General features: G+C 41.4%; 1 long non-coding RNA gene across 1 annotated transcript; it reads left to right on the top strand.

Annotated features, from left to right (window-relative positions):
* The first annotated feature begins 29,617 nt into the window (after nucleotides 1-29,617).
* LOC114806298 lies at nucleotides 29,618-46,773 on the top strand. The gene is made up of 2 exons (XR_003754328.2): nucleotides 29,618-29,745; nucleotides 46,011-46,773. It is a non-coding gene; the product is annotated as an uncharacterized LOC114806298 (long non-coding RNA).
* The last annotated feature ends 25,316 nt before the right edge of the window (nucleotides 46,774-72,089 follow it).

Here is a 72,089-nt window from a genome sequence, read left to right as displayed (position 1 = left end):
CTTAACAAGTACCACAAAACAAACAAACAATAGTATTTCTTGAGCATCTACTGTACAGCATACTTTGCCCGATGCTTGGGAAGTACCGAATAAAGAAATGACATGTTTTTGGCCACAGTGAGCTTTCAGTCTAATGGGTCAAACAGGTGTAAATGTATTTACAACTTGAGTGTTCAAAATGAATAATTTCACATAATTTTATATATAGAAACACACACATGAGATGGCTTGTGCCTTTTCTCCTTCTGCTCCAATTATTTCAGCCTGTTAAATTATTTCCTAGTTAGTGGAGGAATTTTGGGATTCATCAAATTTTCTTTTCATTGAAGTTTAGACAATGTTTTCTTGACATTTTTTAATGAAGAGTAAGAGCATCGTAATGTGTATTTAAATTTATTCTTCTTTTCATTTAACTGAATCACCTCCATTTTTTTCAGCATCTATGTTAATGTCTCACCATTCTTCGTTGAATGGGTGGACATGAAATTTGAAGTGAGTTGACTAAAACTAATCACTTGGATAGTTTCTACGTGAAAGTTGACTTTAGGCTGGTCATCAGCCTCAGAACTCTGACTCTGAAGTCCTTTAACAGGACAATGTATCATGGGTGAAGGTCATGGGTGTTCTGAAGATGAATGGATGTATTATTTAGTCAAGTCTGTGAGCAGAGCGAACAGTCTGTGGAACGGAATAGGAATTAATCAAAGGCTCTGGGCTTCTTTCCAATCCTACACTGGCAGAGATGGTCACCCTCAACGAATAGTCACTCAACCCCTTTCATGGAGTTCCTGTGAAATTCACTTCTGCAAAAGCTTGCTGGTATGAATCTTTATTTCCGTCGTTGTTTTCTGGCAGGAGGCTCAGATGATGTAGCAGATGCATGGAAATTGCTTCATCTGTGGAAGGGAAGCTGCTCTATATTTCTCCTGACACAATAGAGGGACTTTATTCCAGGGGACCAGACAAGCATTTGTAGAATCGACTTTGGGCTGCCTCTGAGTAGATTAGGGAAATAGTTTCAGCTTTGGCATCGGGGACACCAGACAGCCAGGCTACAGACTGGACTGTGGCTCTCCAGTGGAATTTGTCAGGAAAATTTAGGCCGGGCCGGGGAATGTCTGTCATGGAAAGTATAGTCCAAAACCTGTTGACAGAAAATGAGAGGCAACTTCTTCCTACAAAGCTGTAGATATCATTCAGCCGGTGGAAGTTTTACAGGGAACACAGCAGATGGCAAAATGGCAGCAGCAGCCAATAGCTCAGCTCAACTGGACCATACTAGATTGTCCAGATTTAATCTCTAGAAATATATTGCTGCAATGGCCACTTGCTTCCTACTCGTACAACCTATTTAGCTAGCAACAATTCAGCTTATTCTCAATATAGAAGCAGCATCATCCCAGCGTTTAGTTCAGTGTCTGGCACATAGTATGTACTTAAATACCATTTTAAAAAATAGTAGGACTAAACAAACCAAAAAAGTTAGTAAAGTTGTCTCCAGTCATATCTGCAAGCCAAATTCAGAGCTAAAACACAGGAAGAAGCAGCCCTTCAGTGAACTTTCAACCTGCTCATGTGGATTTCTCAAGCACTGACCATTTAGAAACTAGAAGTTGGTAGAAAAGGAAGGATTTTTACCCATCTCTATTGGTAGAGTTTGTGATAAAATGACGCTCATCAAAGTATTATTAAAAACATAAGTATAAAAAGATAGAGACCTTCCCTATCATCTTGATTCTGAACAGGTTCAGTCTACTGTCTTTTAGAAAATTTGTTTAATTTTTTTTGTTTTTGGTACACTACTGAAAACCTAATTTAAAATCGTGCCTTGCATTCTGTGGCTTAGGTTACCAAAAATAAAAAAAAGTCCTTTTTGGGGATAATCATAAGAAGCAATACACTTAAATTGCACTGATAGAAAGTTAAGCAAAAAAGAAATGTGTACTTGAATTTTTAAAGAGCTGCAGATGAAAAAACAGCAACGGTTTCAAGACTGATTGTGGACAGTTCTTGGGAAACCCATTTCTGATGGGAGGGAGCCTGTCAGACTTCCACAACCCAGCATTTTCAGGGATTCATCTTAGATTTTTGAAGATGACACTCATACTCATGAGATATGATAGAAATCTGCGGTTTAGCCTGGTTTTGGGAAAGTTTGGCAAAAGAATCACTGTGCTCATGCCAAGGAATGTGGAGAATCTCATCACGGCTATTAGTAAGGATGATTTCCATTTGCAGATGCAAGAAAGTTGCTTCCTTTGGAAGATGGCCAACATTAAATACAAGGACCTCATAACAGGAGAAATTACAGGAAATCGCTCTTAATGTGTTCCTTGTGCATTAATAGAAATGGTCATACTTTGGAAATAAGGGTGAAAAGAGCCTTTTTGAATTGAGGTTTGAGAACTGGCTGGTTAGTATGTTATTTTAAACCTTACCTATTTCTTTTCCTTGTTGAATATTCCCCATGTCCTTAACCTCAAGTAAACATTTGTGCACCCCCTTGCTGATGTAAGCAAGCTTCTTTTTCTTCTCATATAATCTGAAGTTAGTTTCCGTATTTATTTAAGGGAGACAGGAAAATCCTAGGAGGTTAGGCGAATTTTCGATATACAATGATGAATCTTCTTCTGTCGATCTTCGTAGTACCCTAAATAAATGGAAGAGCACCAAAAGGGTGGTTTAGAAACAGTGATAGCATTAAAGGAAGCACACATCAGCATCACAAGGACAATTTTTGTATGTAGACAGAGTGGAATTAATTTTGGACTGTGTATGGACCTTTCTCTTCACATTCAAAGGCAATAATAGGACCTGACCATTAATCCAGTAATCTTCAAATTCCAAGTACTCACCGACGTATGATCACTCTCCCTCTTTGTCTGCAGTTCTTCTTTCCTCTATTTGTCTTCCCTTCACTCCACTGCCTTCTTCCTCTTTCTCTCCACCTTTCTTCCTCCTTCTCTTCCCCATTCTTGGAGGCTCAAGGCAGGATGGGGACAGCACCAAAAAGAGAGGAGAGTGGTCTTAGAATTGTAACTGCAAAAGAGAAAATAGGGAGAGATGACTGTAAGCTCATCCATTAGACTGTAAGCTCACTGCTGGCTGGGATCATGTCTGTCAGCTATTCTATTGTGGTCTGCCACATGTTCAGTCACAGTGCTCTTCACACAGTTCCTGTTCAACAGGAAGAGATGAATAACACAAAGAGAGAAGGAAACAGAGAGGAAGAAAGTAGAAGAGAGGAGAAGAGAGGAAGAGAGTAGATCAGGGGAGAAAACAGGAGTGGATACTGACTCCATCTCTCCCCGCTTCAGTCTGTACTTCACACTGCTGCCTGGATTATCTTTCTACAGAAACGCTCTGGGCATGTCACCCCCCTTCTCATAAATCTCCGGTAGTTGCCTATCAACCAGAAATTCATCAGGTCCAGCAAAAACTCCTCACTTCAAATCTCTCCATCCCCTGGCCCCCAATACCTCACCTCCCTTCTCTCCTCCTACAGCCCAGCCCTCACACTCCTCTCCTCTGATGCCGCTAACCTCATCACTGTGCCTCGTTCTCGACTGTTCCTCCGTCGACCCTTGACCCACATCTTGCCTCTGGCCTGGAATGCCCTCCCTCCTCGCATCCACCAACCTAGCTCTCTCCCCTCCTTCAAAACCCTACTGAAAGCTCACCTCCTCCAAAAGACCTTCCCAGACTGAGCCCCCCTTTTCCCTCTTTTCCTCCTTCCCTTCCCATCGCCCTGACTCCCTCCCTCAGCTCTACCCCCTCTCCACCCCACAGCACTTGTGTATACTTGTACATACTCATTATTTTATTTATTATATCAATGATGTGTATATATCTATATTCCATTTATCGATTTTGATGCTATTGATGCCTGCGTACTTGTTTTGTTTTATTGTCTGTCTCCCCTTTCTAGACCATGAGCCCACTGTTGGGTAGGGATTGTCTCTGTTGCCGAATTGTACTTTCTGAGCATTTACTACAGTGCTCTGCACACAGTAAGCTCTCAATAAATGATTGAATGAATAAATGAATGACATTGCCTCTGCTACACCATCCTAATGTCAGGGGAAGTGTGAATTGTCACAGAGAAGCAGCAAAGTCTAGCAGATAAAGCACAGGTCTGGGGTGACCCAGAAGGACCTGGGTTTTAATCCCAGTTCAACCACTTGTCTGCAGTGTGAGTTTGGGCAAGTCATTTCACTTCTGTTTCTCAGTTACCTCATCTGTAAAATGGGGTTTAAGACTGTGAGCCCCACGTGGGTCGGGGAATGTGTCCAACCCAATTTGCTTGCATCCATTCCCGTGTTTAGTACGGTGCCTCGGCAAGTAGTAAGTGTTTAACAAAATACCACAATTATTATTGCTATCGTTACATCTGATGGGGGTCCATCAACACCTACCTTCAATGGCGGCTTGCCCAATCTTGGAGCTGGATATCTGGTGGCTTCTGACTTGGCCTGACACACATCTGACCAGTCAAAAGCCTCCAGGAATTAGTTGGGACAAGGATAATTCAGCCATGGCAGCAGCACCATGGCTGAAGTAACTGTCACAAAGACCCAAGAGGAGGAAGAGAAAGTGGAGAAGAAGGGAGAGGTTTGGCAAAATTTTCTTCACATCTCCACCTCCCTGCTGTCACAATGCCACCATCGCCACCCAGCAGTTGGGTTCATTTCTGATTATGAGACTAAAAACAGGATTCTAATATTTATATGTGTATGTGTGTGTTCTCGTGTTAAGCGAAGCAGAATGGCCTGGTAGACAAAGCACGGGCCTGGGTTTCAGAAAGACCTGGGTCCTAATCCAGGCTCTGCCATGTGTCTGCAGTGTGGCCTTGATCTAGTCACTTAACTTCCCTGTGCCTCAGCTACCTCGTCTTTAAAATGGGGATTAAGGCTATGAGCCCTGTGTGGGACATGGCTCGTGTCCAACCCAAGCACCTCATATCTACCCCAGCACTTAAATCAGTGCCTGGCACATAGTAAGCACTTAACAAATACCACAGTTATTATTATGATGATTATTATTATCATTCAGACATGTCTAAAGATGCCTGCCCTTAATAGGATATTTTTTACAGTCGATAACCGCAGTTTGGCATGGAAAGATAGTAATGAAGAAAGAAGAGAGACCAACTTTTGAAAGCTGCTGAGTTAGATTTGGAGAGGGTCAGGGGCACATCTAACAGAAGTAACCTTTTGAAGTCCCTCTTGCTCTTGATCTGACCCCTCAATCTGTAAGGTCAGCCCGGTCCAGGACAATGCTTTGGGAGTTACATGAGTAAAATATAATCAAGGATCTCGCTAGGCGATACAGAGTATCTGTGTGGCCCGTTGTCTTTGACCTATTCGGTAATGAGATGGAGGTTATATCGGCAATGAAATCATTTCCCATGGTTGGTCACCAAACCTTAGCTTATTTTCCTTACTCATAATGAATTTGGAGAACCTTTGCCCATCAGCTATCTCTTAAGCTGTGAGCCCCATGTAAGTCAGTCATTTGTATTTATTGAGAGCTTACTAAGTGCAGAGCATCATACTAAGCAATTGGGAGAGAACAGTATAAAAATAGAACAGACACATTCCCTCCCCACAGTGAGGGACAAGGAATGTGTCCTGTATCTACTACAAAGCATGGCAGTGTTGTAAGTGCTTAGCTAATACCAAAATTACTGTTATTATTATTTTTAGTTTTAGCAACTTTGCTTTTTGAAAGACAATTGGCAGCAATTCTCACAAGATGAAGAAGTACAGTATTCTAACTTACATTTATAGAGACAGTTGTTATGGAAGCACACATACCAAACTAATGCATGTTGAATCTTCTTTTCAGTTTCAAGAGAATTTCACAGAAAAATTTGTTTCCAATGGTTTTTTATTAAAAATCCCAGTGAGGATCAGAAAATGGCAAAAGGTCTTGTTTTCCTGGCTACCAATACCATACTAGGTCATCAAAGAAAACTGTTTATGGATCCAGAGGTCAACAGATCACCATTTAATGAGTTTCTTTTTAATTTTAAAAGTTCCCAGTCTCTATGATGAAATTCCACTGTTAAAATTAGCCATTCATTCTGCCCAGCCAGTAAATTCTCCATTTCCAGCCGAGAGCTTTTTATGGGCCAAAAGTAATGTTTCATATTTATAAAGCTTATTATCCAAGATGAAAAAACAAACAAAAATATGGTAACTGAAGTCATGTCAATTTTAATGAAAAGTCAAAATATACCTGTTAGAAGGAACACCAAAACTCTCAGAAGTGATCTTTGAATAGGAAAGTCAGAAAAACAAGAAGTTATAGTGATTCCCTTTGCATAAGACTTGGAATTTTCTTCTAAAATATATACAACATGTTATCTATAATTTAGCACAGGCAAAACATTGGCGTGGCTCAGTGGAAAGAGCCCGGGCTTGGGAGTTAGAGGTCATGGGTTCGAATCCTGGCTCTGCCACTTGTCGGCTGTGTGACCTTGGGCAAGTCACTTCACTTCTCTGGGCCTCAGTTCCCTCATCTGGAAAATGGGGATTAACTGTGAGCCTCACGTGGGACAACCTGATGACCCTGTATCTCCCCCAGCACTTAGAAAAGTGCTCTGCACAGAGTAAGCGCTTAACAAATACCAACATTATTAAAACATTGATGACAATTTGTATGAAGGACCCTTATGCTGTGATATTTACATAAAAAGGATATTTCAACACTATTATGTTACACAAAATTAAATTATAGAACATTTGCCCTTCCCCTCTCTTTTGAAAATATATATTTATTTTCATTTTTTTTTCTGCTCACTACTCTGTAATAAATTTTGTGGTTGAATAGAAAATATATTGAATCCAAATTCATTTAGTTTAAAGGGATGCTGGTCAGGTGTTCTATAGATGAAAATCCAGTATATTAGCTTGTCTATTCACTGAAGAACTATTCTTACTGTCATTACTGCCAAGAAAAAAAAGAAATCACATAAGATGAGTAAAATGGAAATCATGGTGGATATCGTTGCTTAATGACATCCTATCCCAAATGACAAACTTCATAGTTGCCAGGGAATCCAGTTTGATGAACAAAATATTGATATAGTGATAATGCTCCATTATAGTAGTTAATAACATTTGGATGATTTTTCTAATCATTTTGAGTTGGTATCCGAGAATGTCAAGTTCTACTTCCATTTCAAAACGTGGGTTTGTTTAGTGTCAGCAAGTTTCTATTCATCACCCAGGGTTACTGAAACATCCCACTGTTTCTTGTTCCTGCACCTAAAGGCTCAGTGATGAATGCATTTTAAAAATCAATAGCTATAACTAACAAATAGCAGCGAGCCACTTACTTCCGCCATCTTCGCATTAGAAAGCTTTTACCCTGCAATGCCCATCAATAATATTCTTCAACATATCTGTTTAGCATCGAAGGAACTTTTTACAGCTGTTTTTCCTACTACTACCGGTTCAACTCTCACTCACTCACGGGACGGAGTCGATGCCATCGAGGGGAAAAATCCATCTGGCTGATTTCTCACACTAATTCCACTCAGCATGACTGGTCAGATAGGTGGGCATGTTCCCGCAAATGGGATTTTAGGAAGGATCCATAAGAGTACTCATGCATTCATTCATTCAATCACATTTATTGAGTGCTGACTGTGTGCACTGTACTAAGCGTTTGGAATGTACAATTTGGCAACAGATGGAGACAATCCCTGCCCAACAATGGCCTCACAGTCTTAAAAGAGGGAAGACAGACAACAAAACAACTGTGGGATTGTCTATGTTCAAACTCCACAGCTTGTGGAAAAATCTACTGAGAGCTGACCCTTCCAATGCTCAGAGAAAAGTATGCAGCAGAGACCATTCAGTTTTTTTTCCTCACAACCCTGTCCAAGATGGAGAAACATAGTTTTCCAAGGGAAAACTGAATGCCTCCAGAGGCTGGCAAAGAAATTCCAAGCAAAAGCCTCCTTGGTCTCCTTCCTTCCTGACTGGAACTCTTCCTTTTTTCAGCTAGGTGACAATAGCTTTCCCCAGCTTCAAAGCCCTTTCAAAATCACATCCGTTTCAGGAGGCTTTATGCTGGTATTTATTAGTAACATACTATGTGCCAAACACTCTTTTAACTTTTCCATGCACTGGTTTCCTCATTGTAAAATGGGGTTTAAATACCTGTCCTCCTTCCTCCTTCCTCCTTAGACCATAGTCTTAGACCATATGAGCTCTGTGGGGTGAGGGATGTGTCCAACCTGATTATCTTGTATCTACTCCAGCACTTCAAAGAATGTTTGGCACATAGTAAGTGCTTAAAAAATACCTTAATTGTTCTCTCATTCTCTTTCATGGTTTGCAGTACTGTAGTACTTTGTGTATGTTCTGCAGGCTGTGTATCTTGTACTGGGTAAACATTCAGATTTAGTTAGCTTTCCCATTGTGGAGTTCATGTGCATTAAATTCAACTTCCTTTTCTGAGTTCTGGGAGCTTGAAGAGTCTCTGGAGCTACAGTGAATTTTTCCCCGGTTCCTCCACCTCTAACTCTGGTGGAATAGCCTTCACTGAATGCCACATGGAGGGAAATTTTAATTCTGTGTCTTGGAAACTGAATTTGAGTATCATAACAAACTGAGATTCTAAAGGTGTGCAGCTGCTCCTTGTAGCAACTGTGAATTGGACAAACTCACAGACCATTTTAGAGTGTTCCTACGAGGATAAATCTAAGAAAACAAAATCACCCTGTCAATGGAACATCATATTCTCGCTTTTCAACCCTCCATGCTAAATTGCTACAAAAAAATATGAGCACACTTGTCCTTTTCTTTGCCATGGTCCTTTCCAAAGATACATTGAGTCATTAAGATGAGGTCTGATTCTTCAAAAGTCTTTCATCCTGAAGGAATTTGGCCCTTGCAGACTCAGGTAGTAACAATTAAAATACAAGTGTCTAAAGTGTTTAAAGCTAATCTAAGATTAACTAATCATAGTGATTTAAACAATGCCTCTTAAATTTTGCAAATCAGTTGATTACTGGATTAAAATATAAACTTTGGAAGATACAGGAATGTTTAGAGCTGTTACTGGGTCCTAACCCTTTCAGGTTGGGTTAGTTTAGATGAATCAGGGAGGCTTAGAATGAAGTTTGAGAGTGGATGATAACAGATAGTCAATGGCAAAATGAACTGACAGGAAAACACTACTAAGACAAAAATGTTTGGACCAATATTAGCCTTAGACAGATGAATGCATTGAGCCTGAGCAATAAAAATTATAATCTGTGTCTATACTACTAATTACACAGGGATAAAATATTTTGGACTTTGAGATAGGGCTTAGACGTGACCAACAATTCTAAACCAAATCATCCTTTTAAGTAAAACTTTTTTTGTTGTTTGTTTGTTTTTACTTCCTTAGTTGTTTGTCTACATAGAGCTAGAACAGGTGTTAAATACAAGGCTGAGTGCAAATCTAATTGATTTGAAAATCAAAAGAGGGAATTTGGGACTAGAAAACTTTACGCACTAGAATTTTGTGAAAAAAAAATCATTTAGAAACAAAAAAACAACTAAAAAGTGGAAGTCTACATGAAGACTACTTCCCTCAAGAGAATGCCGGAATGAATTCCCTGATGGAGAAATTGATCTGTATGTCATTGTGACATATGAGCAATGAGGGACTGACATTACCGTTGACACTGTAATATAACTATCCACCTTGCTCCTCTCCCACTACAACCCAATCTACACACTTTGATCTTCTATAAACAACCTACTTACTGTGCCTCTATATCGTCTTTCATGCCACTGACTCCTGGTTCACTGCCTGTCTGCCTGCAACTCCTTCCCTCATCATATCTGACAGATCACCATTCTCCCTGTCTTCCAAATCCTACTGAAATCTCATCTCCTCCAGGTAGCCTTCCCTGAGTACCTTCTCATCTCCCCACCCTATTCTCCATCCCTTCTGTATCACGTATGGACTTACTTCTGAATCTCCTAAACATTTTATTAATCACTCCAGCTCCAGTTCACATCAACTTGCGTGTATATCTTTAAATTCTGCTGATCCTCTATATGCAATTTATTTTAATGCCTGTGTCCTCTTTTGGACTCTAGGCTCTTTCTGGGCAGGGATCATCTCTACCAATTATATTGTAGGATCCCAAGCACTTAGTACTCTGTGCGCAGTAAGGGTTCGGGACATATCAATGATTGATTGAAGGATTGACATGTAAAGATCACTTTTCATTATGCTTTAGTCCAAGTCCCTGTTTTGGTTTTACCTTCTTCTCTTGGTACCAAATTTTTCTCGAGGTTTCTGCTCCAGGAGCATTTCAAACTGCATCCAATGAGAGTTTCCTCTCTTGGGTCACCATAAAGCGGTTGTTTGGATGTCTGGCTGTAATTCAATTGTTTAATTTTCTCACACGACCATACTGTATAAGTGGAATGTGACAATTACAGCTTTGCTATAGTGGTCGAGCAGCATTTCAGACCATTTTGTCATTTGATATTATATAGTGTATGGAGGTAGGTTGTGTGTGTGGAAAGAGCTTATTGAATGTGGCTTCTCTTGTAATCAATTAATCAATCAGTCATATTTATTGAGTGGTCTGGGCAGAGCACTGTATTCATTCATTCATTCATTCAATAGTATTTATTGAGCGCTTACTATGTGCAGAGCACTGTACTAAACACTTGGAATGTACAATTCGGCAACAGATAGAGACAATCCCTGCCCACTGACGGGCTTACAGTCTAATCAGGGGAAGCGATTTCGAGAGTACTATATAACTGAAACATTCCCTGCCCACAATGAGCCTGCGGTCTAGAGGGAGAGATAGAAATTAATAGAAATAAGAAAATAATGGTTATGTGCATAAGTGTTGTAACATTGGAAGGGGGTGAATAAAGGGAGAAAGTCAGGGGGACCCATAAAGGAGTGGTAGTTTGAGGTCTCACAGCCAAAAAGGATACTGCATACTACAGCTTCCCTGTTTGCCTTCAGCTTAATCTAAGGAAGCAGACTTGCTTTTTTTTTTGTCCCTAACTCCTTAACTATCCTTGTAGGTAATTGGATTCAGTGACTGAGTTCTTCCCTCTCCTGTATCCGGAAAAAATATTTCTCCATGCTTATTGACACCCATGTCCCTTGTCCTGGCCAGGTGTTCCAGATATTTAATCCCCTCCTCAAACCTTCTGTCCCCCTGGTTCTTCCATCTCTTACCCCTACCAACCTGGCCAATACTTTATTGAGAAATTTAAACCATTGATATGCTCTCCCTAAAATCTCCCCAGCTCCTCTCCAGTCCCTCCATCCTCCTGCTCCTTCTTCAAACTCTCCCATCTTTCCTAGCAGTATCTCAAAAGTAGATCTGCTGCCTTCTCTTCAAATCCACCCCCTCCATCTGTGCATCTGTTCTCATCCCTTTCCACCTTATTATAACAATTTTCCGCTCCCTTCTTCCCTCCCCTACCACTGTCTTCAACTGTTCACTCTCCATTAGTTTTTACTCCATTGTTTTCAAACACACTCTTACCTTCCGTATCATAAAAAACCCTCCCTTGACCCCATGGCTACCTGCAGTTATAATAATAAAGTTGGTATTTGTTAATCGCTTACTATGTGCAGAGCACTGTTCTAAACAGTGGGGTAGATGCAGGGTAATCAGGTTGTCCCACATGAGGCTCACAGTTAATGCCCATTTGAAAGATGAGGTAACTGAGGCACAGAGAAGTTGTGACTTAATAATAATAATGTTGGTATTTGTTAAGCACCTACTATGTGCCGAGCACTGTTCTAAGCACTGGGGTAGACATAGGGGAATCAGGTTGTCCCACGTGGGGCTCACAGTCTTAATCCCCATTTTACAGATGAGGGAACTGAGGCACAGAGAAGTTAAGTGACTCGCCCACAGTCACACAGCCGACAAGTGGCAGAGCTGGGATTCGAACTCATGAGCCCTGACTCCAAAGCCCGTGCTCTTTCCACTGAGCCACGCTGCTTGCTCACAAGTGGCAGATATCTCCCCAGCTCCCTCCTACCACTCCTCTTCAAACTCCTCGAGGAAGTTGTCTACACCTGCTCTCTTAAGTTCTCTACTCCCATTGTCTCCTCGATTCCCTTCAATCTGGCTTCCATCCCCGTCACCCCGAAGAAACCACTCTCTCAAATCTTACAAATCCAAATCCAATGATCTTTATTCCATCCTAATCCTCCTTGACCTCTCCGCTGCCTTAGCCACTGTCAACCAACCCATTTCTCTTTGAAACATTACCCAACCTTGGCTTCACAGACATCGTTCTGTCCTGATTCCTCTCCTATCTCTCTGGCCACTCATTCTCTTTCCCTTTCATGGGCTCCTCCTCTGCCTCTCTCCCCCTAACTTTGGGAATCCCTCAAGGTTCAGTTAGGGATCCCCTTCTATTCTCCATCTACACACACTCCCGTGGAGAAGTCATTTGCACCCGTGCCTTCAACTACTACCTCTATATGTATGGTTCCCAAATCCACATCTCCAACCCAGATCTCTCTCCGTCTCTTCAGTCTCTCATTTCCTCTTGCCTTCAAGGCATCTCTACTTAGATGTGTCCCTCATACCTCAAACTTAACATGTCCAAAATAGAACTCTTTATCTTCCCATTCAAATCCTGTCCTCCCTGTGATTTTCCCATCTCTGTAAGCAGCACCACTATCCTTCTTGATTCAGAAGTCCGTAACCTTTGCATTATCTTTGATTCATCTCTCTCATTCAACCACATAATCAATCTGTCACTAAATCCTGTTGGTTCAACCTTTACAACACAGCCAAAATCCACCCTTTTCTCTCCATCCAAACTGCTGCCATCGACTTTAAAGCACTCAATCACCTTGCTCCCTGCTATCTTACTTGCTGCTCTCCTACTTGTTCTCAGATGGCACAGTCTGCTCTTTAATGCCAACCTGCTCACTGTATTTCAACCTCTTCTATCCCACTTCTGATCTCTTGTCCATATCCTGCCTCTGGCCTGCAATGCCCTCCCTCTTTGTAACTGATAGTCAAATACTCTCTCCTGCTTTAAAGCCTTACTGAAGGCACATCTCCTCCACGAGGCCTTCCCTGACTAAGCCTTCATTTCCACCTCTCCACTCCCTTCTGCATTATCCTGGCACTTGGATGAGGTTCCCTTTTTTCACCCTCCCTCAACCCATAGAACTTATGTACAATCAGTAATTTATTTATAGTAACGTAAGCTCACTAGAGAAGCGGTTTGGCCTAGAAGAAAGAGCAAGGGCTTGGGAGTCAGAGGTCACGGGTTCTAATCCCCGCTCCGCCACTTGACAGCTGTGTGACTTTAGGCAAGTCAATTCACTTTTCGGGGCCTCTGTTACCTCATCTGTAAAATGGGGATTAAGATTGTGAGTCCCACATGGGACAACCTGATTACCTTGTACCTACCCCAGTGCTTAGAACAATACTTGACACATAATAAGCACTTAACAAATACTATCATTATTTGTCATTATTATTATTATTATTATAGGCAGTGAATGTGTCGTCCAATTCTGTTATATTGGACTCTCCCAGTCGCTTAGTACAATGCTCTGCACAGTGAGTGCTTAATGAATTTGATTGATTGAGTTCACCTTTATATGTGTCTTTGGATTTGTGTGTGGAGGGGGGGCGGTTTGCCAGGTTTGGCCTATTAAATAACTTCAATCTATGTGAAACATATAGATTTTCTTGTCCTGAAAAGGGATTCTTAATCACACCCAAGTTTCCTTGTTATATGTGATTCCAAAGCAATCAGTCTTTGGAAGAAAGAGTTCCTGATTTGGCAATGGTCTGCATAGCCTTATAGTGTCATGACCTTTGCATTGTTACTCAAATTCTTAACTTTTTTTGTGTACTAAGGTATGAGTTCAAGACACCTCCACTTTATACATATGAACAGATCATAAAGAAGTGTTTATATTTCTGTTTACCTGTTTCATTCATTTTCAACATCATGCATCTCAAAAAATGAAAAACCAGTTAGAGGTAAGCATTGTTTAAATTTAAAGAATGATCCCGCTGGATTTTTAGAAATGTCATTACATCAGAAGTAATCAAGTATGAACTATTTGTTTCTCAGAGTTGATATTTGTCAATTAATTATTTCAAAAAAATTCATTTGAAGAACTGAGATCCTTTTATGTTCCATTTCTAGGTATGAGATAATCAAGTCATTTTTAGAGGGGAGGGAGAGTCTAAAATTTGTGGAATATTTCAATGAAAAAACACATTTTGGCTTCAAATATGAAATGCAAATTTTATAGGCAACCACTGTGACTTGCATTTCTGCCTCTGTTAAGCTTCAGTGCTCTATTTCTCCAAAATAGGAGTTTCCACATTTTCTACAAGTTCGGGACTATTTTTATGGTATTTTTAAGCAATTAATATGCACCAGGCACTGTACTAAGCACTGAAGCTGATACAAGTTAATCAGGTTGGACAGAGTCCATGTTCTATATGGGGGCTCACAGTCTTAATCCCCATTTTACAGGTGAGGTAACTTAGGCCCATAGAAGTTAAGTGACTAGACTTCTGGTTAGAGCATGGGTCTAGGATGCAGAAAGAGCTGGGTTTAATTCCGACTCTGATGCTTGTCTGCTGTGTGACCTTGGGTAAGTCACCTAACTTTTCTGTGCCCAGTTCCCTCATCTGTAAAATGCAGATTAAGACTATGAGACCCACATGGAACATGAACTCTGTCCAACATGATTAGTTTGAATGTCCCCTAGTGCTTAGTACGGTGTCGAGCACATAGTATCCCTTAACAAATACCTTAAAAAAAAGTGGCAGAGCCAGGTTTAGAACCTAGGCCCTACTGCCTCCCAAGCCCATGCTTTATCCAGTAGGCTATGCTGCTTCTTTCATTTCTGATACTAAAGAGGGTGAAGGTTTCTCTGGGAGAACAGTCTCAGCTATGACCTGGTTCAGGCTCTGACTCTAGGCAGATTACCCAAACAATCACCTGTGATGAATGATTTTATGTAATTTTCTTAAGGATCCCAAGGCCTGGAAACATCAAATCCTGTTCAAGCACATTCTCTTGGTTTAATTTAACTCATTTCCTCTTTGGGATCCAGAAGTGGACACAGAAAACAACTGTTCAGCATCCTTTTCATGACACTCTATGAGCATTGGAAACATTTATTAAGTCCCCTTTTGGCTTCTTTCTTCAGGCTCAACTTTCCTCCCAAGACCAATCTTCCATCCTTTTAATCATTTCTCCCCATCCTTTACATAGTGCTGGGACTAAAACTGGCTCCAATATGCTAATAAAGTTGTGACAGGTGATATGGAGTACATTGCAAAAAATAGTTCATGACCTTTGATACTGTAAACACATGCTAGTACTTAGCTGGCTATTTGACAATATCACTAAGCACTAGAGTTAGTTACTTGTCCTTATTTAAAGATGATGCTACTGAAGCAATGGAGAGGGTGTGACAGAGAAAGAAAAAAAAGAAAGAAAACTGTCTTCTGTTGTCCTGATGTGGTCACCATTTGCTGAAGTGATGAGGGCTAACCCAGATAGGAAGGGACTGTTGGGATAAGCGAGCTGAGTCAGAGAGGGAGTGACAGATAAGAGGAAGAAGGGAAATACAATCTTCCTTCTTTTGAGAACTTATTTGGGAATACTGGTGGCTTTTAGGCAGAACTGAGGGCATTGATGAAATTGTCCAAATAAGGCACAGATAACATAGCGAAACTGCATGACCATTTAGAAAAAGAACAGACCTGAGTTTGAATCCTGGCTCCACCGCTTGCCTGCTGTATGACCTTGGTTGTTGTTGTTGTCTTATGCTGTCGAGTGACGTCTGACCCATAGCTACGCCATGGACACCTCTCTTCCAGAATGCCCCAACTCCATCAGCAATCGTTCTGGTAGTTGATCCAGAGAGTTTTCTTGGTAAAAATAAGGAAGCAGTTTACCAATGCCTCCTTCCGTGCAGTAAAACTAAGTCTCCACCCTCGACTGTCTCCTATGCCGCTGCTGCCCAGGACGGGTGAGTTTTGACTTGTAGCAGATCACCTTCCACCTGCTAGCCACGGCCCAAACTAGGGATGGAACAGATATGCCTCTGCTTGACTCTCCCTCCTATAATCGTGACTGGAAACTCTCCAGGCATGACCCTGAGAGATGTATGACCTTGGGCAAGTCTCATAACTGCTCTGGGCCCCAGTTTCCTTGTTTGAAAAATGGAGACTCAATACTTATTCTTCTGCTCACTTAGACTGTGAATTCCATATTGGGGACAGGGACTATGTGCCACTGATGATTCATTGGTTCATTCACTCATTCAATCATATTTATTGAGTGCTCATTCTGTGCAGAGCATTGTACTAAGGCATTTCAGAGAGTACAGTGTAAATAATAAACATATTCCCTGCCCACAACAAGCTTACAGTCTAGAAGCTTATCTTGTAGACCTAAACACCTACTATAGTGTTTGACGAAGAGTAAGAACTTAACTAATTTCTACGCTTATATCCTTTAGTTGTGATTCCTGAATCACTGAATCATTTCTCTTGAGAACTCATAGGAAATGGGAGAAAGATCTAGAAAAGAGCATTCGAAAGAATGCTTTTGAAAGAAGAGGAGGAAGGGGAACATTATCCCTGATAAATGCAGAGAAGATCAGTTAGTTTAACACTGATATAGCGTCAAGAGTTTAGAATAGTGTCAAGTGCTTAGTACAGTGCTCAAGCACAGTAAGTGCTTAATAAATACCAATGATTAATTAACAGTGACACTTTAAAACCTACTAAAACGTCAAGCAACCAAGTTGGAGCCATCCAGTACTGCATAATGTATTAGAAAGCCATTAATATAGCTGGGTAAAGAATTTATTTATGTGACTGTGGCAGATCCTATAGACAAAGAATAAAATGCAGTACAAGGCAGGAAACTCAAATTCGCTCATGGGTTAAATTTTTAATAAAAATTTGGCAGGCCAGATTGTGCTTAGGGTGCGGGTCAGGTAGTGAGCACCTTTAGATTTAAAATATGAGATGTTCTAATTGGAAAAATGTTTGTCTGATACATTGGTTGTGTATTTTTCTAATGGGATAACAGGACTCTGTACTCTGTCTATAATTAAATTGCATAAATTAGAACAATGCAAATAAAATACTATTCAAGCATATTTTACTATTATAACCTACTTTCACAGAGGGATTGATCATTGTATGTTCTGTTCTAAAATGAAAATAAGCTATGTACTGCTCTTGGTTCCTCTAGAAATTAATGTTAGCTAAAAAAAATTCCTCCAGAACTAACCCAGAGACCAGTCTTTCTCATGAACTTATATCAATTAGAGGGTAAACAACCTCCTTGAGCTTCCAAGACCTTGTCTAATAGTGATGCTAATAACTGAATAGAATATGTTCCTTCAAGATTTCTTGTAAACATTTTCCAGTATAATAAACTACAATTAACACACCCCTTTTAAAAAGCACTCAAGATAGTGCTCTCAAAAGATGAATTTAAGAATATCTTGTGTTTACATCTCATCATTTTTCTTCATTTTTGGCTTGTTGAAGTGGCCTCAGAGTTTTTCTCATTTTTCTGCCAACATTCCTGGGATATTGGATTGGGTAAGTAGACTTAGCTCTACTTCCCTGGGAACATCACAAAATGAGTGGAATCATAATTATTTTCCGATGGGAGAGCTTCCACAGTAATCCAATGTCTTAGAGTTAAGGACATTAAAATTTAACGGGTCTGAAGAGAAAAGGCACAGAATATAGTGAGGGTACAGTCATTTCCCCTCTAATAATAATAGCAACAATAATGATAATAATAAAGCTAATAATATTTTTTAAGAGCTTATTCAGTTTCAAGCACTGAAGTATTAAGAGCTGCAGTAGAGATAAGATGACTATCTCAGACACAGCCTCTGTCCCATCTGAATGAATTCAGTGTGTGCTCTCCTTACTAATCAATCAATCAGTGGTATTTGTTGAGGGCCTACTGTGTGCTGACCATTCTACTTAGTGCTTGGGAGAGGAAAATACAGCAGAATTGGCAGATATGTTCCCTGTCATCTTGGAGCTTTCTACTTAGACTGTAAATTCCACATGGGCAGGGATTGTGTCTAACCTGATTATCTTGTCTCTACCCCAGTGCTTAGTACAATGTTTGAAACAAGGTATTTACAAAGATAACAGTAATGACGATGATAATAATAATGATCTTTTATACTCACTGTGGGCTGGGAACATGTCTAGCAACTTCTAGTATTTTACTCTCCCCAGTGCTTAGTATAGGCCACACATAGTAAGCACTTAGTAGACAACATCGGTTGATTAGAGTAATAATAATAATAATAATGTTGGTATTTGTTAAGTGCTTACTATGTGCAGAGCACTGTTCTAAGCGCTGGGGTAGGCACAGGGGAATCAGGTTGTCCCACGTGGGCTCACAGTCTTAATCCCCATTTTACAGATGAGGTAACTGAGGCACAGAGAAGTGAAGTGACTTTCCCAGAGTCACACAGCCGACAAGTGGCAGAGCTGGTATTTGAACCCATGACCTCTGACTCCAAAGCCCATGTTCTTTCCACTGAGCCACGCTGCTTCTCACTAAATCCTCCTTTTAAAATGGAGGAAACTGAGGCAACAAGAAGTTGAGTGTCTTGCCCAAGATCACACAGCAGGGATTAGAACTGAGGTTAGAATCCAAGTTGTATGACATCCAGACCCGTATGCTTTCCATCCTCCATTCTTTGTAACTTCCATCGTGCATCCTATATTCTGCCATTCTACACAGGCTATGGAGCAGCTTTAGGAACTCCTGCCAGGCTGGGTCAGTCCTTTTGAAGAAAAATCCTTATAAATTCCACCCAGTTTAATATTTGACTCTGCCACTGAGTCCAGTTCCACAGTGACCAAAATCAAACAGGTGGAGTGTACAAAAGGAGTTGAATGAGTCATGCCTTATTTTCTATTAACAGAGTACATTCAAGTTGGTGGGAATTCGTGTATGTGGAAAAGGAACCACAATTAGAGGCTGATATAGGGTTTATTAACTAATTAAATTAATAGTAGATGTTATACAAAAAAGAGGAATCAAATGAAGATTTATTTATGAACTATTAAAAGTCATTTTCAAAGGAGGTATGATGGTGATTAATGTGCTTTCTAAATCTCATGCTACTTAAAACACTGATTTCTAACAACTGTGGTATTTGGAAGCAATTACCATGTGCCAAACACTGAATAGAGCACAGTCGAAACTAACAAATGTTCAAAAATATTCAAGTACTTCTATTTGCTATTGTTGGTTTGAATAGATTTAGATTTCTCCATTTGTGATTTTGAAACTGATACCCCCAGCAAAACTCTGGATGGCAAAACATTTGTGAGTGGAGGTGAGGATCTCAGATCCCCCCTTTTTTTTTTTTTTCCTTTCAGAGAGTTTAGAAAGACCCACCCATTTAGGGCCAAAAGAGGAAAGAGATATAGCAGATGCTGCCATTTTTATGCTTAGAATTCTATCTATCTCGACTCCAGGGATGAGGACTTTGACTTTACTTGCTGGATAGTTAACCCCTCAGGTTGAACTGGAATTCTAAGAAGAGCTGTTCTTCAGTGATGTTCTTGTACTGTGAGAAGGGAATCATGTTGAGTAAATCCTGCATCTACAATCCAGTCCCAGTTCTGCTCCTAGAGTAAGATTTACTGTCTATTCCTTCACTGTTATGTTGGCTAGAAATCTCAAGAGATTGTCAGCCTTTATAACTAAGAAGATTTTGCAGAAACACTCTTACTTCCCAGTTGTTCTCCTTCACATCTTATCCAAGAAAAAGAAACAAAAGTAGAGCTGGTCTGTTGAAAAAGGCTGAGAAAACTAATTTTGAAAATGTTTTCCTGTGAATGCTAGGAACAAAAAGGAAGAGTTTAGATATGGTCTCTGGTGGGTTATTAGAGAAAGGTCATGGGTATTAGGCATATCCCTGACTATGTATTTGAATGTCGAGGGGAAGAGTTGGTAGCCTGTTGTTGCCAGTGTTTTTCGGTGTCCCTGTCAAAGACAGAATTCTAGGCTGGATGGACCATTGATTTCATTCATTATGGCATATTTTATGCTCTAGTGCTCTTAGAATGTATATTTGCAACATATCTCTACCAGGAGATGTATTATGACCACATTGTAGGTACAAAATGATCTTCATATGCCAGAGACTAAGAATATTAGCCGGCATTTTGATTTAAAATATCATTAGGTTCAGAAAGACTTTAGATGTTTAATGAAAAGGAAATTCATAATGGGCTGAGAGGGAGAAGTCAGGGATATGGTAGGGAAAGTGGAGGGATATTAGAAGGTCTCTCCTAATGAGAGAATGGATGGCAGAGAGGGCGAATGACACACCCTTCCACCATGCAATCGACTGTCATCCCAGAAGGCAGAAAGCTAGTTTCTCCCAGTTATTAGCTTGGCTTAGTGGATAGAGCATAGACCTGGGATTCAGAAGGACCTGGGTTCTAATCCTGGCTCTACCACGTCCTCTGTGTGAGGCTGGGAGAGTCACAACTTCCCGGGGCCTCGGTTACCTCAGTTACCTGTAAGATGGCAATGATGATAATGCTATTCGTTTAGTGCTTACTATGTGTCAAGCACTGTTCTAAACTCTGGGGGACATACATGCAATCCAGTTGTCCCACGTAGGGCTCACAGTCTTAATCCCCATTTTCCAGTCGAGGTGACTGAGGCACAAAGAAGCTAAGTGACTTGCCCAAAGTCACCAAGTGGTGGAGTGGCATTAGAGCCCACAACCTCTGACTCCCAACCCCAGGCTCTTTCCACTAAGCCATGCTGCTTCTCTCCCAAGCGTTTAGTATAGTGCTTTGGAAACTCAAGGTGGGCAGGGGATCTGTCTACTTATATTGTCCCCTTCCAAGTGCTTAATACAGTGTTTTGCACATCGTAAGCACTCACATATATGAATGAATGAATAAGAGCTCAATAAGTACAATTGATTGAGAGCAGAAAAGTGGCCAGAGTGGACGTCCCTCACAGTGGGGATTAAGAGTGTGAGCTCTCTGTGGGACAGGGACCGTGTCCAACCTAATTAACTTATATCTACCTCAGAGCTTAGAACAGTGTTTGGCACATAGTAAGTGCTTAACGAATACTATTATTATTTTCACAGTGATGGATGGAAAATGTAAGAGGAAAGGATTCTCTCAGTGCTGCTCTACCCTGTAACATATTTACCAGGGTCCTGATCCTGGCATTCCTACTTGCCTACTCTATGAACTTGGGTAAGTCACTTAATCAGTCAGTCAGTGGTATTTATTGAGTGCTTATCGTGCCAGAACATTGTAATAATAATAATAATGATTGTGGTATTTGTTATGAATACTACTACTACTAATGATGGTATTTGTTAAGCACTATGTGCCACTCTTCTAAGCACTGGGGGAGTTACAAGGTCATCAGGTTGTCCCATGTGGGGCTCACAGTCTTAATCCCCATTTTACAGATGAGGCAACAGAGGTACAGAGAATTTAAGTGACTTCCCCAAAGTCACGCGACTGACGAGTTGCAGAGCCAGAATTAGAACCCATGACTTCAGACTCCCAAGCCTGTGATCTTTCCCCTGAGCCACGTTGCTTCTCTTAAGCACTTACTTTATGCCAGACACTGTACTAAGCACTGGAATAGGTAGAAGATAATCATGTTAGACACAGTGCCGGTCCCACAAGGGGCTCACAGTCTTCATCCTCATTTTACAGATGAGGTAACTGTGACACAAAGAAGTAAAGTAACTTGCGTCTGGTCACGCAGCATATAAATGTCTAAGCTGGTATTAGAACACAAGTCCTCTACTTGTCTGCTTTCTTACCTGGATCAAGCCACTTAACTTTCCTGTGCCTCATTTACCACATCTGTAAAATAAATAATGTTGGTATTTGTTAAGCTCTTACTATGTGCAAAGCACTGTTCTAAGTGCTGGGGTAGATACAGGGTAATCAGGTTGTCCCACATGAGGCTCACAGTTAATCCCCACTTTACAGATGAGGTAATTGAGGCACAGAGAAGTGAAGTGACTTGCCCATAGTCACACAGCAGGCAAGTGGCAGAGCTGGGATTCAAACCCATGACCTCTGATGACTGTGAGCGCCTTGTGGGACAACCTGATACCTTCTTTCTACCCCAGCTCCTAGACTGTGAACCAGTTCATCGGTAGAGAATCGTCTCTATCTGTTGCCGACTTGTACTTTCCAAGCGCTTAGTTCAGTGGTCTGCACACAGTAAGCGCTCAATAAATACGATGGAATGAATGAATGAATGAAGTCCTTCTGATTCCAGGCCCATGCACTACCCACTAGACCACACCCCTTCTTTATACTAAGCTCTTGGGAGAGTATAATATAACAGTTTCCCACCCACAACCAAATTACAGTCTAGAAGAACTTCTTTGGGTCTAAGTTTCATCATCCACAAAATGGGGAATGTGCCTGTATCTAGCCCAGAACCTAACATAGCACGTAGTTAGTGTTCTATACCTCTAGGCTGTAAGCTCGTTGTGGGCAGGGAGTGTGTCTGTTTATTGTTAAATTGTACTCTCCCAAGCCCTTACTATAGTGCTCTGCACACAGTAAATTCTCAATAAATATGATTGACTGCTAAACAAATACTATTATTATGATTATTATAACTCTCATTATCACCAATATCATCATTGGACAAATCCATATAGATTGATAACTAGGCTTACTCTGAGAAGCAGCATGGCGTAATAGAGGCAGCACAGGCCAGGGGGTCAGAAGGTCATGAATTCTAATCCTAGCTCTGCCATTTTTCTGCTTTGTGACCTTGGGAGTCACTTCACTTCTCATGGCCTCAGCTATCTCATCTGGAAAATGGGGATTGAGACTTTGAGACCAACATGAGCAGGGACAGTGTCCAACCTGATTTGCCTGTAACCACCCCAGCTCTTAGTACAGTGTCTGGCTCATAGTAATTGCTTTTAAAAATACTATTATTGTTATCATTATTGTCTAGAGTTTGCTAGTATTTATATCCTTGGGATCAAACCCTACAGTCTCCAGACTGTAAGCTTGTTGTGGGCAGGAAATATGTCTGTTTATTGTTGTACCGTACTCTCCCAAGAGATTAGTGCACGTTCTGCACACTGTAAGCTCTCAATGAATATAATTGAATGAAATAAAATGTAACCCAGGAAACCAACTCAGTTTAGAATGGATGTTGTTCCAACTTCCTGGATTTCCTGGTTCAGGAACATAGAGCCGTAGCCGGGATGTGAGAACTTCTTTTTGCCTGGAAGCCACCTCTCTTCATAGAGTCGGTGCCCTCAGTCTGAGAAATGGATGCCATTCCTTTTCTCACTCCTGCACTCTCTTCAGTCAGCTGGGATGGTGTGGGCAAGCTGCCAATATACATAGCTGTGGCACACATGCCAGTACAGTTAAGCCCTGAATGCTGTTATTCTTGTGTTTTATCATTCGTTATTCCTTAGGTGTCTGTTGCCCATCCTAACCCCCCTTTTAGGGTCAAGAGACTTTAATTCTCTCATCTGAGTCCTTTCTCAAAGTTCATTATCACGCTTTTTACACATTAGGCATTTAATAAATAACATCAATACTAAGATTTTTGTTATTGCATACCTCCTCCCACCCCAATTCTAAATACCCAGACCAGATTTTTTTAGTCTTTTTTTTTTTTTTTTTTGCTTTCTTTGTTCTACGATCAAGCTTAATTTAATATTTAACAATTTAATATCATGTTGCTCCTTTTCGGATTAACCTGCTCTTAATTGATAACTGGCAGCCATTAACTGTGATCATTATTATATTTGCCCACTGAATAGATAAAATCAGGTATTCTGAAGTAATTTTCTGAATCAATGCCAGCATATAGCAATTCTCAGGCTCCTTGAAACATCTAACTAGTATATGAGGGGGTCAGTCCTCAAGATGAAATTTAGCTTCAGACTGTTTCAAGCTTTTTTAAAGTGACTCACCAATTTAAATATCTATGAACTTTCTCCTTTGCTGCTTTTGGAATATTTCTGCTTAAAAGAACAGAAAAAAGAGCAATTCTGCTTTGGTAGATTTATCGAAAACACTAGTGTTATTCCACTGGGGAATGCTATCCGGGCGGCGGACGGATCTGAGCGACCTTAGTTGGCACAGTTACTCTCTCTTTCCTCTTACTGCGGCTCCATCCATCGTATAGCAGAGATGGTTGTGTCCAAAGCAAAGCCAGTGGGGCAATGAAACACTCTCAAAGCCCTTCTGATTCTATGACCTGTTTTACTACCCCTTGATTTTAAAGATAATGGTACTGAAATCATTCATTCAATGGTATTTATTGAGCACTTACTATGTGCAGAGCACTCTACTAAGTGCTTGGAATGAACAAGTCGGCAACAGATAGAGACAGTCCCTGACATTTGACGGGCTTACGGTCCAATCGGGGGAGACGGACAGACAAGAACAATGGCGATAAATAGAGTCAAGGGGAAGAACATCTCGTAAAAACAATGGCAACTAAATAGAATCGAGGCGATGTACAATTCATTAACAAAATAAATAGGGTAACGAAAATATATACAGTTGAGCAGACGAGTACAGTGCTGTGGGGATGGGAAGGGAGAGGTGGAGGAGCAGAGGGAAAAGGGGAAAAAGAGGGTTAAGCTGCGGAGAGGTAAAGGGGGGATGGCAGAGGGAGTAGAGGGAGAAGAGGAGCTCAGTCTGGGAAGGCCTCTTGGAGGAGGTGAGTTTTAAGTAGGGTTTTGAAGAGGGAAAGAGAATCAGTTTGGCGGAGCTGAGGAGGGAGGGCGTTCCGGGACCGTGGGAGGACATGACCCAGGGGTCGACGGCGGGATAGGCGAGACCGAGGGATGGTGAGGAGGTGGGCGGCAGAGGAGCGGAGCGTGCAGGGTGGGCGGTAGAAAGAGAGAAGGGAGGAGAGGTAGGAAGGGGCAAGGTGATGTAGAGCCTTGAAGCCTAGAGTGAGGAGTTTTTGTTTGGAGCGGAGGTTGATAAGCAACCACTGGAGTTGTTTAAGAAGGGGAGTGACATGCCCAGATCGTTTCTGCAGGAAGATTCTTCAAGAATGGGAGTAAGGGTTTAAGAAATGAAAGACCATGGTCTCTTTCACACTGTGTGCACATAAAAATAATTCTTGTCATCACAGTGCCTTTGTCCCAGACAGCAGCCAGAAAAGCAGCATGGCATAGTGGCCTGGGTGTCAGAAGGCCATGGGTTCTAATCCCAACTCTGTCACTCCTTTGCTGTGTGACTTGAGCGAAGTCACTTCACTTCTCTGGGCCTCATTTACCTCATCTGTAAATTGGGGTTTGAGACTGTGAGCCCCACGTAGAATTGAGACTGGGTCCAACTCAATTTCTTGTATCTACCCCAGAACTCAGTACAGTGCCTGGTACATAATAAGTGGTTAACAAATACCACAGTTTTTATTACCAATGTTTTCAATCTTTCTAGTGATATCCTGCAAAATAATAACTATGCCAATTATTATTATTGTAATTATTTGGAATATCAATTATTCATATCATGATTTTGGTTTAGAAATTATTCCGAGCCAAGCATGGCACTGAGCGTGGTGAAGATATAATAGATGCAGATCAGACACTGTCCCTGTCTCTCATGGGGCTCACAATCTAAGAGGAAAGGAGAACAGATAGCTCATCCTCATTTTACAGAGGAAGAAACGGAGGCACAGAGAAGTTAAATGACTTGCATGAGGTCATACAGCAGGAAGGTGGTGGAGTCAGGATTAGAACCCAGGCAGGTCTGACGCTAGACCCATGCCCTTTCCACTAGGGCTCGTTGCTGTCCAGGTCTTTATTCAATCAATTACTATTGAATAAAGATATTACAACAGAGTTGATTGATGTGTTCCCTTCCCACGAGTACCTTATAGTCTACAAGGGGATATAAACATTAAAACAGATTAGGAATAGAGGAAAGTAAAGTAAATGGTGGTATTTGTTAAGCACTTACTATGTGCAAGCTTTGTTTGAAGCGCTGGGGGATACAAGGTGATCAGGTAGTCCCACATGGGGCTCACACTTTTAATCCCCATTTTCCCGATGAGGTAACTGAGGCACAGAGAAGTTAAGTGACTTGCCCAAAGTCACACAGCTGGCAATTTTACATTCCAAGCGCTTAGTACAGTTCTCTGCACGTAGTAAGCATTCAATAAATACTATTGAGTGAAGCGGCAGAGCCGGGATTAGAACTCACGACCTCTGACTCCCAAGCCCACGCTCTTTCCACTGAGCCACGCTGCCGTACAGTATAGGGAAACTGTCATTTCTATTCAAAGAAGACACCACTGATGATGAAATTCACCCAGGGTTCTAGCCACATCATGCACTTAAATCTATTTCTTGTTGTGAAATCTCCTTACTACTGACTGCCAGGGAATCCTGGTCTGTCCAAAACTTCCCAATAGTCCATCGCAGTAGTTTACTGCTGTGTTTATATCCTTCATATCTCTATATCCTGAAATCATTCACTGTGCTCACTGTGAGCAGGGAATGTGTCTATTGTTGCATTATACTGTATTGTATTATATTCTCACAAGCACTTAGTAAAGTAGTCTACACACAGTAAGCACTCAATAAATACGATCTACTAACCCTTTACTGGGACAACCCATTACTTTCATTTTCTGTTTTTCTATTTGCAGAATTCGAGCTAGAATCTTTCTGTACAGACTGTAGAAGTACAGTGCTCTGCACACAGCGAGCGCTTAGTAAGTGCAATTGATTGCTTTCAGCTCACCACGTAGCAGCTGGTTAGGTAACACCCTAGGGGAAGTACATCCCAGTGAGCTGGAAGAGTTTATCCATGATTCTGAAGCATATCACTCAATGGTATGCTTCTGGAAAACTACATGCTTCTACAGTCTCTCAAGAAAAACCCTAACTCAAATCCTGTACACACACCAAAAAAACTAAAAAAAAATGGAGCACTCGAGTAATTTCCCCAATCATTCTCTCCCCATTCTCCTTGAAGGGTATGGGTGATAGCGATAGCATTTTTGAAGTCCTGTGGCATTTCATCAGTGTTCCATAGGTTGAGGAAAAATGGGGGCAGATTCTTTAAAAGTATTTATGCATCTTGACTGAAGATTTCTGGAGATTCTTGGGCTTTACCATTTCACGTTGTTTTTACCTGTTGGAGGTAAAAGTCAGAGCTTAGATCATGTCTTGCATTTGGGTTGGTTTTCTGTGATTCTAAGCTCTTCTGTCATCCTTGGTGGGATCAGGCAGTCCAGAAAGTCATGATAGTGTTTCATTCCCCTCTGTTATATTCCCTCTTTATCTGAGAAGCCTGTTTCCATTTATGTCCTCATGATTGATATAAGAGTCCTTGGTGGTGCAGTCAATGCAGACCAATGCAATCTACAGTATAGAAACTTTTGAGAACCTTCATTTTCCCTTTATAGAGGAGAAAATAACATGGTGTGGTTAATAAGAATATCCCACATAGCTCTACAAATGAAAATAATTGGATAAGTGACTCATAAAAATACCCATTCATTTGAATTATTGAGTTAATTTTGTCCCCAAATTCTGATCCCCTGAATATCTAGGTAATTGAAGCCAGCATTTTGGGAAACCAAACTGTATATTTGGCGAGTGTCAAAGAATTCAGCATCTTGTAAGCTTTAATGTTTGGAGAGGAAATTACGAAAACAAAGGGAGTTTAAAATTGTGTTTTTCCCTCTGAAAAGCATTAATAACATTTGAAGAGACATCTCTATTGTGGGAAATAAATGAGAAATATTTCCCCAGAATGCAAGCTATGCATTATCTAAAAGTATACATTAGGTACCAAGTGGCACAATCCATCATAATTTCCCAGGTTTATTCATTGTATGGCTTTGGCTTTGAAATTTATCAGGTAGAAACAAATAGATTTGATGTCAAGATGCATCATAAGCAATAAGGATATGGAGCTTCTGCTAAATGGGAAACTGTCATAAAAACCTCAGTAAGTGGACTGAGAAGAAAGGTAGAGATCAAATAGGAAACTTATGGAGTAACCATTTTCATTCGATAATTCAAGACTATGATCTAAATTATAACACAAACTATTTTTTGACTTCTTTTAGTTTTGTAGCTCAGTGGATAGAGCACAGGCCTGACAGTCAGATGGACCAGGGTTATAATCCCAGCTCCACCCCTTGTCTGCTATGACCTTGAGCGAATCGCTTTACTTCTATTTGCCTGAGTTACCTCATCCGTAAAATGCGAATTGGCTGTGAGCCCACAAGGGATTTGGGCTGTTTCTGACCTGATTAGTCGCTAAGCGCTAGGTACTAAATGATAACACAAATTTTTTTTTTTTACTTTTCTTTTAGCTTGGTAGCTTAATGGTAGAGCACAGGCCCAAGATTCAGAAGGAATGCCACACAGTAAGCACTTAAATCCCATTAAAAAATGAGACCAATTTCAAATCCATTTTTTTCTTCATCTTCTTCTCTACACTTTTCCTCTCCCTGTGGGCAGGAAATGTATCTAAAAACTAAGTTATACTGTACTCTCGTAAGCATGTAGTGCAGTATTCTGCCCACACAGAAAAAAAAAAAGCCCTCAATAAATGCCACTGATTGAATGATTGATTATTGTCACCAGAATCATCATAATTATCATCAGTAACCACAGCAGCAACTAGTAGTGACCTTTCAGCTCATATTTACTGTTATTTTCCAATATTTGGGTAGGAAATTAAGTCCCCTTAAAAATATTTCTATGTACTGTAAGTATACTTATGAACAGAATCCCTTTTGGAGTTCTGTGCTACTTGCTGTACAAATACAGCAATATTTAGAGAAATAACTCAAAAAACTTCTGATTTGAAGGTTGAACTGTCCTTCAATTAATGCAGAACACAACATGTAAAGCCAACTCAAAATCCAATATATACTTCAAAGATTAAAAAAAAACAACACATAGATATCCATAGAGAATGCTTATTTTCTTCCCCTGAGAACCAGTTTATGAAGAGAATATATATATTTTTTACTTTCTCGGTTGATTTTCATTCTTTATTTCTCCATGGATATAAAATACGTGTTACTCTTTTAAACATGTGGCTCTTCAAATTGCTGACTTTTTTTTCTTATGGAGCAGCAAAATAGTAAATAATAATCAGCATTGCCATTTATGTTGTGGGCAAGATAGAGATGACAAATGAGTGTCATTCATCTTAATTATATTTTACCAGGGTAGAGTTTAATATTGGATGGCATTCTTTGAATGAATGCTATTTAATATGAATCTACTGATAGAAATGACCTCAGCAACTAAAAAGATAAAAGGCAAATGGAAAAACAAGGCAAGTGATAGCATCCAGGTTTTGCACTGGGCATTAGAAGCACACACTACATTAACTTGAATGCCCTGTTTTTCAAGAGTTTGCAAGTTTCAATTCACACCATTGTTCTGCTGCAAAAAAATTGTCCTTCTACTCGATGTTAGCAGGGACAACCTAGATGACACACTATATATTTCTTTGCAAGGAGTACCAATCATCTGCCCCCCATACTGGGATCCAATCCAGGAGCGCAAGTCATGTAATTATCGTCAAGGCAACACTCCAAACAGGTTACATCATGCAGCCCAAGAAAACCCAGCCAAGGGCAAGATTTCAGAAAAATTCAGTCAGCGTCTCGTCCATTTGAAAGACTGCACTGTAGTAATCAGAGGAAGGTATTTTGGGTGATCTTCGTTGGGAGGGTGGCAGGAGGGGGGTTGGGGTTTGAAGATCTGCTTGTTAAGTATTTGAGATCAAGGATCTTGTCTACTTCACTGTGCTCTCCAAGTGCTTAGTACAGTTTTCGGCAGATACTAAGCTCCCAGTAAATATTATTTATTGATGTGCTCAACCCCAACATTTCCTTTTTCTGATTGTCATTAACGAAGAAGCTCTTTCTCTTAATCAGTGTGTATAGGTGACCGCAAGCGACGTGGACATCTCTGACAAGGAAGATAATAGTACTTAGTAATAACAGTACGTAGTGAGCCCCTACGGTGAGCTCAGCACTACGCTAAGCACTGGAAAATAATTCAGAGGTGAAAATTCGACTCCATTCTTGGCTGTCCCAAAGAACTCATCATCATCATCAATGATATTAACTGAGTGCTTATTATGTGTAGGGAACTGTAATAAGTGCTTGGACAAGTACAGTTCAGAACAGCAGGATGGTCTAGTGGATGAGAGAAACAGTATGGTCTGGTGGGGAGAGTACGGGACTGAGAGTCAAAAACACCTGGATTCTAATCCTGAGTCTACCGACTGTCTGCTGGGCTGACCTTATGCAAGTCACTTCACTTCTCTGTGCCTCTGTTACCTCATCTGTAAAATAAGGACATGGACTGTGTCCAAAGAGATTAGCTTGTACCGTCCCTAGCACTTAGAACAATGCTTGGCGCATAGTAAGTGCTTAACAAATACCATCATTATCATTACTAATACAATAACGTTAATAATAATAATTATGATATTTGTTAAGCGCTTACTATGTGCAGAGCACTGTTCTAAGCGCTGGGGTAGATACAGGATAATCAGATTGCCCCACGTGGGGCTCACATTTTTTAATCCCCATTTTTGCAGATGAGGTAACTGAGGCACAGAGAAGTGAAGTGACTTGCCCAAGGTCACACGGGCAGACAAGTGGCAGAGCTGGGATTAGAACCCACGACCTCTGACTCCCAAGCCCAAGCTCTTTCCACTAAGTCACGCTGCTTCTCTCAAGAGTTGGTAGACACCAGCACACTATGAGTTTACGGTCTAACTCACATTCACAGCCCTTTGTAGGACAGGAACGGTGTCTGCCCTGATTATCTTGTATTTACCCTATTTTAACACAGCCAGTCTTTGAAACAAATGCTACCCTTATCTTTATGAGGGTGGGAGAAGGAGTTAGATCCAGGCAAATAAAGGAAAGGAGGGAGGTAACAGAAATAATAATAATAAAATAAACCAGCCAAGAAGACAAGGACATTGGTAAAGAAAATTCAGAGCAACTGCATAATGGGGTTAGGAGATCAGAGTTCCTTTTACATGAAGGTTAACTATGCCTACCTGTGTTTTGCAACAGTGAATAATGCAGAGAAAAAAAAAAAGCCTGTAGCTCCTTTAGTCCTGTAGGGTGGACTAGAAATCAGTTTGATTTTATCTGCTGGATTCTTCTATATTCCAAGAAATCAAGTTTCTTTCACAGTGGCAAAATAAACAGTAGTAGCTTAGTGATCCTTTGGTAAAAAAAGCTGTTCTCATTATGTAATGCCCAAAGTTCACGCCCACAGGCAATCAACTCTGTTTTCTTTGGAGAAACAGAAGTGGGCAAAGCATTGGGGTTTTTCTTGCATATTATTTTCTAAAGTGCCCTTAAATTGGTTTGTTTTCCCTTTAAACAGGAAGCAGATTAAATCCATTTTAAACTGTTAAGGAGAAAAAGTGAACCCAAAATGCTAGGGTTTTGAATGAACAGTAATCAAAATTTGTCCATAGACAATAATCCAATTAAACTTGTATTTTTAAAAAAACGCACCACCTTATTTAGACTGTGCAAGTTAATAATTGCTTGATTCAGACTTCATTCAAAAGAACAAAAATTAATTTTATTTAGAATATCTGTAACAGTGCATCAATCAACCACAGAGATATTTATAGGGAAGATGTGAAGCACAAATCTACAGCACATACACTGATTTAGCTTTCTGTGTTTATACCAGGGAGATTGATTTTTTCTTCACATCCATCAGTGATCTGAATTGAATGCTTTTTGTGTGCCTCAGCTGCCTCCTCTGTAAAATGGGAATTTAGACTCTGAGTCCCATGTGAGATAGGGCCTGTTAATTTAATTTCTAACCCCAGCTCTTAGAACAGTGCTTGACACAAAGTAAGTGCTTAACAAATACCATCATCTCTGCTGCACTAAGCTCTTGGGAGAGGGTATAATATGAAAGAGGGAGAGTCAGAAACCATGATCCTTGCCCACTGTTAAATTTGGATTTGGGGCATCTGGAGAGACCAGAGTTGTGGGATTTAGGGCAAGTACCTTCCAGTCCCAGCTCTTAAAGTAGGAGACAACCTCCTGGGCAACTTTCTGCCGGGGTATGGCACACTGGGACCAGCACTATGCTGGGCTCACGTATTCACCACATCTTGTGTCTCTCCTTGCAAGAACACTATTAATAAGAACAAGCGACTGGGTGGGGCCACACAAATCATTATCCCAATAATTCATTTGCTCATAGTCACAGTCCTGAAGTCTCAAGACCAAGGGTCCTCATTTTTTTTTTTCTGTTTTTTTATTTTGTTTTGCCTTTATGGTATTTGGTAAGCGCTTACTATGTGTCAAACACTGTTCTGAACGCTGGGGAAGATACAAGTTAATTAGATTGGATACAGAAATGTTCTTCTCAGAAGGTGACTCCTTCTTCCTCATTTGGGAACAGATTAGATAGTGGGATGAATATTTGAGGATGGGAGTAGGAAACCTGACCATGAGAAGATGAAGTCTGCCCTGTGAATTTGGGCGTCACAACTTCTCGCTGCCTCAGTTTCCTCATATCTAAAATAGGGATTGAATACTCATTCTCCCCACTTAGATATGAGTGACACGTTGAACAGGGACTTTGCCCAACATAATTCTCTTTTTTGTTGTTGTTGGTTTTAGCGGTATTTGTTAAACATTTGATCTGTGCAAGGCACTGTCCTAAGTTCTGAGGTCGATGAGAGGTAACCAGATCAGACATAGCCTCTGTCCCACATGGGGCTCACAGTCTCCATCACCATTTTATAGATGAGGTAACTGAGACACAGAGAAGCAAAGTGACTTGCCCTGGTTCACTCGACAGAACAGTGGTGAAGCAGAAACTAGAACCAGTTCTTTCTGGATCCCACACCCATGCTCTATCCACTAGACCATACTGCTTTCCTGTACCTACACCAGGCCTTCGTACAGTCCTGGGCAGGTAGCAAGCACTTAACATATTATTATTGTTATTAATAATGTTGGTATTTGTTAAGCGCTTACTATGTGCCGAGCACTGTTCTAAGCGCTGGGGTAGACATAGGGGAATCAGGTTGTCCCACATGGGGCTCACAGTCTTAATCCCCATTTTACAGATGAGGGAACTGAGGCACAGAGAAGTTAAGTGACTTGCCCACAGTCACACAGCCGACAAGTGGCAGAGCTGGGATTCGAACTCATGAGCCCTGACTCCAAAGCCCATGCTCTTTCCACTGAGCCACGCTATTATCATTATCTTTAGTATTACAACTATTAATACTGTTCATAAAGTTCTGATTCCAGTCTACTTGTTTGTACTTTTCCAGCTTGAAACCAAGGGGGCAGAAAAATATCCAGACATGTAAAAAGAAAAAAAAATCATACCTCTGTTTTTTATTCCATAGTGAAAATGATTACAGTAGTCTATAGGTACTTCGGGGGTAAACCTAGATATCCATAGAAGGATGCTTATGAGGTCAACTTTTCCTTTAAATTATTACTAGTAGATTTAAAGATTGAACTACTGTACTGAGATTGAAGTGGTGTATTAGATTCTTGGGAGAGTACGATATAATAGAGCTGGTAGATCTCTTCCCCGTCCACAGGTTTACAGTTTAGAGTTCACGCTTAGGAGAGGGCTTGGGAGAGTACAATATAAAAGACACATTCCTTCCCCAGAGTGAGCTTATAGTCTAGAGGGGGAATCTCTATAAATACATTTATTTATGTATGTCTCCCCCTCTAGACTATTTTGGCCAGGGGGATGTGTTTACCAAATCTGTTACATTGTACTCTCCCAAATATTTATCACAGTACTCTGGACAGAGTCAGCTCTCAATAAATACAATTGATCGATAAATGAATACATAAATTACAGATATGTACATAAGTGCTGTGGGACTGAGGGAGGGGTAAATAAAGAGTGCAAATCCCAGGGCAAGGGTCATGCAGGAGGGAGTGGGAGAAGAGGAAATGAGGGCTAGAGGTGAAGGAAGCCCAAATATTCAAGATGCAAGTTCTTTTGCAGAAAATTGACTTCATAACACTGCATAGTTTCAGGAGCTTTTACAGTCAGAAAATTTCCAAGTAAATGCTACTGAAGGAGAGAAACAACTATCTCAAAGAGACAAATGTCCTTTTTAGGGAGTTCAGTCACTGAATACAATCTCAAATCCAGAATTTCCCACCAGATCATAAGCTTCTTGAGGGCCGGAACTGTGTCTAATGACTGTGTTTTCTTGTACTCTCCCAAGCCCTTAGAACAGTGCTCTGCACACAGTAAGGACTCAATAAATAACGTTGATTGATTCATTATTTTATTATCCAGCTTCAGGAATGAGCTAGACTTGATAGTTATAAACTATTATAATAGTCTAACCAATCGAGTGGCTATATACTTTATTCATTCAATTGTATTTATTGAATGCTTATTGTGTGCAGAGCACTGTACTAAGCGCTTGGAAAATATAATTGGCAACAGGTAGAGACAATTCCTCCCCAACAGTGGGCTCACAGTCTAGAAGGGGGAGACAGCAAAACAAAACAAGTAGGTGGGCATCAATAGCATCAATATAGATAAATAGAATTATAGATATATATGCATCATTAATAAAATGAATAGAATAATAAATATGTACAAATTTGTGTATACAAGTGGTGTGGGGCAGGGAAGGGGGTAGAGCAGAAGAAGGGAGTAGGGGCTATTGGGGGGGGAGCAGGGAGTAGGGGCTATGGGCGGGGGGAGGAGCAGAGGAAAAGGGAGGGCTCAGTCTGGGAAGGCCTCCTGGAGGAGGTGAGCTCTCAGTAGGGCTTTGAAGCCGGGGAGAGAGTCAGTTTGGTGGCTGTGAGGAGGGAGGACGTTCCAGGCCAGAGGTAGGGCTTGGGCCAGGAGTTGACGGCGGGACAGGTGATAACGAGGCAAAGTGAAGAGGTTAACGGCAGAGGAGCAGAGTGGGCAGGTTGGGCTGTAGATGGAGAGAAGGGAGGTGAGGTAGGAGGGGGCCAGGGGATGAACAGCTTTCAAGACAAGAGTGAGGAGTTTTTGCTCGATACGAAGGTTGATAGGCAACCACTGAAGGTTTTTGAGGAGGGGGGTGGTAACATGTCCAGAGCGTTTCTGTAGAAAGAAAATCCGCGCAGCAGAGTGATGTTTAGACTGTAGCAGGGAGAGTATATACAAATGATGAGCGTCTCAAAATCGAAAAGTCAATTATTTCCATAAAATTGAAATGAAGACAAGACTAGACATGTCAGGGTCTGAATATATGAGCAATCGACACTGATCCTATCGTTGTAAATAATTTCTATATTTGCATTTGTTTGTATATTTTTGCATCTTTTTGAAATTTGATAAGTTCTAACTGAATCTTCCTTACTTTTAGTACTTAGTTCTTGATTAGTCAATTTTAAGATTATTTAACTCTAAGTACTTCACTAATGCAAGTAACACTTTTACATACGAAGCACCCTCCAAGCTCCAAAAGGATGATATATCAAATCATCATCATCACTTAACTTTGCTAAACTTTTCTTAACTACACTTAGGTCACTGAGCTACTCCGTGCCTCATTTCCTCATCTGTAAGTTTCAACCTGTTCCCTGGCCTACTTAGACTGTGAACCCCTTTTGGGACAGGGGCTGTGCCTGACTCGATTATTTTGGATCTTCCCCAGTGCTCAGTACAGTGCTTGGCACACAGTAGGCACTTAACAAATACTCCAATTTTTACTTATCCAGTCCCATTTATCCTCCCAGGGGGCATGTGATAGAAAATGCTTTTCCACAGTTCCTGAAAGAAGGACAGCTTGGGAACTGGTAACTAAAAAGGTACATTGAATATCATCTGGTGGACAATCAGTCAATCATATTTATCAAGCACTTACGATGTACCAAGCCCTCTACTGAGCGCTTGGGAGAGTACAATATAACAGACACATTCCTTGCCTGCATTGATTTTATAGTCTAGAAGAGGAATTATGCAGATTCTGAGTAATGTCAGAAATACTCAAAATTCTGAAAATTTTGTAAAGTTCTTGGTCCAGAGCTTTGCGTTCACTAAGTGGGAAGGGGATGTGACTGCTGATTGTCTTGCACTGTTCTCTACCAAGCGCTTAGTACAGTGCTCTTCACATAGTAAGCACTCAGTAGATACCATTGATTGAATGATTAAGTGCTCACTAAGTATCAGCTCATTAATTGATACTATCTGCATAATACAATAATAATATTGATGATGATAATGATGGTGATTTTAGTATTTGTTAAGTACTTTCTGTGTTCCAAGAACTAGAGTAGATAAATATGTGATAATCAGGTTGGAAACTATCCCTATCACACATGAGGGTGCCCACTCAAAGGGAGGGAAAGAACAAACATTAAATCGATACTTAACAGTTTTGGAAATTAAGGCATGGACAACTTAAGTGACTTGTCCAAGGTCACTGTGACATTACAATATCGCCAAGATCCGCCCTTTCCTCTCCACCCAAGCGGCTACCTTACTGCTACAGGCTCTCGTTATATCCCTGCTAGACTACTGTGTCAGCCTTCTCTCTGACCTCTCTTCCTCCTCTCTCGCCCTGCTCCGGTCTATTCTTCACTCCGCTGCTCGGCTCATCTTCCTGCAGAAACGATCTGGGCATGTCACTCCCCTTCTTAAACAACTCCAGTGATTGCCTATCAACCTCTGCTCCAAACAAAAACTCCTCACTCTAGGCTTCAAGGCTCTACATCACCTTGCCCCTTCTTACCTCTCCTCCCTTCTCTCTTTCTACCGCCCACCCCGCACGCTCCGCTCCTCCGCCGCCCACCTCCTCACCGTCCCTCGGTCTCGCCTATCCCACCCTTGACCCCTGGGTCACGTCCTCCCACGGTCCTGGAACGCCCTCCCTCCTCACTTCCGCCAAACTGATTCTCTTCCCCTCTTCAAAACCCTACTTAAAACTCACCTCCTCCAAGAGGCCTTCCCAGACTGAGCTCCTCTTCTCCCTCTACTCTCTCTGCCACCCCCCCTTTACCTCTCCACAGCTAAACCCTCTTTTCCCCCTTTCCCTCTGCTCCTCCACCTCTCCCTTCCCATCCCCACAGCACCGTACTCGTCCGCTCAACTGTATATATTGCCATTACCCTATTTATTTTGTTAATGAATTGTACATTACCTTGATTCTATTTAGTTGCCATTGTTTTTACGAGCTGTTCTTCCCCTTGACTCTATTTATTGCCATTGTTCTTGTCTGTCCGTCTCCCCCGATTAGACTGTAAGCCCGTCAAACGGCAGGGACTGTCTCTATCTGTTGCCGACTTGTTCATTCCAAGCGCTTAGTACAGTGCTCTGCACATAGTAAGCGCTCAATAAATACTATTGAATGAATGAATTACCAGGGATACCCAGGGCCGAAAAAGCCTCTGGAGTCACTGTAGGAGCACCTGGACTCCGGTCAGCCTCCGCTGAGTCCTAAGCCCTCCACATTTCTCATTCTTTGACCAATCAATCAATAAATGGTATTTATTGAGCGATTACTATGTGCAAAGCATTGTACTAAGAGCTTTGGAGAGCACAACAGAATTAGCCGACAGTATTCCTGCCCATATCGAACTTAGAGTCGAAAGTGGGAGAGATAGCTCAGGATTTTGTAAGGAAACTGTGCCTAAGTGGATAGAGCATGGGCCTGAGAGTCAGAAGGACCTGGGTACTATTATCAGCCCCGCCACATGCCTGCTGGATGATCTTGGGCAAGTCACTTAATTTCTCTGATCCTTAGTTACCTCATCTGGGGATAAGAGCACGAACCCCATGTGGAATAGGGACTGTGTCCAACCTGATTAACTTGTGTCTACCCCAACGTTTAGAACAGGGGATGGCACCTAGTAACTGCTTAATAATAATAATGATGTTGGTATTTGTTAAGCGCTTACTATGTGCAGAGCTCTGTTCTAAGCGCTGGGGGAGATACAGGGTAATCAGGTTGTCCCACGTGAGGCTCACAGTCTTCATCCCCATTTTATAGATGAGGTAACTGAAGTCCAGAGAAGTGAAGTGACTTGCCCACAGTCACACAGCTGACAAGTGGCAGAGCCGAGGATTTGAACCATGACCTCTGACTCCCAAGCCCGGGGTCTTTCTACTGAGCCACATTGTTTAACAAATACCATCACTATTATTGCTCATCGACCCCCCCCCAAGCCTCTGCATCCTCTTACTGTCACCGCTCAAAGATACCCCACACTTCCTTCTGAGGGCATTAGTGGTCATTGGCAAGTAGTCTAAAACCCCATTCCTGGGTCTGACTGCAGTAAATGCTCAATAAATATGACTGACTGACTGATTGACTGATTCCATTAGGCACTGCTGCTTCCCTGCTGCCTCCTGCCCAATTTCCATTTTCTGCAATGTTCCTTTAATCCCCTGGCCTCGTTATGTTGTTAAGGAAGACAATTTCAAATCCAGTTCGCAACTCCCACTCTCAACTTTTCAACATGCCCCGGTTAGCCCGGAGTCTAGCAAATCAATTTCCCACAACATCTTCATTCCACTGACATGAACATTTCTCCCCTTCACAAAATTAGGTGAAAGAGAATAGAAGAAAACCCTTTGACCTGAATTTCTTCAAGGTGTGTATGTCTGTTACAGTTCTAATGACAAACTGAAATGTTAGATAAAGCATAGTTTTCCCCCAACATTTCAAATACATCAGAGATCTTCAAATCCAAAATTCGGGATCTCTGTACTAGTCACCCTGAAAACTCAATGTGAGTAAAGGTTATTTTACTACACTGATCCACTGTTACTATGCTGATTCAACTACTAATTGTATCCCACCTTGGCTATTGCATCTGCCTTCTCACGCAACTCCCCGCATTCCTGTCTCTCCCAACTCCAGTCCATAGTTCATTCTGCTGCCTGAATCACTGGTCTAAAAAAAAAAAATGTTTAGTCCTTGTCATCCCAACACATCAAGAAACTCCACTGGTTGTCTATCCACCTACTCATCAGATAGAAACTCTATATTTGGGTTTAAGGCACTCCATCAGCTCCTACCTTACTCATTGATCTATTACAGCCCAGCCTACTTATTTCACTCCTCTATCTCCACCTGGTTCAATCTGCCTCAATCTCTCTCTCTTTCCCACATCCTCTCTCTCGCCTGGAACTCTCTCCCCTTCCATAGAAACCACCGCTTTCCCCACCTTCAAAGCCTTATTGAAGTAACCTCTTCTTCAAGAGACTCTCAGATAGCAGCCATTGAAAATTTTAAGCACCCAGCCTCGCTCCACCCAAGGTAACATACAATTAGAAGAAGCAGATAATTGTGGAATTTGTTAAGCACTTACTATGTGCCAGGCACTGTACTAAGCAGTAGGGTAGATACAAGCAAATTGAGATGGACACAGCCCCTGTCCCCCCACTGGGGTCACAGTTTTAATTATCATTTTACAACAGAAATCACTGAGGCACAGATAAGTGAAGTGACTTACCCAAGGTCACACTGCAGACAAGTGGCAGAACAGGGATTAGAACCCAGGTCCTTCCAACTCTATCTTTCCCACATCTTCCCTCTAGCCTGGAACTCTCTCCCCTTCCACGGAAACCAGACCCCACCCCTTTCCCCACCTTCAAAGCCTTAAAGAAGTAACATCTTCAAGAGACGCAATTAAGCCTTCTTTTCCCCGGCTCCCTTTCCCTTCTGAGTCATGTAATCATTTGGATTTGTGACCTTTGGACACTTGCTATTTGCTCCACCCTCAGTCCCCCATCACTTATATATCATATATTCTCAGTTATTCATAGTTATGCCTGTCTCCTCCCTGTAGACTCTAAGCTCATTCATTATGGATGGGGAATATGTATATCGACTCTGTTGTACTTTCCCAAACACAGCACAGTGTTCTGCATAAAGTGAGTATGTGATAACTCCCTCTGTTGATTGATAGAGGAGAAATTTACTATTTCTGTGGTATCTCTTGAAGCATCTACATGTCATTTTGCCAGATACCTTTGATGTGATAGCTAGTGTAGAGGGTTAATAGAAAAGCCGCCAACTACTATTTTGATCTATAGATAGGCCTGGAAGCTTCAAATCTACACTTCAGGAACTTCGCGTATCAAACCGTGATTCATTTGGGAGAATAAATACGGCACTGATCGCTCTACACTAATTATGTGAGTTCTCTCCATAATTACCATAAAATTACAAGTTAGAGTAATTTCACTCTACTCCACTGGGAAAAATGAAGTTTCTTTGAATTATTATGGCAAATTACATGGTAGCTCACAAAAACATGAAATGGCATAAATAATTTGGGTCACTCTGATATGCATTATGTCTGAAATGCATACTGTTCATTATCTGATTAAACGAGAACCTTAAAGCCATGCCGATGTTCGGTTACGGTCACGGGATAAGGAGAATATTAGATTTAGTGGTTTTCTCACAATTCCGTCTATGAGCAATGCAGAATCATCCAGCAGTTCAACCGCTTTGCTCTCCTATGGGTGTTGAGGGAGGTAATGGCATTCTTAAACCAGCAAATCATTTCTATGTGTAGCCCTTCTGAGGGCTCAATTAATCGTGACCCTAGAAAATAAAGGGACAACGCTTGTCCCAGGAAACCTAAGAACAAACCCATTTCCTGAGCTGTCTGTCACCCAGAGTCACACTGCAGAAAACGCTCTCAGGAAGCAGCTGTTGAAAATTTTAAGCACCTAGCCCCGCTCCACCCAAGGTAACATAAAATTAGAAGAAGTAGAAGAATCTGATAATTGTTGCATTTGTTAAGCACTTATTATGTGCCAGGCACTGTACTAAGCACTAGGGTGGATACGAGCAAATTGGGGTGGACACAGTCCCTGTCCTCACATTGGGCTCACAGTCTTAATAATGTTAATAATGTTGGTATTTGTTAAGCACTTACTGTGTGCAGAGTACTGTTCTAAGCGCTGGGGTAGACACAAGGGAATCAGATTGTCCCATGTGGGGCTCACAGTCTTAATCCCCATTTTACAGATGAGGTAACTGAGGGACAGAGAAGTGAAGTGACTTGCCCACAGTCACACAGCTGACAAGTGGCAGAGCGGGGTTAGAACCCATGACTTCTGACTCCAAAGCCCTGTCTCTTTCCACTGAGCCACGCTGCTTCTCTAATCATCATTTTAAAGCAGAAGTCACTGAGGCACAAAGAAGGAAGTGACTTGCCCAAGGTCACACAGCAGACAAGTAGCAGAGCAGGGATTAGAACCCAGATCCTTCCTTCCAACTCTCAGGCCCATGCTCTATCCACTAGGCCATGCTGCTTACTTATCAAATTATAATTCAAATTGAGCTTTATCTTCTGATATTTTGAAATTTAACTTCTTTTAGTGCTTCAGTTTAAGCACCTGGGGATTTATAACAGAGCTATCAATTAATCCCAAACCCCTCTCTTCCAGCCCTGGTAGATTGCCTCTCGATTCAGCATGAATGGAGATAAAATACAGAGAACCCAATTTGAGACCTTTCACAAGTATCTATGGAAGAAACTGTAACCAAAGCATCTGATTCTACTATATTTGTTGACCTCTCCTTGTATGTAGAGCACTGTGCTACGGTTGGGAGAGTACAATACAGTGGTGATGGTAGACTCATTATCTGCCTACATCAAGTTTACAGTTTAGTGGGATTGTAGATTTTAGGATTACATTAAATTGCAGGACTCCTCCAGATACTACTGGAGTCTGGTTACCTTTGGGGGGAATATATAACCTTTTTACTTTTCTGAGGGGAGTAACCTACTTTTTCCCCTTAGTATTATTCAATAATATCATCAGGGATAGCCTCAATCCTCATTTTACCCCTGAAAAATCTACCTGGTGACTTGGCATACATAATAATAATAATAATGGTGTTTGTTAAACACTTACTATGTGCCAGACACTTAGTAAAGCATTGGGACAGATACAGGAAAATCAGGTTGAACAAAGTCGCTGTCCCTCATGGGGATCAAGTCTTAATCCCCATTTTACAGATGAGATAAATGAGGCCCAGTGAAGTGACTTGCTCAAAGTCACACAGCAAATAAGTGGCGAGGCTTTTCAAATATGTCCATTCAACTGTTTAGGCAGGTAAACCTTGCCTACAATCACTGTCAGTTGATCAATAGCATTTAGGGAATGCTTACTGTGTACTGTATTGCTCTGTGTGCAGAGAACTGTACTAAGCACTTGGGAGAGTACATCTCTCTCTCTCTCTCTCTCTTTCTCTCTCTCTCTCTCTCTCTCTCTCTCTCTCATTCAACCAACATATTCAATCTATCATTAAATCTTGTCGGTCCCACCTTCACATCACTAAAACTCACCCTTTCCTTTCCATCCAAACTGTTGACGCGTTAATAAAATCACTCGTCTTATCCCGGCTGAATTGCTGCATCGGGATCCCGGCTGACCTAGCAGCCTCCTCTCTCTCCCCACACCAGTCCAAACTTCTCGCTGCCGGCCGGATCATTTTTCTACATTAGCGTTCAAGACATGTCACCCTCTCCTCAAAAAACCCCAGTGGTTGCCCATCCACCTCTACATCGAACAATAACTCCTCACCATTGAAGCCCGTTATTGCATAGGGATTGTCTCTATTTGTGGCCGAATTGTACTTTCCAAGTGTTTAGTAGAGTGCTCTGCGCACAGTAAGCACTCAGTAAATACGATTGAATGAATGACTGAATGAATTGGCTTTAAAACTCTCCATGACCTTTCCCCTCCTATCTCACCTTGCTGCTCTCCTACTGTAACCCAGCCCACACACTTCGCTCCTCTATTGCTAACCTTCTCACTTGACCCTCATCTCATCTATCTCACCACTGAACCCTACCACGTGTCCTGCCTCTGTCCTAAAACCCCCTCCCTCCTTAAATCCAAATGACATTTATTGTCCCCCTTCCTAGAAGCCTTACTGAGGGCACATCTCCTCCAAGAGGGCTTCCCTGACTCAGCCCCCCCCTTTCCTCTTCTCTCCCTTCTGTGTCACCCTGACTTCTTCTCTTTGTTCTTCCACACTCCCAGCCCCGCAGCACTTGTGTACATATCTCTAATTCATTCATTTATATTAATGTCCATCTCCTTGCCTCTAAAAACTCATCATGAGTAGGGAATGTGTCCATGTATTGTTGTACTGTACTCTCCCAAGAGCTTATTCCAGTGCTTTGCATACAGTAAGTGCTTGACAAATACGATTTGAGTGAATCAAATGTATACAACAGAGTTGGTAGACACTTTTCCTGCCCCCAGTGAACTCACAGTCTAGCTCAGGGATTTCCTCATCTCCCACTTCCTTCTGTGTTATCCTTCCACTTGTATTTTCACCCTCTGTTCACCCCACCCTCACCACCACAGAATTTATGTACGTTATCTGTAATTTATTTATCTGTATTAATGTCTGTCTCCTCCTCTAGAATATAAGCTCAGTTTGGGCAGGGAATGGGTCTACCAGCTCTGTTATACTCCCCAAGGTTCTTAGTACAGCACCCTGCACCGTAAGCACTCAATAAATACTATTTGATTGATGGATTAATTGATTGATAGAGAAAAGCTTCCAGTCTTGAGACAAGCCTAGAGTGGAGCTTCCAGTCTCGGGTCAGCAGAACTCGCATTTATCTTTTTCACCCTTCCAATAAGCACCACTTCCGCCATCACTGACAGCATTTCTTTGAAATAGAATGGTGTCGATACTTCTACAAATTCAGAATAAGATTGCGTCTGGTTGTTTCTCAGTTCTATTATCAAACAATTCTATCACAGTTTTGCTTTATGTGTAATTTTATTTTAGCATTTACTCTATTTTCAAGCAAATGTAAAAGTTTGGTAACTCATAAGATTGCATTTGTGCATGCTTTAGCATTTTCTAAATTTGTTTCATATCCCCTCCAAGCTACGTATTCCACTGGCAAATGCATTGCATTAAAAATACCTGCAAGATATTGTAAACTTTACAAAAAGTTAAGAAACCTAGTATGTGATTTATAACAACTCTTTAAAGCACAGTACTTTTTAATCATACCACACAGCAATTTGAGGTCAGCAGCTGTTGCTAGTATGGAAATGAAATTACCTTGATATAAATAAGATTTTCCAGAGGGCCTATACCTCTCTGATCATTTTACCTGAACTCTTTTTGTAATAAAGGATATTTTCTTCTTTCCTCTCAATTAGAGAAGCAACAAGACCTAGTGGGTAGAGCACAGGCCTGGAAATCAGAAGGAGCTGGATTCTAATCTCAGCTCTGCCACTTGTCTGCTGTGTGACCTTGGGCAACTCACTTCACTTCTCTGTGCCTAAGTTAGCTCATAAATAAAAAAAATTGAATAGATGGTGGTATTTGTTAAGCGCTTACTATGTGCAAAGCACTGTTCTAAGCGCTGGGGGATACAAGGTGATCAGGTTGTCCCAAGTGGGGCTCACCGTTTTAAGCCCCATTTTACAGATGAGGTAACTGAGGCACAGAGAAGTTAAGTGACTTGCTCACAGTCACACAGCTGACAAGTGGAAGAGCCGGGATTCGAAACCCATGACCTCTGACTCCCAAGCCCGGGCTCTTTCCACTGAGCCATGCTGCTTTCCGGTTATCTCATATGTAAAATGGGGAGTCAGACTGGGAATACCAAGCAGGCTATGGTCTGTGTCCAACCTGATTAGCTTGTATGTACTCCAGCACTTAGTACAGTGTTTGGCTCATAGTATGTGCTTAAGAAATACCAAAAGGAAAAGCCACTAGAGACATCATTTTGGTTCATGTCCTCCCTTTCTTTCCCCCTCATACTTACTCATAATTTTGGATTCTTGGGAGTCAACCTTTACATCTCCAGCATCTGAAGCGTATTAACATTACCACTCTCAGTCTGCTCTTCCACAGGCATCACAACTTCCATTTGCCATTTCGGTCAATGAATCATATTCACTGAACGTATACTGTGTGCAGAGCACTGTACTAAATGCTTGGGAGAGTACCATATAACAAAGATAGTAGAAATGTTCCCTACCCAGAAGGAGATTACTTTATTCAGACAGAGCCTTGAAGACAACTGGCCAGCACCCTGGATTAGTGCTTTATTTCTTTGGAGAGAAGCAGTGTGATCTAGGGGATAGAAAATGTGCCTGGGAGTCAGAAGGACTTGGGTTCTAATCCTGGCTCTGCCACTTACCTGCTGTGTAGCTTTGGTCAAGTCACTTATCCGTGCCTTTCTTAATTCATCTGAGGGATGAGATGATTAAGAGGGATTAAGCCTGTGATCTCCATGTAGAATAGGGACTGTGTCCAATCTGATTTACTTCTACCCACCCGAGCGTTTAGTCCCTGGCACATAGTAAGCACTTAAGAAATACCACAATTATTATTGAATGATTCAATCTGTGTCCAAATCCACTGGAGTTGCCCAGTATAGAGTACAGAAATAACCTTCACGTATTATTTAGATCTAAACTTGATTGGGGAAGGTAGAAGAGGCTAATTGAAAGAGAAGAGTATGTCACCAATAGGTCCAAATTCCACTCACTAAAGAGAGCAACTCTTAAAAAAACTTCTCCAGGGATAGTTAACTAATCTTAAAAAAAAAAAAAAAAACTTCCTTTAGAAAATATCCTCTTTTTTCTTCCCAATATCTCAACTCAGCTTCTTCAAACAGTATAGATAGCTTTCAAGATACATGTAAAGTTCATGAAAAGGGGAAAAAAAGCTATCATTTTTTAAAGACGCAGCCAGAAGAAGTGGCTCCTTTAGGTTTTCTTAGCTCTCATCTCTGGTGATACTCATATTTTCCTCCACGTTCAACTATTTGGTTTCTCCCTCATGCACTTTTCTCTTTGCTAGAAAGGTTCCCCTCCTGTGCAGTAGCCTCGGGGAGTTTGAGAAGTTCTGCTACCCAATTGTTTTTGAAGGATAATCCAAATAAATTGAAGATCGTGAAATGTATGTATCTTTCTTCCATCTGCAGATATTAAAATGTTAAAGAGCCGAAGGAATTCAGTGGGACTGGGATCCTTTCATCATCAGAAGACCTGCTTTTGGCAGTAGAGTTAAAGCTGGCACAGCAGACTCCATAGCTATAGCAGCATGACTAGTTGATGGAGTGGTTAATGAGCACATGCTTCTTTTAATGTTTCTTATTTTGGATAGTTCTACACACTTTGCATTTTAATTGATCTCCATCACGGTTTATGGGTATTAGGACTTCTACTGTCACCTTTCTTTTGGCTGGTTTAAAAGATTTGCTTCTGGGGCCTGGATGTGACCATTCTTTCTCAGTGTTGTGTTTTGGTTTTGTTTTTCCCCATGGAAAGAAGACTCTTGGAACTGTTGGCTTTTGGCTGTGAGCTCAGTGGTCAGGGAAAAAATGGAAAGAAAAACATGGAAGCAGGAAGGAGAGAATAGGAAGCCTTTTTCAATCATTTGGATCCAGTAGATGTCCCGAAAGACAGAGCTGGAGGGCTTAAGATGGCTTGATTGATAGAAAGAGCAGAATTGCTCATTGGAAAAAGTATCTCTCCCTTAATCGCCCATAGCCCACATTTTTGCTGTCTTGTCTCTGTGTTATCAACTTCCCCTCCCTTTTTTGTTGACTATTAACAATTAGTGTGTACCTTTCTGCTTTCCCAATAAAAAAAGGATTTGAAAAGTCATTAGGAGTTTTCCAACAGGACATAAACAAAGAAACAAGCAGGTTTTTTTTTTTCTTTAAATAAAGCTGGTTTACTGGACTTGTAGTTGTGAATATCTATATCAATCAATCAATTGTATTTATTGACCACTTACTGTGTGCAGACCATTGTGTTAAACAATTGGGAGAATACAAAATAGGTTGATAAATTCCCTGCCCACAAGTGTTTTATAGTCTAGAGGAGGAAAAAGACATTAATATGAATAAATAAATTATGGATATGTTCATAATACTATGGGGCTGAGATTGGGGTGAATAAAGGGTATGAATACAAGTGATAGGGTGATACAGAAGAGAGTGGGAAGTGGAAATGAGGACTTAGTCCAGTAAAGCATCTTGAAAGAGATGTTTGTTTGTTGTTTGTTTGCTTTGGATTTTTTTTAAATAAGGTTTTGAAGGTGGGGAGAGTAATTATCTCTTTGATATGAAGGGGAAGGGCCTTCAAGGCCAGAGACAGGAGATCCAAGCCAGAGGCTGACCACTAAACCAGTGGTGAGGGGGATATCTGCATCAGGACTGGAGACAATGGAAGGAAAGAAGACAACTTCAAAGGCTTTAAATGTAGGGAAGGGAGAAGGGTGTTGGGTGCAGTGAGGAGAGACGCACAGACCAAGCAGTCAACCAAATATGGAAAAAAACAAGTGGGACTAGTCTGAGGCAGAGAATTGGGGGAGTTTTCTGGGTGGGAGTTTACAGAAGGAGCTCCAGGCTTAGGGAAGGAGCCAAGATCACAGTGGGTGGAATTAGTAGGGTGAAGGAGAACAGGAGGGAATCTTTGTCTTCTGAACTTCACTTTCCAGTGTCTGGTCTCCTGGACTCATCTCTTCGAGAATGGCAAGGCCCAGCAGAGGAGTAGGAAATGACCATTAAGCAGTTCCCAGGGATTCTTCATCCTACATAAGCGCTTCCTAACTAGGTGCAAATTTCAGGACTGTCCTGTGGGTAGAGGTAGGAGGTCAGATGCCATAAACAGCCTTCTCTCAGGATGCAGCCAGTATCCCGGCTCTGCCACTTGTCAAATGTGTGACTGTGGGCAAGTCACTTAATTTCTCTGTGCCTCACTTACCTCAACCGGAAAATGGGAATTAACTGTGAGCCGCACGTGGTACAACCTGATGACCCTGTATCTACCCCAGCGCTTATAACATTGGTCTGCATGTAGTAAGCGCTTAACAAATACCAACATTATTAATATTATTATTATTTAAGGCTGTTGAGGTTCGGAGAGAGGCAGAAGGGGTAAAGGAGAGAGGATTTATTATTCTTGATCTTCAAACAGTGGGGAGAGGTGGAGCCAAGGCCTTGAGATTGCTGTCATCCACTCCTACCCCTTTTTCTTGCCAGAGCAGAGGCCCTGAGGTGTTGGAGCCCCCAGGATGGCTGAACTGTCTCCCCCAATTAGAGTGTAAGCCCATCAAAGGGCAGAGACTGTCTCTGTTGCCGATTTGTACATTCCAAACGCTTAATACAGTGCTCTGCATATAGTAAGCGCTCAATACATACTATTGAATGAATGAATGAACAGAAGCAGCTGTGGCTTAGTGGACAGAGCATGGCCTGGGAGTCAGAATGATCTGGGTTCTAATCCCAGTTCCCCCACATGTCTGCAGCGTGACCTTGGGTTCGTCACGTACATTCTCTGGACCTCATTTACCTCATCTTTAAACTGGGCATTAAGACTGTAAGCCCCATGTGGGACAGCGACTCTTTCCAACCTGATCAACCTGTACCTCCCCCAGGACTTAGAACAGTGCTTGGCACAAAGTAAGCAATGACAAGTACCATAATGATAATTACTGCCTTTTTCAAAATAGAGTATTAACATGTGGTCTTCTATCACTCCTCCGGGCAAGTCACTTAACTTCTCTGTGCCTCAGTTCCCTCATCTGTAAAATGGGGATTAAGAATGTGAGCCCCATGTGGGACAACCTGATTCCCCTGTGTCTACCCCAGCGCTTAGAACAGTGCTCTGCACATAGTAAGCGCTTAACAAATACCAACATTAATGATACACTCCTTCCTAGAAGTTATTTGTTCAAGGACATAGATCCTCTCTGACCATCTCAGAGTACCAGCAGGCTGGTGATAAAGTCAAATGGCAAGTTGCCAAGATCCTCAGACCTTAGCTAGCAATCAGATGGTCTCCTAGATCAACGTGAAGACAGATAAGAGGCTGGATTTTCAGACAAAAATACTTATCTCCATTAGTTCTTTCGGGTCCTATCGTATAGACAAAAGTAAGTGACAAAAATATCACTTTCCATGCTCTCCTAATTTCTCTCATTTCTCTCCTGCTACTTACATACCGGGGCTGTAACCAACCTTAAATCAGGCAAGGTGGTGAATGCCCTTTCTCACGAGTTATAAAAAATATTAGTTGCAGATGGTGGAGCCGATCGGAGAACTTCCGGAAACGAATGAGGGCCTGAAAGGAACTCTAGTCACCTTCTCTGTCAGGTATCCTTTTTTTTTTTTTTCCAGTGGCCCCTGTGTGTATTTTCTTTCGATTTTTTCACTGTTGGAGAACTGCAGACTCCAGCCATTTCATCCCAGTAGAATATAAAGTGGTTAGAAGAACTTGGATTTATGACCATTGGATGTACAATATTCACCCCACCCCCAACCCCACAGCAATCATGTACATATCCTTACATTACACATTTTTATTATTCTGTCACATACACATACACAAATACACATTTGTGACATACACATAAACACACATACACATTACACATATGTGTAGTATATGCACTTAGTACAGAGAAGCAGCTTGACTCAGTGGAAAGAGCATGGGCTTGGGAGTCAGAGGTCATGGGTTCGAATCCTGGATCTGCCACTTGTCAGCTGTGTGACTGTGGGCAAGTCACTTAACTTCTCTGTGCCTCAGTTACCTCATCTGTAAAATGGGGATTAAGACTGTGAGCCTCACATAAGACAACCTGATTACTCCGTATCTACCCCAGCGCTTAGAACAGAGCTCTGCACATAGTAAGCGCTTAAATACCAACATTATTAGAAATTATTTATTCATTATAATGTGTTCCTCCCCCCTAGACTGTAAACTCATTAAGGACGGGGAACTTGTCTGCTAATTCTTGTACTCTCCCAAGTGCTTTGTACATTTCTCTGCATATAATGAGCACTCAGTAAATGCAGGTGATCGGTCGATTGGTCGTATTGCTTAGCACATCAGTTTTACAGTTCATATTTTGGAATAGTACACTAATTATGGGATTTATCAGTCTGGGAAGGGTCACAAGAGACATAAAAGTAATCAATCAAGCCATCGTATTTATTGAGCACACACTGTGTGCGGGGAACCATACTAAGTGCTTAGGAGAGCACAATATAATAGAGTTGGTAGACATGTTCCCTTCCTACCCACAGTCTAGAGGAGGATTGTGAAGTTTGCATCACAAAACAAGTAGTTGAAACTTCATATTAAAGTAAATAATAATAATGGTATTTGTTAAGGACTTACTATGTGCCAAGCACTAATCTAAGCTTTGGGATAGGTACAAGGTTATCAGGTTGTCCCACATGGGGTTCACCATCTTAATCCCCATTTGACAGATGAGGTAACTGAGGCATAGAGAAGTGAAGTGACTTGCACAAAGTCACACAGCTGAAAGTGGCAGAGTCAGAATTAGAACCCCCAACCTCTGACTCCCAAATCCTGGCTCTTTCTACTAAGCGACACTGCTTCTCTAATGTTACTCCAATTAATGTTTCTACTGACATTGAAATATTATAATTGGAGCAGAGTGGCTGAATGATCTCTTGTGAATGTGAAAAGAATAGCGTAGATGAGTAGAGATAGACTAAGGTTGTACTGGATTTCACATGGATGGCTATTTACTATATATAAGAACTTTTCATGCTATCACTGGGTCAGACAAATCGCTCATCTAGCACATCGTTTTTCTTCTGATCTGGGTCAATAAGTTAGTCATTAATCAATAAATGGTATTTATTGAGCGCTTACTGTGTGCTGCGAACTTACCATATGCAGAGCAATGTACTATGTGATTAGACTGTAAGCCCGTCAAACCGCAGGGACTGTCTCTATCTGTTGCCGACTTGTTCATCCCAAGCGCTTAGTACAGTGCTCTGCACATAGTAAGCGCTCAATAAATACTAAATTGAATGAATGTGGTTCAGAGAGTACAGTGCAATAAATTTGTAGACACAATCTTTTTCCACAAAGAACACGTCTAACGGTTCCACTCCACATTCCTAATATTCCCTCTAATGATGCAAAATAGATGGTGAGTCATTAGTTTAGCCAATTCCCTCTTGAAACTCTCGACATTTTTAATCTATGCATCATCATGGGGTTCCACCCATTTATCACCGGCTCTTGACTTTTGTTTCTTTCCAGTTTCTCACCTTCACGCTTCACTGAGTGTCTCCATCCTGTTGCTGGAGTCAATAAGCAACAATTCTCTGTGTGCCCTGACTTTATCCTGTCTGATTTCGAAGGCCTCAATCATATTCACTCTCAGCCTTTCTTTTTCCAAGCAGAAAGTTCCAATCTTCTTAGGCTCTCCTTCTATGGGATATTTGACATTATCTTGATCAGCTTCAAAGTCTTTCTCTGTACTTTCTCCCGACCTCTTGTGGCTTTCCTAAGATGTGGTGACCAGAACTGTGCTGAACTCATTTATTCAGTCAGTCAATTGGATTTATTGAGTGCTTACTGTGTGCAGAGCGCTGTACTAAGCACTTAGGAGAGTACAATACAACAATAAACGGTCACCTTCCCTGCCCGTAACAAGCCTACAGTCTAGAGTAGCAGCCTGCCTGACCCTGTCCTGTAATAATTAATGATCATGTTATTCATTAAGCACTTATTATGAATCAAGCATGTTGCTAATAATAATTAATAATTGTGGTATTTGTTAAGTGCTTACTTTAGGCCAAGTACTTTTGCAAGTGCTGAGGTCAGATAGAGAAGCAGCGTGGCTCAGTGGAAAGAGGACGGGCTTGGGAGTCAGAGGTCATGGGTTCGAATCCCAGCTCTGCACCTTGTCAGCTGTGTGACTGTGGGCAAGTCACTTCACTTCTCTGTACCTCAGTTACCTCATCTGGAAATGGGTATTAACTGTGAGCCTCACGTGGGACAACCTGATTACCGTGTATCTTCCCCAGCGCTTAGAACAGTGCTCTGCACATAGTAAGTGCTTAACAAATACCAACATTATTATACAAAGTAATCAGGTTGAACACAGTCCCTGTCCCACATGGGACTCACAGTCTTGATCCCCATTTTACAGAGGAGATAACTCAGGCACAAAAAAGAGAAATGACTTGCCCGAGGTCACACAACACACAAGTGGTGGAGCTGGGTTTAGAATCCAGGGCCTTCCAACTCGCAGGCCTGTCTTGTATCCACCAAAGGGGTGAAGATTGAAGGGCTCATTAATTTTCCCTATCTGTAACATTTTAATATCCGTCTCTTCCACTAGACTGCAAGCTCCCTGTGAGTAGGGAACACGTCTACCAAGTCTGGTATATTTTACTCTCTCAAATGCTTAGAAGAGTGCTCCGCACACAGTAAGCACTCAATGAAGGCAATAGATTGATTGATTGGAAGAGCACATGCCTGGAAATCATGAGCTCCAGGGATCCTGTCTTCCAACCCCATTAGACAGTAAGTTCCTTGAGAGCAGAAATTATCTCTACTGTTTTGTACTCTTCCAAATCCTTAGCAAAGCCCCTGCACACAAAGGTACCATTGATTGATCTATACCCAGCCAACTCCTCTTTTTATTGTCTTCCTCCTTTATCTGCTTTATTTAGATTTTACGAAGCATAAAAGGGAGGAACATAATCTACTTCCTCAAAACAAAGCACCTTGCTTTCAGTTGAGGAGCTAAACCTTTGAAAATGAATTCACTCACAAATTAATGGAGTGGAATATCAAAGAAGAGTCACTGAGGTCAGCAAAACACAGCACTGTATATCCTGTTTTGGAGTTACACTTAAATAACTAAAGACTTTATTTACTCTTGATTTATTTAGAATCTCAAAAATAAGATAAGATTTTCAATTTCAGAAAAGAGTCAATGTACATTTTCACCACTGCCATCTACTTTTGACTTTCTGAGAAGTGATAGACCAGTGTTTCTCATTTTATCATCTACCTCCCCGGGGGGAAAAAAAACTATCACAAATGTGATTGTACTGAAGTGTGATGCACTCTGCTGCACAGCTGAATGACTAAAAGAATGGAAGGATTGGAAGGCGACACTTGAAACTTCTTTACACTTGATGAAACAAGGTTGCTTGAACACCCACTAAGGCTATTTAGACTAAGAATAAACTCAAAAGAAAGAACTTAAAGTTTGTTTGCAACTCTAGGACTTAGGAGTTTGGTGAAACTCCTTTCAAATTCCTGTAGCTCCAGGGAAGTCTTTTTTTGGTTGTTTTAATGTTACTTGTTAGCCGCTTACTATGTTCCAGGCACTGTATTAAGTACCTACCTTTAAGGAAACCGAGGTACACAGAAGTTAATTGACTTCCCAAGATCACATGGCAGGCAAGTATCAGGTTAGAAACCAGGTCCTTTCACTCCCAAGCCTCCCACTCCAATAGGCTGTGATGTTTTAGGTGAAGGTTGGTATATTTTTTAGGTGCATTCGTCAAAATGAATAGAGACATATATATGTGTTGCACTCTACTAAGAATGAAAGATATTGTTCCATCTTGAATGGAACTTCAAAATGCAAGCTTTTAATCTCCATTCTTTGTACTTGTGTAGGTATATTCATGTAATTCATAGGCAATTATTTATTCCACTATTTCATCCTGAAGTACAAATTAGCTCCCAGTTCCGCTACTTGTAAGTACAATTTTTCCATCACCCTCACTCAAAAGATTGGAGTATCCTCAAGGTCAGGAAATGTATGTCTTAATATATTTTTTGTAGTCTTCCAAAAGCTTAGTACAGTGCTCTGCACTCAGTGGGTACTTGGCTGCTCCCAGGTTGATACAGTCACTCATCCTATCCCACCTAGATTACTGCTTCAGCCTTCTTGCTGACCTCCCAACCTCCTGCCTCTCCCCACTCTGGTTCGTACTTCACTCCGCTGCCTGGATCATCTTTCTATGAAAACCTTTGGGACAAGTCACCCTCCATCCTCAAAAATCTCTAGTGGTTGCCTGTCCATCTCTCTATCAAAGAAAAACTCCTCATCCTTTAAAGCCCTCCATCAGCTTGCCCCTTCCTACCTCACCTAGCTTCTCTCCTTCTAAACCCAGCCCAAATACTTGGCTCTCCAGCGTTAATTTTCTCAATGTGCCTTGCTCTCGTTTATCTCATATTCTGACCCCTGGCCCTTGTCCTGCCTCTGGCCTGGAATGTCCTCACTCCTCAAATCCGCCAATTACTCTCCCCCCCTTCAAAGCCTTATTGAAGACACATCTCCTCCAAGAAGCTTACCCAGATTAAGCCCCATTTTTCCTCATCTCCACTCCCTTCTATGTCATCCTGACTTGCTCCCTTTGCTCTTCCCCCTGCCTCCAGCCCCACAGCACTTATGTACATATCTGTCATTTTATTTATTTGTATAACGGTTTATTTATATCAATGTCTGTGTCCCCTCCTCTAGATTGTGAGCTCACTGTGGGCAGGAAATGTCACGGTTTATTGTTGTATTGTGCTTTAGTACAAGCCCTTAATACAGTGCTCTGCACACAGTATGTGCTTAATAAATGCAACTGAATGAATGAATGAATAAATGAATTCAATAAACGCAGTCGAGCAGCATGACTTAACAGGAAGAGCATAGGCCTGGGAGTCGTGAAGGTCATGGGTTCTAATTCTGGCTCTGCAATGTATCTGGTATGTGACCTTGTACAAGTCACTTCACTTCACTGGACCTCAGTTCCCACATCTGTCAAATAGGGATTAGACTGTGAATGCTTTGTAGGACAGGAACTGTTCCAACCCAATTATCTTGTAGCTTTCTCAGTGCTTAGAACAGTACATAGTAAGCACTAAACAAATACCATGATTATTATCATCATTATTAAAGACGAAAAGTGGAGGCTTGAGAAGCTGGATCTAGGAAGATTGGTGAGGAAGATGATCCAGCAATTTAGGAGAGGAAAGAGACTGAACCAAGCTAGTGGTTGTAGGAAAATGGAGAGAAAAAAACATGAATCCAGAAAATATCGTGGAGGAAAAACTGTCAGAATTTAGGACCACACTGAATGTGACATTAAAAGACAAGATGCCAAAGATGACTCCAAAGTTATAAGCTTACAACCTCTGAGTCAGAAACGGGATATAGAATGGAATGCAGTGGAAAGATTAAAACGAGTGGCTTTCAAATAACATGCTCGGTTTTAGCTACCTTGAATTTAAAGCAGTGGGATCCTGTTGTGGAGCTGTCTGCTACAGGTTTAATATATTGGTTTCCTCGACACCTTTGCTGAATGATGTTGAACAAGGTGGTTAATGTTCTAATTATACATTGAATACAATAATAAACCCCTTCTTTAGCAATGAGATATTGTATATTTGCCCACCATTGGCAAATTTCTTTATTTTGACCACTCCACATTTGTCTTAATAGAGTGTAAGCTCCTTGTGGGTAAGGAAACCGTCACTTTGTTATTCAGTGCTTTCAAAGTACCTGAACAATGCTCCTCAGCAAGAGGGCACTCAATAAATTATCCTCTTACTAGTACTTTATCTTATGAACTGCTATTCTGCATTACCAGATACAAAGAAATCTGTCCTAGAGAACAGCTTGAGGTATGTATTTTTCTATATTTTCAACTATAGAAAGGAAACTTTAAAAATAGAATGGAAAATGATTGACAAACTGAATACACGCTGATGAAAATAAGATTTAGGACACTGGTTATCCGATACCTGACTGATCCTAAAGGCATGCATTAGTAACCCAAAGCACAGTACCCCCTTCTCAACACCCAACCCCCAATATAAAAAGTCACATGGATGGTTGTCAGTGTTTAACTGCAGTCACCTTTCAACCACCATTACTTTTGGTTTCCAGAAAATATGTTTTCAAGTAATAATAATAATAATAATAATGTTGGTATTTGTTAAGCGCTTACTTTGTGCAGAGCACTGTTCTAAGCGCTGGGGTAGACACAGGGGAATCAGGTTGTCCTACGTGGGGCTCACAGTCTTAATCCCCATTTTGCAGATGAGGTAACTGAGGCAAAGAGAAGTTAAGTGATTTGCCCACAGTCACACAGCTGACAAGTGGCAGAGCTGGTATTAGAACCCATGACCTCTGACTCCAAAGCCCATGCTCTTTCCACTGAGCTATGCTGCTTCTCAAGTCAAAGTCACTTAAGAGACGGGTACAGGGTCATCTATCCTAAAGATGCCCAGTGCAACCTCTCTCTTTATAAGCTTTTCTTTAACAGCATTAAGATCCTTTGAGATTGTTCTCATCATTTTACCTAAATTCATATATATCTAGTCATGGAATCTAAATATTCAACTTGTAAATGCCCATTTATCTCACTGGCTTGGCAATTTGCCATGAATGATTAATGTACACATGCATTTAAAATTCAGTAGAATCTGTAGGCATAGGTACATGTATATATGTGCACGTACAAGTATCCTTTAACAGTTATAACCTAACCACACATAAGAGTGGGTACACCTCATGTGCTTAAATAAATTCATATTGAAATCCTAGGACGATAAAGCTTGCAAACTCATAGATAGAAATAATTTAATAAGAATATTTTTTGCCCCAGCACTTATCTGGTAGCTGTTGGAATAATTAAACATATTTTAATTATTTTAGAAGATAAGTGGCAGAATGCATATACGCTAACCCACAAAAACTAGCTAAATCAAAACTCGAAGTCACAAAGATTGATCAATAACTCTCAGATCAATGTGTCTGCAAATAAATATTAAAGTGAGTGCATTTGTTTTGAAGGAAGGGTTTAAAGAGCTCCAGTCATAAAAATTTCTCCATAAATCCTCTTCGAATTACTCATTTCCAAACATTTCTGCCTGCTTAACCGTCTTGGAAACAAATAAGCTTCATTACTTGAGTAGAAAAGGCTGAAGCACTATTTGTCTTTCAAAGCTCAAAGGAAATCAGACCAAGGAATCAAAAGTTTTGGAGCAGTGGGAAATTATTCCACCTTTCATTTCCCACCACTGTTTTTAAGGGTTTGACAGAGCCTCGAGGTCTCTTATGTATTCACAGAAACATTCCTCAATTTGGGGAGCATGCCAAGGCAATTGATTGAGACAATGCAATAGCAGGGAGAGCAATCGGGAGACACTCCAAATTTAAAAAGTAACAGGATCCACAAAATTGAGGCCTACTGACAGACTTTGGGATAATTGAATTTCATTGAGTTTTAGCAGTGAAAAATGAGCAATAAAAAGCCGTTTCCAAAGCCAGGTTCCGGGAAGTGCTGGGACATCGTGAATCAGAGAAATGTATGTGGACCTTTTACATTGGGAATAATCCGCCTCACAGATTCCATCCCAGCAAGTTTCAATTTCCCCAGCTTTTAGGGCACAAATCATTCCAGAATTTGAAAAAAAAGCAAAAGACAAGATTTCAGTTCAGGCAATCAAGCAGTGCCTCTCTATCAGAGCAGCAACACTGATTTCTGGGATAATTTTCATATGTGCCCCTCCAGCCATGATCTTAAAATGAGGAGTTTTTCTATGGCTGGCATAAAGCAAAGCTGTTTTCCCAAGAAAAGTTGTTGTCTTGACTCATAAAGCCTAATTCAGTTGAAAAGAAAATGAACATTGGCTGTTTATGATGTTTGAACCGGTTGCTCCTTGTCTGATTGTATTTCCAGAGGTCAACTTTTAGGTCTTGCTTTCAATAAGAACAGTGGCTCTCTATCTTTTTAATGTAGTTTGGATTTACTCTGCTGGCATTCAATAGTTTCATAAGAAACAGTCTTCAGACCTTTAGAAATGGCAGGTTAAGCAGTGGCTGATAGAAGCTTTTGTTTTCTCTGAAGATAATTAAGGTTCGCAGTGCATCTTCTGATCGATTCATGTTTCCTTAAGTGAAAACCAGACAGAAATGATATAGAATTTCTGTAAGGAGACCTATATAATCCCAGTTAAAAAAAAAAAGTCTCCATTATTTCTGTTACACTTTCACCTGTAGTTTTAAAATATTCCAGTTCTGTGTAAAATGGCTCAGGGAAATTGTGTTTATTCTGTTCATTAGGGAAACTTTGTCAATTGATTAACTAATATATGGTATTTATTGAGTGCTTACAGTGTGAAGAGCACCGTCCTAAATGTTTGGGAAAACTCAGTGAAATGTAGGTTGGTAGACACGATCGCCGTCGACAAGGAGCTTACAACAGGAGATAGGGGAAATAGCAGAGTATAAGGATATACACAGAAATACTGGGGTGTTGGGGTGAAAATTAAAATGCTTAATGGACTCACAACCAAATGCATAGTCCATGCAGCGGAGTGCGTGGATAGGGAAAATAAAGGAGATAAATAAAGGAGATGGTATGGGGAAATGAAGGAGCAAAAATGAAGGTCATTTAGAAGGAGATGTGATTTTGAGAACGTTTTAAAGGTGAGGAGAATAGGGGAGTGTCAGGTATGACTGGGGAGCGAGTTCGTGGATGAAGGGTGGGTGTGGGCAATGGGCTATGGGTGACTGAGGCATAGAGAGTAGGTTAGAATTAGAGGAGGAGAATCTACTGGTGGGATTGTAGTAGAACATCAACCAGGTGAGTTAAAAGGGAAGGAACTGACTGAGTGTCTTGAAGCCAACGGTAAGGAATTTGTTGTTCGATGCAGAGGTAGATAGGCAAACACTGGAGATTCTTGAAGAGTGGGAATGGTTTATCAGAAAAATGACCTGGGCAGAAGAGTGACGTTTGGACTGGATAGGGAAAAGACAGGAGGAAGGAAGGTCAGAAAGGAGTCTGATGCAGGAGTCAAGGGAGGAAATAATACATGCTTGGATGAGTTTGGTCAGAGTTTGGTTAGAGAGGGAAGGGCAGAGTCTACGGTTGTTGTAAAGGAAGAACAAACAGGATTTTGTGATGTATTGAATGTGTGGGTTGGATATGAGAGATAAGTCGAGGATAATGCCAAGGCTTGTGAAACCGGTGGGATGGTGATGTTTGGGTGAGAAAAATAACTTTGTCTGGGGACTTCAGAACAAGAACAATTGCAAATATGTGTATATATGCACATACCATTTAAGCATTTGATATATTCACCCCACTCTCAGCCACACAGAGCTTATGTACATATCGCTAATTTATGTTAATATGTCTCTCCCTCTAGACTGTAAGTTCCTTGTGGTCAGGGTATGTGATTACCAAGTCTTATGCATTCATTCATTAATTCAATAGTATTTATTGAGCGCTTACTATGTGCAGAGCACTGTACTAAGAGCTTGGAATGTACAAATCGGTAACAGGTAGAGACAGTCCCTGCCCTTTGACGGGCTTACAGTCTAATCGGGGATTAGACTGTTGTATCATACTCTTCCAAATGCTTAGCTTAGTGCTCTGCACACAGTAAGTACCTCACAAATACCTTTGATTGATTGCTTGGAATGCATGCTTGTAGAAGGATGCATAAATAAATGACATAAATTCTAGTACCCTCTTCCTCAAGTTGACACGCTGTTAGGGAGCTAACCAGGAATGATAATAAAAACAATAAAATAAAAGAACACTAAGGGGAAGAATCATTTAGACAGAAATCATCTATTGTCCTTTCATAGAATTAAAAAGTAATTACTCCAACTTTTAAAGAGAAACAATTTCATTCAAGTTTTTGATCACATTTAACAAACTAAAACCCTCAAGAAGCAGGGATGGAAAAAGAGGAAAATCAGAAAAAAAATATTTGCTGACTCAACGATCTTGTACCTCACGATTATGTATTCATAGGCTCCAGTGTGTTACCTTGAAGAATGGAAAAAAAAATCGTGCTATGAATTTAGATATAATTCATAGTAATGGATTTGGGGCAGCATTTTAATCTGGGAGGTGCATTGCCTCTGCATATATAAATGACTTTTTTTGTACAACAGTATAAGCCAGTTAGGCATTTTACTGATAGAGCTCTATTCATTTAAAAAAAGAGTTCCATGACCACTCTTCAACTCGTCCATGAAACTTTTACACCAAAGTCAGCATGACTAAGGGCTGCCATATACAAAAATAGAAAGGCTTTCATTATTTATTCATGCAGTGGGAATGAGATAGTATTTGGGTGAACGTGAATCTGGACATGAAAATCCTGTAAGCACCGAGAAAACAGTGATGGCTGCCCAGAAGATCGTCAACTTAGCATCGTATCGGAATTAACTGACCATTGGCAATCACTTGGGGAATATGAGCACATCGATCACTGGGTTATACCTTAAGATTGCATCACGTCTTTCTGAACTGCTATTTTATTACATGCCAAGAACATGGCACGTTTTGGGAATTGAATAAAAGCACTGTAGCGTGCAAAGCATTTCTACAAATTGAAATGAAGGCGAAGGAAAATGAAATTCACCGTTTGTATTGAAGAGATGCGAACTGCTACTTTATGTTACAGAACCAGTTATAGGGTATAAGAAAGGTATCAAAATGTACAGGAGAAACCTTCTGTTTCCTGGAAATACAATCTCGTGTTGTAGAGAAGCAGCATGGCTCTGTAGAAAGAGCCCGGGCTTGGGAGTCAGAGGTCATGGGTTCAAATCCTAGCTCAGCCACTTGTCAGCTTTATGACTTTGGGCAAGTCACTTCACTTCTCTGGGCCTCAGTTACTCCATCTGTAAAATGAGGATTAAGACTGTGAGCCCGACGGGCTCACCTGAGCACCTGTATCCTTCCCAGTGCTTAGAACAGTGTTTTGCACATAGTAAGCACTTAACAAATGCCATCATTATCACCATCATTATAATTATTATTATTATTACCAATTCCCAGACCTCCTAAAGAACATTTGGCATTAAAATGAAAAACTCCTTGACGCTCTCATATCACCAGTGTGGCCTAGCAGATAGAACAGGGGCCTGGGAGTCAAAAGGTCAAGGGTTCTACCGACTCCACCATTTGTCTGCTGTGTGACCTTCACTTGAAGTCACTTCACTTCTCTGTGCCTCAGTTCCCTCATCTGTAAAATAGGATCAAGACTGTGAGCCCCATGTGGAACAGTGACTGTTACCAATGTGATTAGCCTGGATTTACCACAGGTAAAATCAAATAATCAATTTGATTTAAATATTTTGAGCATTTATAAGAACAATATATCAGTTAGATGCGTTAGCTGGATACTCAAACAGCGACATTGAAATTGAGAAAACAAAAGCAAGGAGTGGAGAGGAAATGTGTAAAGGACCTCAAACATGCCATGTATAAGCTGAAAACTGGGTGTTGGGATAGGCCAGTTTAGTATACTGCAATCAAGAAAGGAGAGATTTCTTCTGAGCAGAAGTTTCATAAGGATTAATAGACAAGGCGGGAAAAGCCGAAGCAGAACTAAGTTCTGTCAGCATCAAACATGACAACACATGGGACAACTTTTTTGTGCTCACAATAGAACCTGGACCTATGACCTTTTGAGACACACAGACTCGCTGATGAATTTTACTGTTAGCTCTGTCTTCTCCCAGCTTGAAGGACAACTATATTTACTGGCTATTTAGGAGCCTGTTATATCCTTGCTGTTTCTATTATTTGCACTTCTCTTCCTACAACCCTGGTGTGTAATTAGTAATTTGTATCCCCATTAGGTTATAAATTCTTCAAGGGCAGGGATGGTGCCTTTTACTTTCAGTGTACTTTTCATAGCACATGAGAAAACTGAACAGAGCAGAGAGTAAGTGTTCAGTAGTGTTAATGATGGTCATGATGGTGACGATGATGCGGATAATAACGGCTAATGTGAATTACTTAAAATTACACAAGCTGCTTATAATAATAATAATAATGATGGTACTTGTTAAGCCCTTACTATGTGCCAAGCTCTGTTCTAAGACCTGGGGGAGATACAAGATTATCGAGTTGTCCCAGGTGGGGCGCACAGTCTTAATCCCCATTTGACAGATGAGGTAACTGAGGCACAGAGAGGTGACTTGCCTAAAGTCACATAGCTGATAAGTGGCAGAGCCGGGATTAGAACCCACAACCCCCTTATCCAAAGCTCAGGGTCCTTTCCCTAAGCCACGCTGTTTATTAAACCTAGTCCTGTTGCTGATACATTCTACATTTACTTCAAAGACATTTGTAGTTCTCGTTTATTACTTTGATAAAACTGATATGCTACAAGATTCTGTTAACTCACCTAATAATATTTTTCCCAAACCAACCACTCTGGATTTCAAGTAGGTATTCATTCACGCCATACTAATCTTGAAGGAACACTAAGATTAGAATGTGTTCTTCCTCTTTAATAGACTGTGGTAATCAGAGAAAAAAATAAATGTGCAACACAGGCCAAGGGATTTTTCAGCAAATCACTTTGCTTGATCTCAGCTGCCCCAGAGATTCATTTAAGTTTGAATTACTGAATTTCTGACCATTCAAGAAAACTGCAAACTTCCATTTTCTGGCTTATTTGTGCATTCTTTGTTCAGTTCCCATCTCGCTTCCTTTGTGGCCAGTTTTTATCAGAAATGCAATTGATTTCTGAGATTGGTTCCTGGTTGACATTATTATGAGTTCTTTGTTTCTTCCTGACTCCTTCAAGCAGGAGTGAAATTTTACCGAAGGTAAACCCCAAGGAAATTCATTTGATCATGAATGGGAACTTTGATCATACCCAATACTGTCAGGGACTTGATCTGTCTCAGTAAGAATTCCAAAAATCAGTAGGATCTAGTGGGAAGAGTGTAGGTCTGGGAGTCAGAAGGACCAGCTTCTAACCTTGGCTCTGCCACTTGCTCACTTTTTGAGCATGAGACAAGTCACAATTTATCGGGGCTTCGGTTTCTTCTTATGTAAAATAGAGATCTTTGTATCATAAGGATTACATATCGGTTTTCCTGCCCTGCTTAGACTGTTAGTTCAATGTGGGAAAGAGATCGTGTCCTACCCGCATTTACTGTATCTATCCTAGTGCTCAGTACAGTGCATGGCATAGAGTAAGCAATTAATTATTATTAATAATAATGAACTTTGGAGGTGTTTTTGCAGTTTTCTTTCAAGTACTGTTCAGTTGGTCTTCACCATTTGAGTGGTACACCATCACCAGAACCTAAATTCCAGCAAGAGGGAAAAGGTTGTGGAATCTCTGAACTCATAAGGTCTTTAAGAATAACGAGCTTAGGGCAGATAAAAATCCTGATTTCTGAGTGCCCTTCGAGCTCTGTACTTCTATGGTTTCATCGCCATATTTATAGTTCAACAAACCAGCAGAGATCGTGTCTACCAACTCTATTTGTGCTCTCCCTACAACTTAGTACAGTACTCTGTACACAGTAAGCCCTCATGCTATTACCATACTGCATCATTGATTTGGGTGGAAGGGACCATGACATTATGTTCTGAAGGTGATGATCAATCAACATATGGTATTTAATGGACATTTACTGTGCAGAAGACTGTATTAAGTGCTTGGGAAAGCAGAATTGGTTAGCATGATGCCTTCTTTCAAGGAGTTTACAATCTGGGAAGGCAGGTGTTGTTATGGGGGGAAAAAATGTTCCTTTTGACCTGGGACCCCTGATGACATAATGTCCCCTCCACAGCACATTCCCTACCCCCCACCAAGTGATTTCAGCCCCCAAAACTATGGTCACGCTATTTAAGTAACCTTAGACTTTATAGTGGAGTATTCTGAAGGAACCTCTCATCCTGATCCCCTAAAAGTAAGTAGGTCCATAGGGCATTAAATGAATTCATTTATTTATGAATTGGTCAACCCCTTCCATGACAATGTAGTGTGCTATGTTTTCTTTCAAAAAAAAAATTCCTTTTTTTGTCAAGTAGCTAAAAGGCTAGTCAGATGCCTCTCCCAGAGATTCCCTCCTCCCTATGCAACACGAAAGCCCCATCATCTGGTCTCACCTGATTTCAACTGGAAGTTTGGGCTGCATCCTTACTTCCGTGCCTCCACTTCTATGACTCAAATTCTTCCAGAGGTCAGTATCTTTTCCACAGATGCTGACCTTTCACCTATTTTACTAACCTAGCTTTACATCTTAGGTCTGGCCCTTTGCCTTACATCCTATTTGCAATTCGGGCTTTCACCCTGTGTCTTCTTTGTAAACCTGGCCTTCCGCTTTACAGACTAAAGCATACCTAGTATTCCACCTTATGATCTTTAGCCCTATTAGTGAAGCCCTGGCCCTGGCCCCTGTATTCTCCATCTCCCTCTCCCATCTATGGAGCCATTGTCCTCAGCTTTGATTCTAAAATAAACTATGGATAGTGAGAAAATGATTGAGTATAAGGGTAAGTACATAAATCCTGTGAATGGCCTCTCCCCTCCCCCCCAACAACCCCCTCCCCTACTTTCCCATCCTTCCCTGCAGTATCCTCAGAGGAGATCTCCTCCCTCCTCGCAAGTGCCACCCCCTCCACCTGCGCCTCGGACCCCATTCGCCCCTGCCCTCCTCCCTTCCTTAACTTCTATTTTTAACCACTCAATCTCCAAGGGCTCCTTCCCCTCTGCCTTCAAACATGCCCACGTCTCCCCCATCCTAAAAAAACCCACTCTTGACCCCACTTCCCCCTCCAGTTATCGTCCTATCTCCCTACTACCCTTCCTTTCCAAAATCCTAGAACGAGTCGTCTACAATCAATGCCTAGAATTCCTTAACTCCCATTCTCTCCTAGACCCCCTCCAATCTGGCTTCCGTCCCCTCCACTCTACCGAGACTGCTCTCTCTAAGGTCACCCATGACCTCCTTCTTGCCAAATCCAATGGCTCCTACTCCATTCTGATCCTCCTTGACCTCTCTGCTGCCTTTGACACTGTCGACCATCCCCTCCTCCTCCATACCTTATCTCACCTTGGCTTCATGGACTCTGTCCTCTCCTGGCTCTCCTCTTACCTCTCTGGCCGATCATTCTCGGTCTCCTACGCTGGAGCCTCCTCCCCCTCCCATCCTTTAACTGTTGGAGTTCCTCAAGGGTCAGTTCTTGGCCCTCTTCTGTTCTCCATTTACACTCACTCCCTCGGTGAACTCATCCCCTCTCACGGCTTTGACTACCATCTCTACGCAGATGACACACAGATCTACATCTCCGCCCCTGTCCTCTCCCCCTCCCTTCAGGCTCGCATCTCCTCCTGCCTCCGGGACGTCTCCACCTGGATGTCGGCCCGCCACCTAAAACTCAACATGAGCAAGACTGAGCTTCTCATCTTCCCTCCCAAACCCGGTCCTCTCCCAGACTTCTCTATTACCGTGGATGGCACGACCATCCTTCCCGTCCCGCAGGCCCGCAATCTCGGTGTCATCCTTGACTCGTCCCTCTCGTTCACCCCACACATCCTATCCGTTACCGAGACCTGCCGGTTTCACCTCTACAATATCGCCAAGATCCGCCCTTTCCTCTCCACCCAAACGGCTACCTTACTATTACGGGCTCTGGTTATATCCCGGCTAGACTATCGTGTCAGCCTTCTCTCTGACCTCCCTTCCTCCTCTCTCGCCCCGCTCCGGTCTATTCTTCCCTCCGCTGCCCGGCTCATCTTCCCGCAGAAACGATCTGGGCATGTCACTCCCCTTCTTAAACAACTCCAGTGGTTGCCTATCGACCTCCGCTCCAAACAACAACTCCTCACTCTAGGCTTCAAGGCTCTCCATCACCTTGCCCCTTCCTACCTCTCCTCCCTTCTCTCTTTCTACCGCCCACCCCGCACGCTCCGCTCCTCTGCCGTCCACCTCCTCGCCGTCCCTCGGTCTCGCCTATCCCGCCGTCGACCCCTGGGTCACGTTCTCCCGCGGTCCTGGAACGCCCTCCCTCCTCACCTCCGCCAAACTGATTCTCTTTCCCTCTTCAAAACCTTACTTAAAAATCACCTCCTCCAAGAGGCGTTCCCAGACTGAGCTCCTCTTCCCCCTCTACTCCCTCTGCCATCCCCCCTTTACCTCTCCGCAGCTAAAGCCTCATTTTCCCCTTTTCCCTCTGCTCCTCCACCTCTCCCTTCCCATCCCCACAGCACTGTACCCGTCCGCTCAACTGTATATATTTTCGTTACCCTATTTATTTTGTTAATGAATTGTACATCGCCTTGATTCTATTTAGTTGCCATTGTTTTTACGAGATGTTCTTCCCCTTGACGCTGTTTAGTGCCATTGTTCTTGTCTGTCCGTCTCCCCCGATTAGACTGTAAGCCCGTCAAACGGCAGGGACTGTCTCTATCTGTTGCCGACTTGTTCATCCCAAGCGCTTAGTACAGTGCTCTGCACATAGTAAGCGCTCAATAAATACTATTGAATGAATGAATGAATGAATGAATATTTGGCAGCACATCTTCTCTAAGAGGCCTTCCCCGACTAAGCCCTCCTTCTCCCACTCCCTTCTGCATCACCCGGACGCTCCCTATATTCATCCCCCCTCCCAGTCCTGCAGCACTTGAACACACACCTGTAATTTATTTATTTTTTATTAATGTCTGCCCCCCCTCCCCAGACTGTAAGCTTGTTGTAGGCAGGTAATATGTCTATTTTTATGTTGTACTCCCCCAAACACTTAGTACAGTGCTCTGCACACAATAAGCACTCAGTAAATATGATTGAATGGATATCTGTGATTTATGTATTTATACAACATCCATCTCCCCCTCTAGACTGTAAGCTCACTGTGGGCAGGGAATGTCACTGTACTCTCCCAAGCACTTACTACAGTGCTCTGCACACAGTAAGTACTCAATAAATACGATTGACTGAGACTGAGTCCAGCAGTTTTGTAGCACAAATGCATTTCTAAAAGAAAAACACAAAACCTTTCCACTATAGTGACTTTGAAAACATATGTTTTTCTGACTGAATCTAGGATTCTTGAGTGCTCAAGCATCTTTCATCATCAACTAAGATTTTCCTAACTTTACCTCTTTTGTTATCACTAAAGCCCAACAGTATCATTTCATTTTCCAGAATTAAAAAATCCAGATTTGAAATTACAAATTCTACAACTGGTTGTGCTGAAATAAGCTCAGTCTGATGCGAGGACCCGCATAGATTTACACATATTTAAAATGTTCCACAATATCAAAGTTGAATAACAGCAAGTTGGTTGAAATGAGTTATTATGGTATGCACATTAAATAGTTGGCCCTTTCCATTTTATCCTCGCTAAGGAAAATCCTACCTAGCAAACCTCTGGTGGAGTCGAGTGGATTCTATTGCATCTATATAGTGTTGAATATAGTGCTAAATACAGTGATAAGTACTTAACACATGCTTAAGTTAATTTTTATTACTTTAGGGTTCGTCTCTTCCCCTAGATTGTAATTTATATTAATCTTAAATTATATTATACTCTCCCAAGTATTTAGTACAGTGAACAGCATTGAGGTACTTAATAAAGACAACTGAATGATTAGTGAACTAGAAATAGTATTAATTCATAGGCAATATGAGATGTAAGGAAAAAGGAGACAATGCCATTATTATTATTATTATTATTGAGTGCATGGTTCAACTTGCCTCTTGGATCTGCCCTATCACAAATGATGGTCCTCCTCAGTCTATTTTGCCGTTTTTGCTAACACAACAGGCAAATCCCCTCTCCAAACCAGGGCAAGACACACTGACTCAGCAGCATATTTCTCTTTGAGCATCCTCAGTATACATTCTCAAGTAGACTCAACTGTTAAGGCGTTTAAGAAAGTAAGGTTTGGTGTTCAGAACTATAAATCTTTTAACTAAAAAAAAGAAAAAAATAAGAAGGTTTGCCTGGGGCTGAACCCAAGAAAGTTCTCATCAGCATTCCGGGCTTCTGCGTTCAGTGAAAAGGGGGAGAAAAGAGAACACAAGGAGAGCAAACAAATATCCTTTTTTCTTCCTTGTTTGAATTCAGTAAAAATCCTGGTTGTGATGTACTTGTGAGGGTACTTTCTTGGGATTTTTTTTCTGTTTCTCATAAAAAGATAAAAATCCACCTTTCTTCCCAATGCAAAACAAGATATTGAAACTTAGTTAAACAAAGTTTAGCCAGACACTGAAAGCTTAAAAGTTGGGCAACTCCCCTTGTTAGAAAAATGACATGAAACATTTCATTATTCCATGGGGCTCCTCAGATTATATTAGCCTGCCTAAAACATTTTTGGACCTATGAAAAGAGGTTCAATGGATATTTAATAAAAATTATTTCTAAACACAAAACTCACATTGCCCAAAAAGTGATCTTAGGCCTGTACAAGTCTGTTTTCCTGCACTGATCATTTCATCTTTTTGCTGAAGCTTCTGGCTCTATAAAGTGAACATCCTTGATTGTCGTTTGATTGGAAACTGTCATCGTTAACTGGGCTGTACCCTTTTTGGAAGGTAGCCTGTCTGGTAATCATTTTTGTTAAAAAAGAACTCTGTGCGACCATCCTGACCTCACACTTATGATTCCATTCCCTTCTTGTTCTTCTGCAATCATTGTCCCTGAAGCTGAACTCCAGGTGTTGTCTGTTCTCAGCTTCTTAGGCAGAGGGAAGGCTACTGTATGGAGATTCTTATTTATATGATTACTAACTCTATTGTGATCTCTGTTGGTGTGGGATCACCCTAGTTGGGCCTCTATTTCATAGATGGTTAGAGGAGATAACTGGAACACATAGCATTATTAAGATCATTTCTCCTCCAAGAGGCCTTCCCCGATTAAGCCCTCTTTTCATTCGCTCATTTATTCATTCATGCATATTTACTGAGCCCTTACCGTGTGCTGAGCACAGTGGAAAGAGCACGGGCTTGGGAGTCAGGGGTCATGGGTTCGAATCCCAGATGTGCCACCTGTCAGCTGTGTGACTGTGGACAAGTCACTTAACTTCTCTGGGCCTCAGTTACCTCATCTGTAAAATGGGGATTACGACTGTGAGCCTCACGTGGGACAACCTGATTACTCTGTATCTACCCCAGCGCTTAGAACAGTGCTCTGCATATAGTAAGTGCTTAACAAATACCAACATTATCATTATTAGGAGTCTACTATACAACAATAGGCAAACATATTCTCTGCCCACAAAGATGGGGAGGCAGAAATTAACAGAAAGAAAGAAAGAAAGAAAGAAAGAAAGAAAGAAAGAAAGAAAGAAAGAAAGAAAGAAAGAAAGAAAGAAAGAAAGAAAGAAAGAAAAGGAAAGAAAGAAGGAAAGAAAGAAGGAAAGAAAGAAGGAAAGAAAGAAGGAAAGAAGGAAAGAAAGAAAGAAAGAAAGAAAGAAAGAAAGAAAGAAAGAAAGAAAGAAAGAAAGAAAGAAAGAAAGAAAGAAAGAAAGAACCAATATGTAATTATATGTGCTTTGGGGCTGGGGTCGGGGGAATAAACAGAACAATTTAGGACTACACAGAAGGAAAAGAAAAGAAGGCTTAGTCAGGGAAGGCCTCTTGCAGAAGATGTGCCTTCAATAAGACTTTGAAGGGTAAGAACAGTAACTGTCTCTTGTCTCTGAGGAGGGATTCCCATCTCCCTCTCCTGTCTGTGTCATCTGTGCAGTTGGATCTGTGACCCCTGGCCTATTAGTATTCGCCCTAACCCCAACCCCACAGTACTTATGTACATTTATTCATTCAATAGTATTTATTGAGCACTTACTATGTGCAGAGCACTGGACTAAGAGCTTGGAATATACAATTCAGCAACAGATAGAGACAATCCCTGCCCAATTAGGGGTTTACAGTCTAATGGGGGAGACAGATGGACAAAAATAAGATAACATAATCACGATAAATAGCATCAAGGGAATGTATACCTCATTAACAAAATAAATAGGGTAATAAAAATGTATACAAATGAGCCCAGTGCTGAGCAGAGGGGAAGGGAGAGGGGGAGGAGCAGAGGGAAAGGTGGCTTAGCTGAGGGGTGGGGAAGGGGGGAAGGAGCAGAGGGAACAGAGGGAAAAGGGGAAGCTCAGTCTGGGAAGGCCTCTTGGAGGAGGTGATGAAACTGTGAGCCCTTTGTTAGACAGCGATTGTCTCTATCTGTTGCCGACAATTGCTGCCTAACAAAGGGCTCACAGTTTCACCTCCTCCAAGAGGCCTTCCCAGACTGAGCTTCCCTTTTCCAAGTACATTCCAAGTACTTAGGACAGTGCTCTGCACACAGTAAGCACTCAATAAATAAGATTTAATGAATGAATATCTTTAAATTATATTACAAATTATTTATTCATATTAATGTCTCTCTCTCCCTCTAGACTGAAGCTCATTATGAGTAGGGAACATGTCTGTCAATTCTGCTGTATGATACTCTCCCAAGAGCTTAGTACTATGCTCTGCACAGAGTAAGAGCTCAATAAATACCATTGATTGATTGATTGAAAGGTGCTGGATCTGATTTTGAGGACTTTTTGAGGACTGCCATAAAACGCTGCCTGCACCGGGGTGTCTATTTTCATGCTCTCGTCCTCTGGTGGGTGCCTACCAGGTCTGTGCAAAAACAGGTCCTGAGGGTGCGCCAGGGACTTTAAAGAACTCCATACCTACTGGACTCAGCCGAGTGTCCCAAATAATTGAGCGACCGAGGTGTTTAAAAAAAAAAGACATTTGTTAAGCGCTTACTATGCGCGAAGCACTATTCTAAGCACAGGGGGGATTCAAGGTGATCAGGTTGTCCCACGTGGGGCTCACAGTCTTGATCCCCATTTTACAGATGAGGTAACTGAGGGACAGAGAAGTTAAGTGACTTTCCCAAAGTCACACTGCTGACAAGTGGCAGAGCTGGGATTAGAAACGATGACCTCTGACTCCCAAGCCTGTGCTCTTTCCACTGAGCCACGCTGCTTCAAGGGTCCACTAGATGTTAACCTCCTTGTGGACAGCGAATGGTCTGCCAACTCTGTTATTTTATACTCTACCAAGCACGCAGCACTCTATACACAGTAAGTGCTCAATAAATGCCACTGAATGATTAATTGATTAATTGATTGATTGATTTATGTTCCAAGCAGTGCTATTGTTAAGGAGTTGCACGGATGGCAAAAGTTTTAAAAGGGGCAATACCCAAGCAGAACAACGGCATTTCAAACGTAATGGAGTACAACTTCAGCCAGTGAGACATAGCAGGGATCGAGGGAAGAAGTCCTCTGTTAATTCATTCAGTCGTGTTCGTTAAGTGCTTACTGTGTGCAGAACACCATACTAAGCCCTTGGGAAAGTACAGAACAGCAATAAAAGAGTGACAGTCCCTGTCCACAACAAGCTCAAAGTCTAGAGCGGGGGAGACAGACAGCCATCTGACCACAAGCTCATTGTGGTCAGAGACTGTGTCTGTTTATTGTTAAGTTGTACACTCCCAAGTGCTTAGTACAGTTCTGCACACAGTAAACACTCAAAAATTGCTACTGACTGATTGATTGGCTGACACTCATAGGCGGGCCAGAGATGAAAATATCGAGCGGGCTTGCTCACCTAAAAAAGAGTAATGTGGGCAGACGTTACTGATGATTCTGCAATCAGTAAAATGTACCTATAATAATAGTGGTAATAATAATACTGATGTTTATTTAGCCCTGTGCCAAGCTCTGTATTAAGAAGTGCTGGGGTAGGTCAAGATCATTAGGTCAGACACAGTCCAGATCCCACATGGGATTGACAACCTCAGCTGTAAGGCGAGCAGGCATGTTTACACCCCTATTTTCAGATGAGGAAATTGAGGCACATGGAGGTTAAGTGACTTGCCTAAGGTCAGCAGAAAATCAGTGGCAGAGCTGATTTGTTTGCTCCTGCTTTTTTCCCTTCTGAAATCACCAAAACCACCCTCACAGAAGGAGCAATGGGAAGGAATGAAATGAGTGTCTGTTACTGCATTGTGACCCAGAAAGTGACTCTCAGTTGGAAAATAGAGAAAGCTCCGTTCAAACACGTAATAAGAGATGAAGAGAGAGACCAACGAGCTATTTTTCTCTCTGTGGCATCTGTCCGGGAATTATCATACCCTAAGAAGTTTGAAATTGAAAAGTGTGACCCAAAGTTCCAGGATATTTTCTGATCATTTTTTCTATTTTTTTTCCCTATTCTTTCCTAGGAATAAGCGTAACTTTTTCATGTCAGTATTTTAGTCAAATCCATAGAGTGTTTTCCAGGGTGAGAGTTTGAATTCATGTAGATGACATGCTGCAGGGGTGACTGGTTTTGCACACTCAGAAGAATGATAAATCATTCAAATTTCTTTTTTGATATGAATAATACAGCATTTGAGTAATCCCTAAACATGCATATGCAACATCCCTTTATGTGAATA

This window comes from Ornithorhynchus anatinus, chromosome X1, assembly GCF_004115215.2.
Source record: "Ornithorhynchus anatinus isolate Pmale09 chromosome X1, mOrnAna1.pri.v4, whole genome shotgun sequence".
NCBI lineage: Eukaryota > Metazoa > Chordata > Mammalia > Monotremata > Ornithorhynchidae > Ornithorhynchus > Ornithorhynchus anatinus.
The sequence above is the reverse complement of the archived record's forward strand: the minus strand, read 5'-3'. Positions and strand labels throughout refer to the sequence as shown.